This window comes from Chenopodium quinoa, unplaced genomic scaffold (genome assembly GCF_001683475.1).
Source record: "Chenopodium quinoa cultivar QQ74 unplaced genomic scaffold, ASM168347v1, whole genome shotgun sequence".
Lineage (NCBI taxonomy): Eukaryota > Viridiplantae > Streptophyta > Magnoliopsida > Caryophyllales > Amaranthaceae > Chenopodium > Chenopodium quinoa.
In genome coordinates this window covers 5,448,276-5,520,364 of record NW_018743252.1, presented here as the reverse complement: position 1 = coordinate 5,520,364, position 72,089 = coordinate 5,448,276, and the positions used below count along the sequence as shown (strand labels likewise).

The 72,089-nt window shown below is 36.2% G+C and overlaps 3 protein-coding genes across 4 annotated transcripts in view; all 3 read right to left on the bottom strand.

Moving 5' to 3' along the window:
* Positions 1 to 1,373, bottom strand: part of LOC110734897 — a 1,664-nt gene extending 291 nt beyond the window's left edge. Inside the window, exons 1-5 of the mRNA XM_021915026.1 lie at positions 971 to 1,373; positions 730 to 889; positions 489 to 617; positions 265 to 408; positions 1 to 139 (exon numbers count right to left, since the gene is read on the bottom strand). The exon at positions 1 to 139 is cut by the window's left edge and continues 62 nt beyond it. Of these exons, the coding sequence (XP_021770718.1) occupies positions 1 to 139; positions 265 to 408; positions 489 to 617; positions 730 to 889; positions 971 to 1,122 (724 nt within the window). The 5' untranslated portion in view covers positions 1,123 to 1,373. The remainder of the gene's footprint in view (positions 140 to 264; positions 409 to 488; positions 618 to 729; positions 890 to 970) is intronic.
* Positions 1,374 to 2,643: 1,270 nt separating this feature from the next.
* Positions 2,644 to 4,163, bottom strand: LOC110734854. The gene is made up of 2 exons (XM_021914993.1): positions 3,082 to 4,163; positions 2,644 to 2,989 (listed from the first exon to the last, which is right to left on the bottom strand). Exons 1-2 carry the CDS (start codon positions 3,175 to 3,177, stop codon positions 2,717 to 2,719), a joined length of 369 nt encoding a protein of 122 aa, XP_021770685.1. The 5' UTR covers positions 3,178 to 4,163; the 3' UTR covers positions 2,644 to 2,716.
* Positions 4,164 to 39,368: 35,205 nt separating this feature from the next.
* On the bottom strand, positions 39,369 to 64,364 carry LOC110735090 (sister chromatid cohesion protein SCC2-like). Of its 2 annotated transcripts, none has more exons than XM_021915231.1 (28): positions 63,870 to 64,364; positions 63,590 to 63,699; positions 62,057 to 62,187; positions 61,878 to 61,971; positions 61,529 to 61,785; positions 61,275 to 61,379; positions 61,028 to 61,139; positions 60,742 to 60,838; positions 60,336 to 60,522; positions 59,805 to 60,233; positions 59,201 to 59,727; positions 58,685 to 58,895; positions 58,560 to 58,610; positions 58,267 to 58,425; positions 58,017 to 58,184; positions 56,202 to 56,492; positions 55,982 to 56,134; positions 52,014 to 52,183; positions 51,351 to 51,462; positions 44,826 to 44,981; positions 44,637 to 44,741; positions 44,313 to 44,546; positions 41,580 to 41,713; positions 41,219 to 41,506; positions 40,778 to 41,135; positions 40,607 to 40,699; positions 40,377 to 40,502; positions 39,369 to 40,026 (listed from the first exon to the last, which is right to left on the bottom strand). In XM_021915231.1, exons 1-28 carry the CDS (start codon positions 64,100 to 64,102, stop codon positions 39,811 to 39,813), a joined length of 5,307 nt encoding a protein of 1,768 aa, XP_021770923.1. In that variant the 5' UTR covers positions 64,103 to 64,364; the 3' UTR covers positions 39,369 to 39,810. The 2 variants fall into 2 exon arrangements, with proteins under 2 accessions (XP_021770923.1, XP_021770922.1); XM_021915230.1 differs by having other exon boundaries at positions 44,826 to 44,984; positions 63,870 to 64,363.
* Between the last annotated feature and the right edge of the window lie 7,725 nt (positions 64,365 to 72,089).

Genomic DNA, 72,089 nt, shown 5'->3' with positions numbered 1-72,089 from the left:
GTTTCATAATGTAAACTCCACAGTTGGTGTAATCTTCGTTGCTCCTCCACTTCATTTTTTGCAAAACCACCTTATATTTCTCAATAGAATCTGCATCTTCATACCCCAACCCTTTCAAATATTCTGCATATCCTTTTAACTGCAACATATACAGAAAAAAAAATTCAAAGGGATCATATTAATATTGATCATTTTAATTTTCAATATTGATCATCTTGTATAAACAAATTGATCATTTATATATCTATTAAACAATATACTTACCACCAATTGGGGTTGGTTTTCATACTTTGTTGCAATTGTTTGATGTTTTGGCAGTTTCCTGTTGTCAATTATATGCATTGTCTCATTGATATGATCAATGCATAGAAGATAGAAATGTGCATATATGGCCACTGGAAAAAAAATCTGTACATAGTACACAATATTATTATATATACACATTAATGTTAATGAACATATTATAATTCCATATTGTTCATTAATACCTGTTGATATCCAACTGCACTCTTGATTTTGTATAACCTCAATTCATTTGTTATTCTTTCTTTGAAGTATGCAATTCTAAGCTCCATTGATGATCCTTCAGGACACACTGTATTTGCATACATAATTTGCTGCAAATAATGCACAAGGATCATTTTAACATTCATAATGATCATCTAGTATAAGTGAATTGATCATTTTAGTACACCAATGTATACATGTGTAATTTCAATAAAGACTTACATGTGGAAATGTTGAAAAGTATAACTTGTTCTTTGACCTTTTTTGATTCAGAAGTACTGCCCATGAATCGATCACATTGTTAACTACTAATGTATCCCCTTCAAGAGTTTTCATCTCTTCCCTATTGATCGAATTCACTCCATCATAGTATAGTAGCTCACTGCAAAATATCAATTTTTTAAATTTTATGAGTTTACAACAAACATAATGTTAAAGTTTTAATGAAGTAAGTGATGTATACCTTTGATCTTTTCCACTATAAGCATAGTCTGTTACAAGTTTGTTCATTGTGTCTTCATCTTTGAACAAATCCTTGTACTTGACCATGTATGGAGATCGGAAAGCAAGAGGAACATTTGGGATTTCCCTTTGTGGCCTAGTTAATGTGACCATATATTAATACAAATATGAATTTTTTTAATAATGAACAAATAATTTATATAAAGAACAAATAGTAATACCTTATCTCTTTTTCCTTTGCAATCTCAGTTTTTGCCTTCTTAGCTTCTCTTGATTTTTTTCTTTCCAAAGTCTTCTCTCTGTCACTGAATAAATATTGAATTATGAATGATCATTTAGTATATTGATAATGAACATTATAAATCTATACACATGTAAAGACCATTTACCTTTGTCCTGTTGTGTTTTTGGAAATTTGAATCTTCTCTGTATCAATTTCTTTTAAATCCTTTTTTGTCTCACTGAATATAAATATAGTATAAATGATTATTCAGTTTAATGAAAAAGAACATGTATATGTGGAATAATCATTTACCTTTCCTTCACATTTGAAGCATATATCTGTTTCTTCTTGTCTTCTCTGAAATATTAATCATGGTTAGTAATGAAGAGTAATTAATATAAAAAAAACATTATTCTCCTTTTTTGAACAATAAACACTTAAAATATTACTAAGACATTTAAATTAAAATACATAATTTACATATCTTAAATTGTGCATTCCTACCCTAAAGCAAAATATTCCCTTCTGATTTTATAATACATATCCATTACTAACTTCATAAACAAAAACTGTCCAAAATAATTACACTTTATAACCAAATTTATTCTACATGTCCATTCAAAATTATATATTTTCTAACAAGATAGGTCTTCCATGTTTACCCCATGCTTCCTCCTTTCTTGTTTGATTTATCAAGGATATCTTCCATACTTGAACATGCTGGAGATTTCAAGATTGTAGAAATATCTCCAGCAGCTTCCCTATTTTCAGTTGGTGTCTTGGGATCACCAACTTTTGAATCAGATGCTGCAAACAAAATACATGAAAAAAATTTAATATAACTAGAAATGAACATTATACTTAATAATTTGATCATTTATTTGTAATATGTGAACATTGTACCACTCTTTGAATTTCCTTCAACATTTTCTTCTAATGCTTCAGATTTTGAACCTTCACCTTTGTTTAATGCTTTTTGTATTAATTTGCATTCACACATATATAGACTTAGTATCATTAAAGAAGAATATCTTACAATCACAAATGTTCATTTAATACTATATAAGTGAACTTTTTACCTTTTTTTGAATTTCCTCCATCTTGTGGTTCTTCAGAATTTGAACCTCCAACTCTTTCTGTTGATTTAAAATATATGAAATTGTTAATGTAAATGAACATTTGTTATTCTGAATATATACTTTTTTGAATATTTAGACTAAACAAACTTATTATTTTATAAATGAACATTATACTTTTCATAATTGTACATAGATATTAAAACTTTACCCTCTTCTGGCTTAGAAGAAACATTTGCATCAGTTGTTGTTGAAGTTGTGGCTGCAATATTAATCTGTGCTTCTGTGTTCAAATAAAATAAATTTTAATTCTTTAATTATATTATACTCTTTAAGTAAGGATATTCAAATTAATGACATTTTTAATTAAGCATATTTACCAGTTGTTGGAGTTGGGGGAGTTAAGTTGCAACCCAAACTGAATGCCTTCCTTATATCATATTCCTTCTCATTTCCTATTTTCTTTTTTTTCTGCTTCACTTGCCTCCATCAGATCCTTCTCAATTTGAGCTATGGCATTCAAAAAATCCTCTGATCCAAATATTTCTTCATCTCTGCTGAGAATTGATGGTTCTATTGCCATCTTTCCCAACACTTCATCTACCTTCTTGACCAACTGATTCCCAGGGAAGAGCTCTTTTGCCTTAACCAATTTGGTAGAAAGTCTTGCCAAAGATGCACCAACTTCTTGTACCATTGATGCAAATTCATTCATAAAGACCTGTCATTTATAGAACATATAAGAAAAATCATATAAGACATTATGTGTTTTGATATTGAACATTTCATAATTTATAAATGATCATTTTGTACCTTAGGATTGTCTTCAGGCTTTTCTTCTATTCTTGGAAGGACTTTTCCATATCCATAGTTCAAATCATTTTCTGTTTTTATCCTTTCAAGTGACATATCCCTTTTCCAACAAGAAATTATTGGAATTGTTCTTGGTTGTTTTTTGTTCAATCTTTGAACTCTGTCAAAGTAGAACAGCTGCACCAAAACCCATTACTATAAATGAACATATAATATAATACAAATGAACAATTAATATAAAAGATTAAAATTTTAGACGAAATCGATATTTAACATTTTGTTAATGAACATTCATTGTTACTAAAATGAACATTTTATAATTTACTATTGTGTGTTGTAAACTTACCATCAGAAATTGCAGTGGTCCATTGTAGAATCCTTTTCCTCCACTCTTTCTCCATGTCACATGGCAACTGATGAGAGAGTCAAACACGTACTGACACCAATTCAAGTTTTTTATTTTTTCTTTGTCCATCATAGAAAACAGAAACTTGAAATGGCATTGGTTGTTTGAAATACACTTCATCAAACAATTCACAGCAACTACCAAAAAGTTGGTGAGAAAATCTTCTTCTGCTGGCCTTTGGTTTTTGAATTTATCACTTGTATATTGAGCAATAATTTGGTTTATAGATGGTGTTTTGCCTTGCCATTTTGACCTCCAATTTTTTTATAAATACACCAAAATCTTCACTTGCTCTGTCTGATTTGGCTTCAACAATGGGAATGTCTCCCATTGGCAAACCATATACAATTCTCACATCCTCCACCTCAATTTCAATTTTCTCACCTTTAGGCAGCTCAAAACTACAACTACTGACTTCAAAGCTATCTAAAACCCAATGGCTGAATTGTTTGTCAAGCTGAGGAAGTTCTATATCCAACAACGGCCCCAGTCCTATTTCATGCACTAATTTCTTCTGTGTATCACTCATTTTCCAGCAGTATCATTAGTTGTAGCAGGGGCCTTTTTAGCAGCAATGACCTTGCTAACAGGAGCAGTTTTCCAGTTTTTTGTCAGTTTTTTTAGTATTCCTTGAGTTGACACTTTTAATTTTTTCCTGGCAACAGATAATTTATGATCAATAATATTTTAAATGTGGAATAGAAACATTTAATAAGTTATATATGTTCATACTTTTGCATTATGTATGAATGTGTTTCTTCAACTGCTGTTGGAGGCTCATCCTCTTTTGGAGGCTCTTCCTCTGCTGGAGGCTCATCCTCTGCTATAGCCTTCACTTGTTGTGTAGGCTGATCCTTTGCTGTAGCCTCTTTTGGAGGCTCATCTTCAGTTGATTGATTTCTGAAAATTAAAAATTGAAAATGATTAAAAATGCTTATCAACTAATATGAAAATGAACATTAGTTGATTTCTGAAAATACCCTGCTGCATCCTTTTTTGGTTGTAGTTGTTCAACCTCTCTTGTGTCTTTCTTAGGTGATTGATTTCTGAAAATCAATTAATTTCAAATAATTAAAAATGTTTATTAAGTAATATGAAAATGAACATTATGGGAATCAAATACCCTGTATTCACTAATTCTGATCCAGCCTTTTCTTGTTGTAGGTGATCAGTTTTTGCTTCCTCTTCAATTGTTTTTTTTATGAGAATGCAAATCATTAGATTATGTATGACAACTAAGAAATAAATGAACATTAAACACATTGAGGTAGAATATACCCTTGATTTGTTGATGCATCATCTATTTTTGAAGTTTCCTTCTCTTGTTCACTGAAATTTTTCGAATGTTAATACATAAAAGTATGATTATGTAACTGTATAAAAATTAATTATTGAATTTTTATTAAGTATTTATACCTTATTGATTGATTTTTCTCTGGCCTTGATCTTGACATTATAAATTTCACTTTCAACTTTTTTGGTTCACTAAAATTTTACAAATTATTTCAATTATGAGATTAAGTATTGAAGTAAATGATTGTACATTAAATATTACATATATGAATATTTGTAAGTATATCAACTTACTTGGGATGTAGGTTGTCTCCTAATAAATAGGGTTCCCACTTTTTTATAACTTCATTTCTATCCAATTTGTTGTCTATTTCATAACATTCTTTTCTCTCATGAATTATAGGATAAGGATTGAACATTCCATTGTCAAATTGCATCAAGTGTATCACTTTAAATGGTACATCACTACAATGTAAATTAATATTGTAAATCATAAAAATTGACATGATGTTTCTATGTTAGACAAATGTACAGAATAGTTCATATAAATGATCAATATAGTTGTAGCAATGAACATTTGTATACACATATATGGATATATATAACATAATATGAATTTTGACAATATAGTTTTTGTAAATGTTCATTTTACTACACAGATGAATAAAGTATATGTTTTCTATTTGTACAAAATGGAATTTAGAAATGAACAATTAATATGTCAGTAAATGTATACACATAAATTTAGAAATGAACAATTTAGAAACAAACATAAATTGCATGCTGTACACATAATATACAAATTTGAACATATGTATACATATATATGCACACATATATGCACACAATCCAATTTGAACATATACTGTTTTGTATTTGTTCATTATATTTCACAATACTATACTTTATATTTTTTTTGGTTGATCATTGAATCAAAATTATGCATACATTCCAATATTAACAGTAACTTTTTTAAATTTTTATTATCGTCTCAGAAATAGAGGAAAGTTAAGTTTATTTTGAAATTAAATAGTAACTTGTTTAAATATGAGCAAATTTAAATAAATTTATGCTTATAATTCCAAAAAAATAGTAATACTTACTTTGATTGTTCTGGAACTCCAGTATTTTCAATTTTTTTCCTGAAGCATCATCAAAAAGAAAAAAATACCAAAAAATTAGGGTTTTGTTTCGCAATTTTCAATTAATTTTACACTAAACATGTAAAACATACTTACTCATTAGATTTTTGGTTTGTTGTTGTTGAAATTTGTCGAGATTGTGCAATTTCATCTCTTATGTCGGACATTTAGACAATTTTACTTGCTAATTGCATGTACGAAAATGGAGTAGAGAGAGAAAATGGAGGTTGAGTGAGAAATTGGAGAAAAAGGATGAGAAAGAAAAATGTAATTATTTGAAAAGTTTTTTTTTTTTTTAATTATATATATATATATATGGGTGGGGTAGTGGGAAGTTACTGGCAGTTTTAGAGGGAAGTTACTGGAAGTTAGTGGTACGACGTCGTTTAGGGGGGGTGTAGGGATAAATGGCTAAACTAGAGTCTAGCCATAAATAGGCTTTTAAAACTTGGATATTTTTACCAATTGGGCCCTTAATCACCGAACTAAATTTAATTAGCTCGGTCTTGGGCTTCAAACATACGGTCATAAAATATAATCCAACTCTAATATTTTCGTAGTGGCTCAATAATCTCGAGAGTTGTCATAATTTTACAAATTCCTACAAAACAATACCAACTCTACAAAAACAATAGAAAATGTATATTAGTAATAAAAATAGCTCCGTAGAGCTCAAATAAGCACAAATATGACCGTGGGATGGGGAATAAAATATATATAAATTAGACTCATCAAACTCCCCCAAGCTAAACCTTTGCTTGTCCCTAAGCAAAACAATGAATAAATAAATCAATACTTAACCCCAAATACAATTTAAATCAATAAATATAATTCAAGGTACGTAATTTCGACAAATAAGTATCAAATTAAGTCAATTAATCAAATCCATCCAACTACCAATCTTCCTTAACAATTGACAAATAGATCAAACCATAAGAGCATATAGAATTCAATACTAGTGCTCACACACTCAACTCTCATTTATGTGGTGAGTAAAAGATGTACTCGATTGTTCTCCAACCAAACCTCTTTATATGTGAACAATGCCCTCCTAACTCACGCACTCGTGTGTTTATAAAGACACACACTCAACCTAATTGTCGACTCAAAATATGTCAAATCATTCTTCGCATTGATAAACAACTAATTTCACATCCATACAACTCTATGCACAAAGGTCGAAAGGTCTTCAAAGCTTTTAATGTAAGGCTTAGGTAAAGGGTAGGAAATATTTGGGAAAATGTGAGAGTAAAGCCATGCTTAAGGGAGCCAAATCCTAATAAAACCAAGGTAAAAAATAAATAATGACGATTAATCTCCAACTCAACTCAACTCTACAAAAATTCACCAAACAACTAAACCAACTTCTTCACAAATTTTCAACACTTACAACTTCACTCATACAAATACGGCATTATAAAACTTAAGTGAACATACAAACTTTGAACTTTTTTTTTTCTTTCTTTCTATTTGATATTTATTTTTTTGAATTTTTTTTCCTTTGAGCAACCTTCAATTAGAACACTTGAACATTGAAACAATTTTTTTTTTCTTTTTCATTCAACATGGAAATTTCAACTTTGAACAACAATTTTTCTATTTTTTTCTAATCAACATATAAGAACAAATAACTCCTCATATTCACCCACATTGTGCAAATTATGTGCACACCACAACTCGCTCACCTCACTCACTATTAGCTCCCCCAAGCCAAGCTTGGGACTTGTAACCAATGGGGCTTAAATTAGTTAAATAGGACTACAACTCGCTCACCTCACTCACTATTAGCTCTCCCAAGCCAAGCTTGGGACTAGTAACCAATGGGGCTTAAATTGGCTTGTAATGTGGCTAAATAAACAATAAAAAGGGCACAGGCAACAACATGGATAACAAGAAGGGAACAAATGAATCTAAAATCGTCTGAAGGCCACATAGAAGAACAAATGCCATCATCCTCCTCAATGTGTATAATAAAGAGTCATAGAAATATTACTCAAAGTTAAAACCAATACTCAACTTCATTGACATACCAGGAACTAACACATATTCCTCACCAAATCAACTAGTCAAGCACTATATTCATAAGTAGTTGGGAAAAATTGACGCATGTTAAGATTTCAAGGCAATCAAACATCAAATGATGATCAACTAATCCACAATATTTATCATCAAAAACCAAGAAACAAAATAATTTTGAAAAAATTTCATCAAAGGGCACTGGGAACTATGATTTATAATTCATTGGAACGAATTTTTGGATATTTTTTTTATTTTAACAGAAATAAAAACTACCTAAGAAAGTAATAAACTAAACTAAGCACACCCAAGAAAATAAAAACAAAAGGGAAAGAAAGAGTACCAATATATACAATAAATCCCCTCCAAGCTAAATTAGACAATGTCCTCATTGGCTTAAAGGGAAGCTAGTAATCCAAGCGACTACATCTCAACATCACCACCATCCCAAGTATCACAATGCATCAATTTGGTACAATTTTGAGCAAAATAGAAACAAAGTGTTAATAGGAAAAGAGGCAAAAACGAGTCAGGTTCACTATTTCGATCATAACTTTTTTTTTATATAAATGATAATGTAGTGATTCTAATTGCATTGGAAATAAGACTTGAAGAGCTTTCTAACGATAGGTCACACGCAAAATTTCGTTAAGAAACGCAAAAGTTATGGCATTTTGAAGTTGGCTAGTTTTGCTGACGCGCTCTCGCGCCCGATTGGGCCCGCCTTCAAGGTCCGAACTGGCGGTTCTTCGCTGCTGCTTGCACGAGACTCCTTTTTGGACTTAATTTGCTTCGATTTTTCGCTTGATTGAGCAAATGTCACTCGATCAAGTGGGACTTTCATTACGGGCTCGATTCTCGCAACTTGCTCATTTTTCTCCACTTGTTCATCTTCAAACCCAAGCCCTACACAATTTAGAGCTCTTTCTATAGCTTCCACTTCATCTCTAGCTCCATGTATTAGTTTTTCCCGTGGAAGATGCAACACGAAATACCGGTTCCAAGGGATCTCTAACGAGAGCTTGGGCTTTATTAGAAAAATTATTTACATTAACCACACCAATACAAAAGCACTTTTCCTCTAACATGAGACTTTTAAAGACATTATTCAGATTAAAAGTAACATTATCATCCCCTACCGATAGTGTAAGTTTACCACTGTTCATATCTATTATTGCCCCCGCAGTATGAAGGAATGGTCTACCCAAAATAATCAGAATTTGCAAATCTTCCTCCATATCAAGAACAACAAAATCAACAGGTATATAAAATTTACCTACTCTAACAAGAACATCCTCTAAAACACCTAAAGGGTACTTAACAGAACGATCGATCGGTCATTTGCATAGTATTATTGATAGCTTTTAATTTACCCATATTTAATTTAGAGCTCACAGATAATGGCATAACACTTACACTAGCACTTAAATCACATAAAGATTTTTCAATTATCAGATTACTAATATGACAAGGAATAGAAAAACTACTCGGATATTTTAGTTTAGGTTGAGATTTATTCTGTAATATAGCACTACATTCTGCAGTAAAAGCAACCGTCTCTACCTCACTAATAAATCTTTTTCTAGTCAAAATTTCTTTCATAAATTTAGAATATGCAGGAACTTGAGTAATTAATTCTGTGAAAGGAATTGTTACCTACAATTTTTTGATAACCTCCAGAAACTTACCAAACTGCTTATCTAACTTACTCTTAAGATGTCTATTTGGGAATGGAAGTTTGATAGCAGGACTCTGCACATCTTCAATCTTATCTTGAGTTGTGGCATGCAATTTATCAATAGAAGAGTTAGTTTACCTTGAGGCCTACAAGGCTAGTAACAACATTATTTGGTATGACAAAATTTGGATTGGCAATTTTTGTAATGATAGGTTCATCATCTTTAGGCATCTGTAGGTTGTACTGGTTGCGATGGTAGGGCTCCCTACTGGCGAGTTTGTAGAGTAGAGGAAAGTTGTGGAATTTGAATATCTATGATTTTATTATGTGTTAGGATCGAATCAATTTGCGTATCCTTACTCTGCATCTGCTTTTGCATATTGGCTAACATACTTTCTGATAGGCCATAATCAAAAGGAGGAATAATAACCTGTTGTGATCTCCGATGTGGAGGTTGGTAGTACCTCTGCTGTGGTTGTTGTACCTGTGGGGGGGGGGGGGGGGGGGTTAAGCACATTCATACTATTGTACGACATATTTTGGTTATTTTTCAACCCTGCATTGTAGGTGTTAGAGTATGGACTAATTTGCTTATAGGTCTGAAAAGCATTAATCTTCTCAAGTGAACTCCTACATTCGTGCGCCCAATGACCTACAAGACCACAATTTTCACAAAATATTGTAGAGTTAGTACCAACAGCAGAAACATTAGCTACGAAAGATGGAATAGCAGTACTAATACTATCTAATTTCTGGCAAATAAAGGTTAATTGAGCTTGCACAAAGGATACGGAATCGACATTATGTTTCCCTTTGTTTGTAAAACCTCTAGGATTCCCACATTGGGAATTATGAATTGTCATCTCTTCAATAATTGTGCCTGCTACATCCTCTTGAAGATTCATAAATCTTTCATTAGCTGCTGAGTCTAGGATTGATCTGGATGAATTTCCAAGCTTGTTGTAGAAGGCTTGGATTACCTGCCACTGTGTTATCCCATGATGGGGACATTCTCTCTGCAAATCCTTAAATCTTTTCCAAGCTTCATATAAAGTTTCATCCACTTCTTGGGAAAAATTTAGGATCAAACTCCTCAACAAAGTTGTCCTCTCTACAAGGTAATATTTATTATAGAAATTCATAGCAAGAGAATTCTATTCAGTTATACCAAAGAGCAATCCTATTTAATCCATTATACCACAGTTTAGCTTTACCACGGGAAAAAGAATCTCCCTGATTTGGTCCAGCGTGATCCCAACTTGTCTAATGGAGTTGCAATATTAGCAAAAATCCAAAATACGAAGATTTGGATCTTCATTCTTAGCTCCGCTAAATTGCTTCCTTTCGATCATAGTAATAAACTGGGGTTTAATCTCGAATTGTACTCCCTCAAGATTTGGGGGAGGAGCAAGGTTGGGAAAATCTGTTAGGGATGGCTGCGAATAATCGCTGAGCTTGCGAGGTGGATGAGCAGTCATCTCTAATTCTTGATCTCTACTAAACAAACAAATATGAGAAACTGTCTCAAAGAACTTGTGTTCTCTCTCTGAGACGAAAGAAAAAATCTAGACTAATCAGAAATAAAAATAAAACCATTTTCCTGGCAACGACGCCTGGTTTTGGCAGGATCTAATCGTATCACCTAATCAAAAGTAATTCCTAAAACCACTAACTAATAAAGATAAGGAAGTACGTAGGGTCGAATCCACAGGGAAACAATGTTATTTTATTCCTAATAAATTATTATAATCTAAAGGATATTTTGGATTTTAACACCACACAAAAGGCGAAAATGTTTTTTAACACCCCCAAAAAACACTTTTATTTTAACACCACATAAAAATTTAGAAATTGGAAGTTAACACCAGTTAACGTTATCTATGACGGAAAACTGACGTGGGTACCACAATTTGGTTTTAACTCCAATTTTCACACGACACTCTCTCTGAATTTTTTCTCTCTCCTCTCTTTCTCCTTCATTCTCTCTGATCTCTTTCTCTCTACTCTCTTTCTCCTTCATTCTTTCTGATCCCTTTCTCCTTCATTTTCTCTGATCTCTTTCTCCTTCATTCTCTTTTTCCAACAATGCCAGACGAATTAAACAGCGAAAAACTAGCAATTTGAAGGCCTGGAACTAACAATTCAAAGGCCAAGAAACACGCAATTCGAGGGTAAAGATCCGGCTATGTTTGCAGATGAAGATTCGGCAATTTTAGGCTGGAATTTGACTAGTTTTGTTGCTCAAAGTCCGTCGAATTTGCACCCAGATCCCGGTGACTTTGCAGGCAAAAAACCGGCCAAGTTTCGGCAGTAAATCTGGAGATTTAGGCAGAAATCCAGGAGTCAGAGTTAGTGTCATTGAACGCCAGTGATTTGGGCAGAAATCCGGTGAAATTTGGGCAAATCCGTGATTTCGATGTTCTGTTTTTTTTTTTCTTTTTCCTTTCTTTTTTGAATTTTTTTAATCTTTGCTATTGCTGCCTTCGCCGAAAAGTGTCTGGTGGTGGTGGTGGTCCTAATGACTATGAGTACTGGGTATGATTTCCGGGTATGGGTATGATTTCTCTCTTTTTCGCACTCTAATTATTTTATTTTATTCAACTTTCGGGGCATCAATTTGTTGATTGGTGGTGGTCCTAAAATTGTGTAATAATTGAGAATTGAATAAAGGAGGAAGAATTGTGTAATATTAAAGAATTGAATGAAGGAGGAAGAAATCGTGGAATGCAAAGGTGAAAATTGGAGTTAAAACCAAATTATAGGACCCTCGTCAGTTTTCAGCCACAGATAACGTTAACTGGTGGTAACTTCCAATTTTTAAATTTTTATGTGGTGTTAAAATAAAAGTTTTTTTTAGGGGTGTTAGAAAACATTTTCAGCCTTTTGTATGGTGTTAAAAACCAAAATATCCTAATCTAAATTATCAAGAAACAAGTAAGAATTGTTAGAATTATACTACGACAATAATTAAACTAAGGGAATAATCAATAATAAAAAGCCTAGGGTCATAGGTTCACCAATAATTAATACTTCGAGATTAAACATAACAATCAATTATCAACGCATAAATTAACCATATTATAATTAAAGGGCTTTCGCTACGTATTATAATCACAGAATTAATCTATCGGTATTAAATCGCATCTCTCGAATCTTGACTTACCATTTATAAATTAGCTTGCCTATTGAAACTAAGCCTAAACATCAATTCTCATCTATCAAATGTCGAATCAATATTGCGTAACTCATACAATTAAACCAGCGGTAATCTAATTGCATAGTATTAAATCAATCAATAGGAAATTAATCTAAAACATTAACAATCAACAATAATAAGTCGTCCCCTCATATTATTTACGGATCTCCAAGACCCTAGAAATAAACTACTCACACATAATTAAAACTAAATTTACCAAAACAATTAAATTAAACATAATAAAAACGATGATGATAAAAACTGATATTAAAGAAAAATACCAAAGTGAAGTCAACGATAATAATCAAACAAAAGTAAAACAATAGTAATCTTGCGTAAACCAAAAAGTAATAAAACTAATTAAAAGCTGCTAATGAAGAGAACTAAGCTAATGAAAACGTAAGAAAAGAAAAACAACCAAACTAATACTCTTGCATGAAAACGAAATTGACGTAAAAGCGAATAAAAGATATGGAGTAATAATCCTTATAATCCTAGTAAGGAATCTAATAAACTGCCTAAAAACCAAACTAACTAATAATCAAAAGCTACAAAATTAATCTAATAAAACTTAAAGAAAGTTCCGTAAAAACTAATAGCTAGTCTACATGAAAATAAAGCTGCCCCCTCATACTTCCATAATTAGGTATTTATAATATACGAAAACCGACAATGCAGTATTGCGGTAGCAATAGGTGAGCGCGCCCGGTCGGGCCACGATTAGCTCGATCGGGCCTGGTGTTTTAACTAGCCCAACAACATCCTCTTGGGAATGGGCTTCTTATTTGAGCCCAAATCTTTAACTTTCTGATCCGTGATACTCGCTTCTAAAACTTGGATATTTTCACCAATTGGATCCTTAATCACCGAACTAAATTTAATTAGCTCGGTCTTGAGCTTCAAATATACGGTCATAAAATACGATCCAACTCTAATATTTTCGTAGTGGCTCAATAAGCTCGGGAATTGTCATAATTCTGCAAATTCTTACAAAACAATACCAACTCTACAAAAACACTAGAAAATGTATATTAGTAATAAAAATAGCTCCGTAGAGCTCAAATAAGCAACAAATATGACCGTGGGATGGGGAATAGAATATATATATATATATATATATATATATATATATATATATATATATATATATATATATATATATATATATATATATAAACTCATCAGAGGAGGAGGGTAAATACATTAGAGAATTGGTTCAATATCTCCCCTACCCCATGGTAAACTAACCAAGTTGACCAAGCTGTACCCTATGTTCCTGAGTACCAAGTTCCACCTGAAGTTATTACCCGAGACTCACAACCATAACCATCAACCCAGTCATTGATACCACCCTTGAAAAACATTGGTGAGTTTGGTACTGGAGTGTAAGGAAAAATGAGTCTTCTAAATCTTCTAGAGTTTCAACATTTTTCCAAAGAAGTTTGCCTAGGACCACTACTAGAAGGAAAGGCATTGTGATTAGCACTAGTACTAGTGGAGGTAAGAGTGATCTTAACAATGTGGGTGCTGGTGGGGATAACAGTACAAGAGAAATGTCCATTAGTTTAGGAGAGGACATTGAGAATTCTAGTATGGTTCCATTTGATGCTGACGATGATCAGGCTGATGAGGCAGATGATGCATAGAATCCAAGGATGGAATTTGATGAAGATATGGGAGAGGATACGGATGATGAAAGTTTGGAAGAAGAAGAGATATCTACCGATGACTATGTGCCTATGATTGAGGATTGTTATGATCCATTTGAGGACCAAAGTTTGAGTGCGAGAATGAACAAGATAATTACCTCACAAAGTTATATAACAATGGTGAAGTATACAAGGATGAAGGGTTTGGTAAGATTGTGCTGAAGGAGTGGCAATTGTTCACTAACAAGCAACATCTTAGAGATTTCGTAAGAGATTATTGCATCCAATGTGGCATTGTTGTTGTTGTGGACTATGCTATTAACTTAAGGTATGGTGCTAGATGCTCAGATGTTCATTGTGGCTGGAGGTTGTATACATTTGTTCTTCCAAATGGTAAAACATGGGCCATTAAAAACATTCATAACTCAGAACATACATGCCAAGGCCTTGACTCGAGGAATAACATGGTGAATGTTAAATGGGCTAAGAGAGTCTTAATAGATGATATCAGGGCTAATAATGATATCCCTGCCAAGTCTCTGAATGATCTTTTATGGCAAAGATATGGAGTTCATATGGCTCAAAGCACCTTGTAGTATTTATAGAAACTTACTAGTAAGCAAACTTCAACCCATTACCTTTACCGAAACTGCACTTCAAAAATTCAATTCATCATGGCCTCATATGAGGAGTCTTTGGACCTAACCAATGAAACCAGAGATTGTATTGTAACTCAAGGTAACTCGTTATCTACAAGGTGTAGATGAGTAACGAAGAGGGGCGACATCGACGAAATCGGTCATGAAATCGAAAGTCAACTGAGTGTTGACAACTCTTTTCAAAAGGTGTTTAGGGAGTGGTCAATTCAAGAGGATGGGTGTTCGTCCGAAAGACATTAAAAATTTCATCCACGGGAAATTGTTAACCCTCGACAACACACCGCATGAAAAGGGTATTTGGAACGATGATATCATGCTAGTGTACGATAAGGTAAAATACTTGTGAGCTCATAACAACATTATATTTATTTATTTACATTATCGCAATTTTAATGAAGCTAATTTTTGTTTTGTAGAATAGGAAGCTATTGGTAGTAAGCCTTATAGGAGAAACAAGGAGCAATTACAAGGATATCACTATTGCAAACCTAATACTACGTAGAGACAGCCTCGGATATCGAGATATGAATGAATCAAAGGTAATTGAGATTTACAAGTTATGTGCATCTGTAATGAAGGTTGACGAGAAAAGAGTTCGTCTATGCATGGCTAGACGGTGAGGACTTTAATCATAAAAAGATTTTGGTTGAAGAAAAAATATTTGATGGTGCTCTCGCATTAAAATTAGTCACATTAACATTACAAGCCCACATAAGATTAAGATTAAGCCCATAATATTAGCAATCTTATCCAAATACAAATTTCAAGGCCATAAGATTAATATTATAATTCACATTCAACTTACAAAGCCACCCTTAACATTGCAAGCCCACATAACATAAACCAGGCCCACAAAACATAATAAAATAAGTAATTGTTGAGCCCTACACCCTAATGTAGGATATTCTACCTACACCCCCATGCAAAACACTACCGTTTAGCCTCCCAGTTACTCCTCACTTCTCATATACCTATTTACTATAGTAACAATCCATACCCCACATACTACATTAAAAAAAATAAAATAAAAAAATTGAACCACCATTCAAATTCTCTCTCTTCATCTTTCTAATTTTATTTCCCCATATTCTTTCTCATCAAAATCTTCAATATTTGCACAGAAATTCCATTAAAAAGTTAAAGTTCTCTACAATAATAAAGCTTTATGTCTACTATATGAAAAGAATTCTCGAAATTGTAAATGTTTTTGTTGATTTTTAAAATGAAAAATAAGTATAATCCTAGTTTTTTACTTGATTTTCTAGCAATTGTGTTTTCATGAAGAAAAAAAAATATCAAGCTTGGAAAATGTATCAACGTAAGTATGCTAATATAATTTTACTAATTTTTGTTAAAAAAAAAAACAAGTAAATGTGTGGGGTGTTATTAGCTTATAAAATTGTTGGACACAAAAAATTAAAAACAGAGGTTTAATTGTCGTAATTTTTTGGATAATTTAATCTATTTCGTATGAATATAGATTTGTAAATTTAGTTCGTAGTGGAAAATTCTATTTTATGAATGTTCATTTCAATTTGGTAAATGTTCATTTATATATTAGTACAATGCTATTCACATGTTAATAGATTATTAATAAATATATTCATTTATATATTAGTACTATGGGTGAGAAAAGACCCAGGGTACCCGGTACCGGACCCGAAACCGGTTGGGACCTGCCGAGTCCGGACCCGGAACTGGTCTTACCGTTCCGGGACCGGGTCCAAACCCGGTTGTAACCGGTTCTGGTTCCAAATCCTAAAATTTTGGACCCGGTACCCACTGGGTACCCGATTAGATATGATATATAGTATGTGGATTGTTTGTATTTTTAAGAAACTAAAGTGTTATCTACAGCCCATTTTATTCCTAAGCCTAATCACCATATAAAACTAACCCACTATCAAACAAAACCCTAAAACTTCTAGATTTTTCTCTCTGCTCTACTATACCCAATTAGGGCAGTTACCCACCTTAAAGCAATTACTCTCATCAATTATCATGCCTTATACCAGGCCATAATCACATTTACCTCCTCTCATTCTTTTTTCTCTCTCCTCTAAATTCCCTTCCGGCCTCCCATACTTTTCCTTTTAGATCTATAATTTTTCATAGATTAAAACAAAAAATGGTGCACCAAACCTCTTTCGGCGCCGTCCCTCTGTAAATTAAGCCAACAATTGCGTGCTAATGATGTTTAATTCTTAGAGATATTAAATGGAAAATAGAGTGTGGTAACGAGAAACAACAAAGGTGATGGCGAAGGTGGAGATCGATGGTGTCTGCATATGGAGTTGAAGACGATAGTTTTAGGGGGGTTTTATGTTTTTTTTATACTCTGTATATTTGGGGATTTATATTTTTTATTTCATTGTAAAATTATAATCGTTTACTGAATTTATTTTTTATTGATAGTGTTCACTGAATTTTGACAAATCAATATATTGAGGTTTTCAGAAATTAATTTTGTAGTTAAAGTTGTATTGCAATATAGTTTTAACTTTGGGAAATAATTGAAATAAGAAATGGGAACCCGGTCTTGGAACCAGTTCCCACCAGTTTCCGGGACCAGTTTCGCCACTACGGGACCCGGTTACAACCAGTTCCAGTTCTGGTTCCAAAATCTCGGATCCGGTTATAACCGAGTCCGGTTCCGGGTCCATAAAAACTAACCCTGTACCTGGTTTTGCTCACCCTAACTAGTACATGATCATTTACATATTCATGTTTGTTCTTTTTTATATTTTGAAGTTGAAAATACTTTTGATAAATGATCAATTTAATATTGGTAGATGTTCAATCACATAATAGTATATGGTCATATACATATTACGATACAATTATGAATTTCAATAATATATGATATCTTGTAGTTGTCATGGAAGTGATGATTACAATTGCAATTGAGTTATATGAATTTATGGTAGGCTCTTATATTATTAAAATGTTCTAGATTTTGAAATGTAAATGATAGATTATTATGGGGTCGTTTGGTTGGGGGTATTCAACAAAGGGAATGAGAATCGACGGGAATCATTCCCTTTGTTGTTGTTTGTTAGGCCACTTTCCCAATCCCCTTTACCCTCTCCATTCCCCCAAATCCCTCCAAGTTGATTCCCCACCCCCTAGGTATTTCCATTCCCATTCCTGAGCCACCACCTCACCACCATAGAACCTCCCTCTTACCTATCCTCACCACTGAAAAATCAGCCACCGCACCACCACCGCTCCTCCCCTGACCATTCGCCGCACCTCCCTCGCCCCTCACCGCCCTTCCCCTCGCCCTGCAAATATGTCCCCTCCCCCGTAAAACTTCCTCCAGCCCTCGCAAAACCCTTAAATCTCTTCTCCCTCCCCGTAAAACCGTTAGCCGCCTCTCCCACCACCCTCGGAACCCTAGCGCCTGGGGTTTCAAGGGTGGTGGGAGAGGCGGCTGACGGTTTTAGGGGGAGAGAAAGGAGTTTTTAAGGTTTACGGGGCTTGGGAAGTTTTACGGGGGTGGGGAGGGTAGCGAAGGTCAAGGGTGGTGTTGCGAACGGCGGCGAGTGGTGGGGGAGGTGCGACGAGGGTGGTTCTGCGAACGGCGGCTGGGTGGTGGCTGAAAAAGGTGGGTTTTGAAAGAAATGGGTGGTTGTGTGGTGGTGACGTGGTGGTGGGGCTGGTGGTTTTATTTCTCATTGTTTTTCAAAACAAACAACATACCAAATTTAAGGGTTTTTCATTCCATTCTCTTTCTTTCCCTTTGTTCTTTCCATTCCGATTACCCCGTGCAAACCAAACGGTCCCTAATAGATTTTCATTCCCATTTAGAAAAATGTTCATTTTAATATTAATATATGATCTTGTTGTTCATCCGAAGTACATTCTCATTTAGTTAGATGATCATTACAATATTAATATATATTCATTCACATATTAATAAATGATTATTCAAATTTTAATATATGTTCATTCAGATTTTAAATAATATTCATTCACATATTGTATTACACTTATTGGATTTTTCACTTTCACATTTTAAAAAAATATATATTAATTCAGTTTTGAGTTTTAATATTTGTCTTTTCTCATATGAATACATGATCAATCACATACATATTGATGGCTTAAAAAATTTAGGGAAAATTGTGTAGAACTACCCAGAAGATAGGCTATTTTGTGAAGAACTACCCATTTTTTTTTATTTGTTTACAACTACCCGCAAGTTTGAAAACGTTTGGGTAGCACTACTCATTAACGTTTTCTATCCAAAAAACCGTTAGTGGGCCCCACATTGTACACGTGTCATTTTTTTATTGGATAAAAAAATTAAAAAGAAAAAAGAAAAAAAAAACCCAGCCACCCCAACCACCGTGAAACCCTAGCCCCTACCCCCAGCCACCACCAAAATCCGGCCGGCCGCCCTCCTTAACCTCCGAAAACGGTCGCCACCATTCCCAGCCCACACCACCATCTCTAATTGGAGCTTTTCACTTTTACGCTGCAACTTCTCTCTCTTTCTCTCTCCTCCATTGAAGCATACTCTTAAATTCTCCATTGAAGCGCACTTCCAAGATTTCTCTCTCCTCCATTGAAGCCACCTTCTAAGGTAATAATACACCTTTTATTTTTCTCATCTTAATTTCAATAATCGAATATTAATTTCACAATCTAGGGTTTAATTTTCACACTATCGTTAAGTTAATTGTTAGTTTTAGGGTAAGGTGGATTATTGAACTATTTGGTTGTGATTATTCAAGTTATGATTGCTTATTATGAGTGATTTTGTTGCTGCAATTTTGCTATCTGCAATGATGTGATTATTTGAGTTGGTTTTGCGGTGGTTTAGGCTGAGTGGAGGTGGTTTCGGTTTGGTTTTGCGGTGGTTCAGGGTGAGTGGAGTTGGTTGTGTGGGCTAGGAATGGTGGCCGGCCGTTTTCGGAGGTTTAGGGTGGCGGCCGGGCGGATTTTGGCGATGGCTGGGGGTAGGGGCTAGGGTTTCACGGTGGTTGGGGTGGCTGGGTTTTGTTATTTGTTTTTTTTTTTAATTTTTTTATCCAATAAAAAAATGACACGTGTACAATGTGGGGCCCACTAACGGTTTTTTGGATGGAAAACGTTAATGGGTAGTGCTACCCAAACATTTTCAAACTTGCAGGTAGCTGTAAACAAATAAAAAAAAAGGGTAGTTCTTCACAAAACAGCCTATCTTCCGGGTAGTTTTACACAATTTTCTCAAAAATTTATTCACGTATATATTTCATGTTCGTCGATTAATATCTTGCATGGTCATTTGCAATATAATATATGTTCATTTATATATTAATACATGATCATTTTTATATTGAATTACTTTAATCATTATGTCGATTGTCATACTCATCCGTGTTTATTTTAGATATGAAAATTGGTTTATTTCAACACTAATTCTTGTTTAAATCCCCAATAGCTTATAAATTCTATAATTAGGTAAGAAATAAATCATGGATATAATGAACTAAACCACACAATAGAAAGAAAAAACTGAATACGACAAAAAGAGGGAATGGAGTCGCAAACAACTTGAACCGATAACATGCATAAGCTTGAATTTTTCGAATTTGGATCAACTGAGAAGCTTATCGTGTTTGATATTATATGTGGAGTTATATTGTATATTTTGATATTCAATATATCAATTTTTAATGATATACAAATTCGCTTTGATTTTATTAAGAATGAAACGATCATTTTTCTTTTTCCTAGAGCACTACATACTATAATCAAATCCTCAAAAATAAATATCTAGTGATCTAGCTAGCGCCTATTATATATACAATGGTCATACTATAAAAGTAATTAGTTTATTAACAAAAAACTAAATTTTTGTGATAGAGCATTGCCATTTTAAAACAATTGTCAATTTTAAATCTTCAGCTGTCTGGAAAAGAAATCGCAATTAAGCTCTTGTCATCCTTAAATAATTTTTACATGTGACATTATGCTCATTAATAAAAAGAAATTTGTTCATTTTATTTTGATACATGTTCATTTTTCATATAGATAAATGTTTATTCATAAATAGTAACACATATGTCCAAGGACTAATGATTCTTAAAAAAAAAAAAAAATTGTTCAAGCATTATAATGAACCATCTTTATAACCCTCATTAGAACAAACAAATCTTTTCATTTGTATTGAATAATCTATTTGCCTCTTACTCTTCCCAACTCTAATTCCAAATCCTTTTCTAAATACATATTAATTATACATTTCATAAGCTTTTGCTTCAAATTTAAACTATTTTCCCACTAACTCAGACTGAATTTTTCTTCAAAAACAATATGATCCTTTTTCTCCACTACATAAAATACAAATGAACAATGTTATATATGAACAAAAATAGTAACAAAAATGTTCAATTACAAAAATACATTTGATCAACAAAAATATATTAAAAACACAACTATATATAAATGATTATTTATCATTATATAAGTGAACATAATTCTAACACAACAAAAATGACAAATAATAAAATATGTTCACTAACAAAAACGTATATGCATGACTGCAAAACAATGTTACTCATTAAAATGCAAATGTACAACGTATATATTCAAATACAACAAAAATAAACATATAATGTACCTCAGAACACACATACAAACGATAAATGGTCATTTACTATTACAAAATTGAGATAATAATGAAAATCGTAAACAATCAATAATAAAAACTATAATTGTTCATATATGACACAGATAACTGAATCTAAAAAATCAATCGAATAGTAAAATTGAAATTAAATACGAACAATAATTGGAAAAAACAATCGAATTCCAAACAACAAACAAATCTTGTAAAAAAAAAATGATTAATCTCTTTGCTTCTTACTCTTCCCGATTTGAATTCCAAAACCTTTCCTAAAAGCATATTCGTTATACATTTCATTAGCTTCTGCTTGAGATTTAAATTCTTTTCTAATCACTCAAAAACCCACATTTTCTTAGATATTTTTGATTGATTAAAAGTTGTACAAAGAATAGTTTACACGAAGTACGTACATGTCTATTTCGTTGTAAGTAGTATCACATTTAGGTACCAAAAGGAAAGGAGATTATTTTCATGTTTCGAGAGGATTCTTGGATGGAGATTGTTTGGCTATACATTTAATTAATGCATGTGCTTATGTTTATTAGACATGTTGGTGAATTAACTATGTTTGTATGGAATTATTGATGCAAGCATGTTAAATTAGATAAATTGTTTGTATGAAATGTTGATACAAGCATGTTTTTAATTGGTTTAGTTTGATAACCACATTTGGATTATTGAAGGATTGAAATTGAATATTTTAAGTGGAATGAATTTATTAATTATTACATGAGATTATTATTATTTTATTCTTACTCAAGCATGACTAGTTAGTATGTTGGGTAAAGATGGATTAATCCGAAATGGCTAGGTGGGTTGACTATGTTCAATAATTTTGGATATTTTGGAATTTAAAGGTAATAAAGGTCAATTTGTGATGTGATCATTGTTGTCCTAAATAAGATTAAAAGTAAATTATATGTAAGATTATTATGTATGGTTTGATTGAATGAGTCGGCTATTGATTAAACTTGTAATCACGTAAAGTGAAACATGGATGAGCAATAAAACTCTGGAAAGTGTGCACTTTTAGAGTATTGACAATTATGGGTTGGGGTACACAGTGGTATCCTGTGGCTTTTCGAGGTTTGTTTGATCAACATATCCTCTTTTCTTTTGGAATTTACATTTGTATTTTATAAGGTATGAGTTAGATGAGATTCTAGACTAACTTTGTGAGAATGGAGTCGCGCCCATTCTTGCAGCCGTGCTATTTTTTATTTTAAATGGTCATTTGGGACCAAAATGATTTGGTGAATTGGAAAACCTTGTCTATTACTTACACCAAATTAATAAAATTAAATATAGAGAGTCAAGTGATTGAAATTGATTAGTAAGTATGTTGAGTTGATTGAACTATTTAAGTGAGGAGTCTTGATTAATGAATTCGTGATGTATGTTTATTTACCTTAATTAGTTGAGAGCATATCATGCTAGGTTTGGTGTGTTGTAGCTTGTATGTACTCAACTTTACTGATTGTGTGCTTTTGTGTGTGTTTTCTTTTGGTCATGGCCTTCGCCTTTCAATGACCCGATGATGACCCAATTATTACACTTGTATTATTGGGGAGCAGTATTGCACATGTTAGCTTGATGATGTGAATTCCAAGGATTTAATTTGGTATACACATTGTCAAGGGATTAGTGTGATTGAGAGTTTTTTTTTTTTTTTTTTTTTTTTTGTGTTGAATCTATTCATGTTTTGTTATTCGTTCATGCTTTGGATTTTTAATATTGATTTGGTTTTAAATAAGGGCCTTAGAGGGTTCCAGTTTGTAAGCTTTGACTTATTGGTTTTATTTACTATATTAGTTTAAGACTTAAGTTTGGATTTGCCACTGCAATATTCTGATAAAGTGCTTACCGTTTTAACACGTGGTGATGACATGTCAATAGTTATTCTCTATTTTATTTAAATTAAGTGGTTTGGAAAATGGAGAATTATTGGGGTTACAACATCCTTCATCATCCATGCCAATATCACCACCAACAAACTAGTTTGGTGAGACGTAGCATGGTGGAGGCGTATTTTAAAATAGTATTTGGCAGTGAAATTTGACAAAAACAACACACTAATCTTAGTACACAATTCAAATTTTATTGCAGTAAAATTTGATAAAAACAACAAACTAAAACAATTATTGTAAAGTATGGTTCCTACAAATCCCAACTATTATTTCTAACAATTATTAGATGATAGAAAAGTTATAAACCAATATATGAATAATTAAACACAATAATTAAACAACACTGTTAGTGCTGTAATTGGTGTAAACGCTAGTAGTAACCGAGATTATTTACCATAATATCGTTTCCAACCGTGCCTTCACTAAGCTGCATGGATTTAACAATTTTTTTTTAATTACAATAAGTACTTTAGTGGTTATAATTACAAGATAATAAACAAACAAATACCCGAATGGAGTTCGTAAAGGCATGTGCTGATTCAACACCTTCATCAGTATTTTCTTTCAATTTGTCTTTCTTCTCGCACGGTCATCTCGAGCTTTCTTAGCTGCATATTTTTTCCTACGCTCTTTCTTCTTCCTTGTAACCTCCTTAAATGTCGTCATGAACCGATTGGACCTTACACAATCTGGCCCCTCTTGCTAGCAAGATCTTTGATAGTTACATGATTTGGTTTAATTTTAGGAAAATTCCATTCAAGACTTTCCACTCCAATAGCTCCATAAAAGCAACTAAAGATGGAGTCTGTCTCAATGGACCAATACATATCTTGTTCACACTTAGAGGAGTAGTAGTCTTGTTCCCCGTCTCCCTAATAATACTTTGAGGAAGGGCTTGTGTAATTTTTTCCTTCATCTTTATCTCTAACTCTTTCAACCCCTCGATAACCATCCTCATAGTTTCATCCTTGTCACTAGCAAGACATGACAAAGGCTCAAATGCCACCATCATTTTGTCATATCGATCAACTTCATCAGTTTTTAATGGATCATGAAAGGCAACTTGAATCGTTACGTGCTTCCGGTATATGTCTTTGCGCCATCCATCCAATTTGTACCTACTAAGCACATCAGCCAATTGTTGAGTTTCAAGAACATATAAGAAATGTCTACAAAGAATCTCAAAGAATTCAAACAACTTGCACTCACATTATACCTGCTGATCTTCACTGTAGTATAAGACATGATAATCCGCCACTTGTTAATCGGTTTCTCCTTCTTCTCAAAGTCATTCCAAACATATACTCTATCAACTATTAGATGTTCAAAATAGCCTATAGATATTTGTTGCATGCTACTATCAGTGCAGTTAATTAGCCTCTTGCACACCCTTTGCACCTCCATAAACTTTGCATCAGTATATACTTTCTAGAAAGTTTCCTCAAAAATTGAAATTAATCACTAGACCATGTAGGTACACAACAGAATTACCATCTGCCAACATCTCTGATTGCATGCATTAGTTGTTCAATAGCAATCACATACTTCTCGGCAAATTCACAAAGTCTGGTATTTTTGTCAAAAAACTCACCAAAAAAATTATGAATGTTTTCTGATCTTTGTGTAGTCTTTATTCCAGCCAGAACAGATACTTCATGGCAGCTGGAATCCAAATTTTCCTCTTCGCATACAAACAAGCAAGCTACATGTTGCTAATCAAGCCACGCTTATGAATAAATTCCTTTCACCTCAGTTCAAACTCCTCCATAGATAAGCTATCATAAATTATATTTTTCAATTCATCCACAAAATCAAGGTAGCCCTTACACTTTCCTAACTAATTAACGCCAAGTTTTTCTGTGATGTGCCATAAACACCATCTATGTCTGGTTTATTTGTGGCATGACTGGTTTCAACGCTTTGCACATTGCTGGATCTTGGTCAGTCAATATAGCCATAGGACAACAACATCAAGCCATGCATGTCGAAAACACCTACTTGTATAAATAAAGATCACATCATCATCACTATATAATGTTGTATTAACTACAATATACAAGAAAAAAAGAAAGTAAACAACATTGAACGCATATAAAGGTTCCAATGTCCTCATGGGAGATTAAGGCACACCCAAACAATATGGTTTTGCCTGTGATGGTTAACACCATCAATATTTGCAAAGAGTAGGTCATTCTTATTCATTATGAAAGTGGTGTCAAAACAAACGACATCACCAAAATCCTCATACACAACACTATTACGAGCATCAACCCACAACACATCTTAAACCCCATTACCATCCAACGGATGCACATGGTAAAAGTTTTTATTGTTCTTCTGCGTTTTTAGGGTAAAAATTACCCTAGATGCATGGCCCAATAGGCCCCTGACACATGTCATCCCCTCAGTGGTCAACAAAGGCCCCAATCCCTTTGCGACACGTGTCCTTTGAAACCTAATTGGGGAATTGCACTTCCCCACTATAAATAGTAGGGCAAACCTCATTTATGGGGTATACACAAATCGAAACACAAACCCCGAGCAATAATTAATTGCAGAATTCTCCCAATCAGCGAGACGTATTTACTGTTCCGTACATTTACCTTAGACGTATTCTAACTTGATCGTTAGAGGCGGAACTCCACCCCCCAGCCGGAGTCTCTGTGATTTTGCAGGTACAGACGTCGGACTGTGCATACTAGGAATTGTAACTCTCCCGCAAGACACATAAAAAAACCCCGAAACATTTGGCGCCGTCTGTGGGGAGAGTACTTCCTAGATGACTTCTGAGCCTGTACTGCCTGGTGGGAGTAAGCAGCCTCCTGGCAAACCTAAGGTCCATTCGAGCCAAGACACAAGTGACAATTATGAGATTCAAACTTATACTGCCCCAGACCGGTCTTTTAGAACAAAGCGCACCCGTTCGAAAGAAAGGAAGGAACGAGGTGAGACTGAGGCTGCTCCTAGCAGCCCGACGGGAAGGCCGCCTGGGTTAACCCAGGCGGCGGAAAGAACTGTCCCTATCTCAAAAGACGAACTCCTGAACCTCATGACGAGTTTCAAAGGGGAGATCAAAAGCCTCCTTAACAAGTCAACCAATCCTCGTAAGGGTCAGGCGAAGGAAAAACTTTGTCCTGGAAAGAAAACGCCCAAGTCGTTGAAAGATCGTGTGCCTAAGCCTCACCCAAAAAAAGGCGGCGGATAGGCTCATCGATATTTTGAAACTTTGTTTTCCTGCTTAGGGAATAAAGAAGCCCATCCGGCATATACAGCCGGATGGATAAAAAAGGCTTACTCTGATGCTCAAACTCTAATCCAAGAAAAGAGAAGTCACCACATGTCCGCGTCGGCCTCAACGTCGACCTACCCGGACAGTTTTCAGAATGCATCTATGAAGCATTCTGAGACAAACAAAGAAAGTCAGTCTGGCCCTAATATTATCCGGTCGACACCATATGGGTCACCATACATGCCGTATGGATCTCCATACATGCAGCCGACCCTCTTTGGGGGTCAGTCGCCACACGTCCAACTTATGGATTGGAAGCTCCGTCTGCTAAACCTTAGGGAACAACCTACGATGTTCTCAAGGGATATAACTTAGGCGGCACATCCGGCCAAAATCAAAAACGTATTGGTTGGTGCCTATGACGATACCACCAATCCGGAAGATCACCTCATGGCTTACACCAACCTGATGTATTTGCAGGGTTTGGAGGACGCCTCCTGGTGCAGATGCTTCCCAGCTACATTGAAGGGCATTGCCCAACGGTGGTTTGGCAATTTGCCAGCCGGATGTATCAACAATTTCAGAACGTTGGCTTACTGGTTTACTTCAAACTTTTCAATGAACATTCCTGCTAAAAAGACGAGTCTTGATTTAGGGGAAATACAACAAAGAGAGAAGGAAGGACTAAGGTCCTACGTCAGGCGGTTCAATTTGATGAGAATTTAGATTCAAGGGTTGTCTGATGATGTTGCCTACACAGATTCTGCAAGGGCCTGAAAGACAGGTCTACTTTTAAGTTTGATTTGGTCAGGAAGAGGGTTTCCACCCTCCATGAAGCCTTAATGGAAGCTGAGGCCTATATATAGGCGATGGAACTTTGTGCTGTAAAGATTCTATCAGAATACAAGAAAGCCGATAAGAGAGAGAGTCGGCCTATACAGCCGGCAAAGAAGGAAGAAAGGAAAAGGAAAGAAGTATGGGCGAATTCACATCCATACGTTCCAAAGTACGAATTCACAAAAGACTGTACCTCCATTCTAAAGGAGGTAAGACCGGTTAAAACTTAAGAAGCCGACAACAATGAAAAGCCCTGTCAACAGCCGGGACAAAAGCAAATATTGCCACTTCCATGAGGATATTGGTCACGATACTGAAGGTTGTTTCAGCCTCAGGCGGCTGTTTAATCGGTTGGCTGATGAGGGGGCACTGAAATCTTACATGTCCAAATCTAAGGATACTCCCAGGAAGATTAAGGGACAGCCGCCCAAAACATCGGCTGGTCATTCTGACACAGATAAGGAAACCATCTTCACCATAGCAGGCAGTTTCGCTGGTGGGGGTCCTACCATCCGGGGAACCAAGGACAACATTAGGAGGCTAGTTAACTCAGTTGATGAGGGCTAGTCGTCTAAAAACACTTTCCCGGAGGTTCTTATCTCTGAAAAGGATCGGGGCCAGGTTAGGCGACCTCCTGATGACCCCATAGTCATCGAATGTAAGGTAGCTAATCAGCGACTAGGCCGGATCCTCATAGATACCGGGAGCTCGTCTGATCTCAAAAGCTATCAGTGCTTGGCAAAGCTCAAGTACAAACCTAGCAGCATGCATCAAGCTCCTCACCCTTTAGTTGGTTTTGGGGGAGGAGTACTGCATCCGATGGGGAGGATTGACCTACCCATCCGGCTGGGTGAAAAGGGGAACGGGCGGCACATGGTCATCAAATTCCTTGTTGTTGAGAAACTGACGGCCTAAAATCTGATCTTGGGACGTCCAACCCTTAATGTTTCCAAAGCAGTCATCATCCCGTCTCTCATGTTGATAAAATTTGAGAGGGATGATGGCACAGCCGGTTCCTTGACTATGGACCAAAAGACGGCGAGAGAGTGTTACCTCTCAGACGTCAAACCAACAATGGTCGTAGACGGTCAAGGCAAGGATGTTGTAGGACTTAACGATTGTGATCAAGCAGCACCGGCTCCGAGGGAAGCCGATAAAAAGAGAAAGGCAGACTAAATGGCACCCGTCAGAAAAGAAAAGCTATAGCAATCACTGTCCGGGGAGAGGTCTGATGATCTCCGACCCCAGCCGGCTGGCAAGAGTATAGATATCATCTTAGATGAAAGCCGGCCACATAGAACTGTCAAAGTGGGGACGGTTGCTTTTGAAAGGTTGGGAGCAGACTTGCTCCAACTGATAAAAGAATTCAAGGACCTTTTTGCATTTGAAGTGGAAGAGATGCCAAGCGTCAGTCCAGATCTAGTTGTCCACAAACTTGTCGTGGATCCTAAAAAGAAGTCGGTTAGGCAAAAGAAGAGGAACCACAGTGACGAAAGATCTCAGGCGGCAGCCGCCGAGATCAAGAAACTCCTAGATGCAGGGTTCATTCGGCAATTTTACTACCCGGATTGGGTAGCAAATGTTGTCCTTGTGAAAAAGTCGAATGGTACCGGGCGGATGTGTGTAGATTACACAGATCTGAACAGAGCATGTCCAAAGGACAGTTACCCGCTTCCAAAGATCGACAATTTGGTCAATTCTACATCCGGTCATCTCTGATGAGCTTCATGGATGCCTACTCAGGTTTCCATCAGATTCCCCTCGGGAAGAAGGATTAGGAAAAGACGACATTCATCACTGATCAGGGGTTATACTATTACACGGTGATGCCGTAAGGGTTGAAAAATGCACTTGCTACCTTCCAACGAATGATAAACACGGTCTTTTTTAATCAGATTGGGAGGAATGTAGAGGCGTATATTGATGACATGATAGTCAAATTCAAATTACAGGCGGATCATCTAGTTGACCTCCGAGAAACCTTCACCACCCTCAGGGGGCATAAGGTCATGCTTAACCTCAAGAAGTGTGTCTTCGGTGTTGAGTCTGGGAAGTTTCACTTATTTCTGATTGATCAAAGGGGCATAGAAGCCAATCCCGATATAGTACAGGCGGTGATTGACATGCAGTTGCCCCGTACCGTCAGAGAGGCCCAAAAGCTTACCGGTTGTCTGCCGGGGTTGGGAAGACTTCTCAGTCGGTTAGGTGACAAGTGTCTATACTTCTTCCAAGCAATTAGAAAGAGGTCTAGATTTAAATGGGGAGAAGAAGCTGAGGTGGCATTTCAGAAACTAAAACAACACTTGCATTCTTTACCAATATTAGTGAGTCCTTTGCCACAGAAGGCTCTCTATATGTACTTAGCCGTCTCAGATCATTCTCTAAGTGTTGTTCTCCTTACCGAGAGAGACGGCAAGCAGCTCCCGGTATATTTCATCAGTCATGTGCTTAGAAATGCTGAGCTCTGGTACCCCATGATTGAAAATTTTGGCTTGGCTTTGTATAAAGCGGTCAAGCGGTTGAAGCCCTATTTCTTGGCTCATCCGGTTACCGTCTATACTGATCAGCCACTTAAGCGGCCAGTGATCACTATGGAGTCATCCGACAGAATGATAAAATGGGCCGTTGAAATTCAAAGTCTGGAAATAACTTTTGAACCAAGGCGGGCAGTGAAAGGTCAGGCGTTTGCCGACTTCATTGTCGAAATGACTAGGCCGGTACAGTCGGAAAATACTAATTAAATCTGGAAGTTGTTTGTAGACGGGAGCTCTACTATTAACGGCTGTGGTGCAGGCGTAATTTTCCATTCTCCTTAAGGGGATAAATATGAATATGCACTACGGTTCAAATTTCAGGCTTCAAACAATGAAGCTGAGTATGAGGCCCTGCTAGCCGGTATCCGCATGTGTAAGGTGGCAGGGGCAAGGAAAGTTGACGCCTGTTCTGATTCTCAACTAATTGTCAGCCAATACCATGGTGACTATGAAGTCACCCATCCGGCAATGATTAAATACCTCCAGGCTTTCAGAAATGAACCCGAGACACTTGACGAATTCAATCTAAGTCAGGTGTCACGGTTAGAAAATAACCTGGCAGATGCACTTTCAAAATTGGCATCATCCGCCACTTGTGATGCGCCTAGGTCAGTCTTCTGGGAAGTTATGGAAAAAATAAGTATTGAACATGATCCCACTGCAGTTCTTGACCAGAGTTCTACTTAGATGGACCCCATCCGGTCTTATCTTGTAAATGGCACCTTGCCGGATGTCTCTTCAGAAGCGGCTGCTCTTAATAAAAGGGAATTAAGCTTCGTCATGCATAAAGGGGAACTCTTTCGTAAGGGTTACCTACAGCCGCTACTGAAGTGTGTTACCCTGGAAAGGGGAAAAGAAGTGTTAGAAGATTTCCATGCGGGCTACTGTGCATCACACATAGGCGGTAGAACTCTGGCAAAGAGAACCAGGCGACATGGTTATTTTTGGCCCACTCTTGAGGCGGATGCCTTACACCTGGTGAGGAAGTGTGACAGGTGCCAGAAGTTTGGCCGGCTTATACACCAGCCGGCGACTAACCTAACGGCTATCTACAGCCCAGTTCCATTTGCCAAATGGGGCATGGATATTTTGGGACTATATACGCCTGCCACAGGCAGTCGTAGATACATCCTGGTTGCTGTGGATTACTTCACCAAGTGGGTTGAGGCAGAGGCGGTTAAGGGCATAAAAACGAAGGATGTCATCTCCTTTATTTGGAGGAACATCATCCCAGTTCGGGGTACCCATGTCAATGGTCTTTGACAATGGCCCTCAATTCGAAACGCCTATACTCAAGAGTTGGTTGGGAGATCAAGGAATCTAACATTATTTTGCATCCGTAGGCCGTCCTCAGGCAAACGGTCAAGTTGAGGCTTTTAACAAGCTCATCTCAGACGGTATTAAGAAAAAAGTTGAGAGAGCTGGCGGTCTTTGGGCAGAAGAGTTGCCTCATGCTCTATAGGCAACCGGCGAGACCCCATTCATCATGGAATACGGCACAGAAGCTGTCCTTCCTATTGAGCTATATGAACCAACACTTCGAATCATGCTCTATGATGAAGAAGCAAATTGGGAAGCCATGCGCCTAGCATTGGACACCCTCCCGAAAAGAAGGGTCAATGCCGCCTTACGTCATGAGATTTACCGTCTGAGAATGACGAGAGCCTACAACAAGAGAGTACACAAATGGCCCCTCAAAGTTGGGGACTTTGTGTTACGAAAACTCGAGGCAACCGGTAGGGCTAATGAACAAGGGAAATTAACTCCCAATTGGGAAGGCCCCTACCGGATTTTTGAAGAAGTTAGAAATGGTACCTACCGTCTGGAAACCCCAGACGGCAGGAAACTACCTCAAACTTGGAATGTAGACAACTTGAAAAAGTAATACTTCTGAGAAATATTGTATTTTTGTATTTTTGTAAATTTATATATTGAATGAGAAATACATCATTTCTTTTTGCATTTGTATCCGTCTGGTGCAACAAACACCGGAAGATCAATATTATTAATTAAAACCGTCTGCTCCAAAAAGAGCAGATATCCGGCGACACCTACTTGGGTGAAATCGTCGAAAAGAACAGCTCCCTTCCGGGTGGTAAATTGTTCTAGCGATCATAACTCAAACGACATTAACCGGCTGAGGTTATAGAAAATAAATGGTCGTTCGAATGATCCATTGCACCCAAGATACAGCCGGTATTTACTCCTAAGTAGTACTGACGACATGTTTAAAATCTTGACGATACTGGTTAACAAAAACCATTTGCATATAAAGATAAAGTCATGAGCAAAAACACAGGCGGAAAATGCCAAAACATGGCAAATTGCCAAACTAAAATTGAACCGTCTATTCTTAACCGAATAGACATCCGGCGACACCTACTTGGGTGAAATTGCCAAAGAGAACAACTCCCATCCGGGTGAAGGTCTAGTAATCATAAATATGAACGGCATTAACCGGTTAAGGTTATATAAAAAGTTGTTCTAATGATTCATTATATCCAAGATGCACTTGAGCTTTACTACAAAGCAGCTCAGACGGCATATTAAAATCTTGGTCAGAGTAACCGGCATTACTCAAACACATAGCATACGGGCCTGTACTATACGGTCTACGCTGCTTGAACAGCACAGACGGTCTTTTTTGCAACCTTGTACAAACAGTATTTGCAAAATGTTCGAATGACATACAAAATACAAACCGGTCTAATCAAGGCACACCTACATCCAGGCAAATGGATAGCTCCAAAGGTAGACCCTCAACCGGATGGTATTATGAATAACTAAAGGTTTAAAGTTTGTCAAAAACCAACAACCGTTCAGGGGCATATACAATTGCTACATCCGGAAAAATTGAGAATTGCATTTATAGTACTTGTAAAAATTGCAAGAAAATTTCTAAATAAAATTAAAGCGAACCGACTGTGTCGATAAATATATATATAAACAAAGAAATGTCAGTCGGACCCTTGTCCGGGGAAAATACATTGACACACACGGCTCACAGGCCAGTAAAAGAAAATAAAGAAAATAGTCTATGGCTGCTCCTGCTGATGCTGCTCCTGCCCCTGAGTCGGCTCACCTTTGATGACAGCCGCCTGCTCTTGAGTTTCCGCGTGCTGCTCACCCTCTTGCTGGTCATTTTCCTCCGCCAGTCCGGTCCACTCTTCGAAAGGAGCAGGCGGGTCCAGGCCAAGCACCTTGGCATCATATACCTCTGAGGCATACTTATACCTAAGGTCGAAGAATTCATAGTCATAGTCCGAGTGTATGAGCCCCCAGGCAAGCTTCATGCACTCCTCGCAGTCGGTTACATTCTCAGCAATTAGGCGGCGTTGTTCTTTTTCTACCTCATCTTTGTGAGCCACCTGACTGGAAGCAAGTTCATTTTTGAGCCGGTTGATTTCCAAGCGAAGGTCGGTGTTTTCCTTGTCAGCTCCCTCCAATGCCTTGAGATCGGCTTGAAGGTTTTTCACTTGTTGCTCTAAGTCATCCGCCTTCAATTTTTCCGCCTCAGCAGCGTAATAGTTTCCTTTAGAAGCTCCTCCTGTTTCAACTCCCTCCATTTAGTTTCCATTTCATATCTAATGGCATTGAATTGGGAAACATCAATGAGCTCAGATGCCCGTCTCTAGGCATCCTTTACCTCCTCTTGCTTCTTGCACAAGGGAACTTGGATCCCATCAACCCTTAGCATCACCTGAGATATCAGCCGGTGATGAAATGTTAGAATTATTCAAATAATCCAAACGGCAAACAATGAAATTACAAAAGATGGTGCAACTGGTCAATTACCTCAGCTAGAAGAGAAGTGATGCGGTCGATGTTCACTTGATGCACAGCCGGCACCGCCTCCTTCTCGGACCGGGTGAGGGTCTAGATCATCCTTTTGGCATATTTTTGGTAGTTAGGTCGGCTGGAGGAAGCATCTACAATTAGAGATTGATCTGTCACGTGTTGGGCATATGCTGCGCCAATATTCTGACGGCTTCCAAAAGAATCCCCGGATCGGCAAGCTTGGGTCTTTACTCGCATAGGCCCAAGGGGTTAGGGGGGATCAAAGGAAAAAGTCGTACCTTTATCGGACTATGGGGTAAGATCACCCCCAGCCGCATTGGAGCCAGTGCCCGTTTAGGTTTGGCCAGCCGGAGTCTCTGGCTCCTTTATTTCCTCGACCACCATTTCAGAGGTCGGAACAATGCCTCGCAGGCTCTTGCCTGCAGAGGTAGGCCTGTCTCCCGCAGGCGGTTTAACAGCAGCAGCACCTACAGTCGGGGCAAGAGCCGGCATCTTTGGCACCTTTGTTGCTTGCTAAGGGAGCTCCCCAGCCGTTCTTTTTACCATTTTGGATAGGGAGCGTGGAACAATCTTGTTCCCGGACTGAAAATGTGCAAAAAAACAACCGGTTAGAGGAAAATTTACATACAAATGCTACAGCCGGCAAAAAAGATGAAAGAAAAAGAAATGAAAGCGTTACCCCGCCGTCTTTAGTCGCCAGCTGCGACTTCTTCTTTTCTATTTGCTCCTTCCGGAGCTGAGCGGCTGATGTAGCCGGTGTCTTTTCTTTTGGTAGCATGTCCATAGCTACTTCTGCAAAAATAAAAGAAGCAGTTAAAATGCAAGTTTGCCATCACAGGCGGTAGATGCTGGTTGATTCAAATAACATACTCTTTTTGAACATGGTGCTAAGGTGACAGGCGGAAAGAAACGCCTCGTCCTTGAACCAGTTTGGGTGGGGCACCCAGAATTGGGGAACTATTATTTCACTCCCAGCATCCAGGCGGAGGGTCGTCTTTTTAAAGAGACCCCTCTCCATGATCTGATCCATGCCTCACTCGGCACTCTTGGGAGAGCACACTTCTTCCCAAGCAAAGCCGGGTTCTTATTATATCTACGCAGCCGATGGTTTAGTTGGGGAGTTGATGAAGAAACGGCGTAAAATATGCTCTTCCAACTGCTCCATTTGGACGGCTTGTCCAAAGTCATCATGTATTCCGGGTGCGTGGTCAGAATATACCACGCATTCCATCCACCCGGCGCCCGACTGAGATAGTGCATATGTGCAAAAGCTTCCCAGCTGGGCTTAACCTTCTGCATCTCGCAAGCGGCAATATATCCAAGAATGTTGACCCATGAGTTGGGGGTCAACTGCCAAACACCCAGATCATACCCCCGTAAAATAGCTTTTATGCAATGGTGGAGGGGGAATCGGAGACCGGCTTTGAATGCCGCCTCATAGCAGCCGAAATAGTCGTCGGCATGCTCAATGTCGTCTTCCCAGACAACAGTTGCCTCTACAGGCAGTACTACTATTTTCCATCCTGCCCCAACCGGCTTCTTCTCCAAAAAAGCAGGGAATGTGGCATTTAAAGTGACCACATCCCTGGCAGTCATACTAGCCTCAGTTAGGTTGCCTGCAGGCGGCCACTTATAGGTCTCCTCATCAATGGGAGCGGCTGCCTCTGAAGACTCTTCAGAGCTTGACTCTTCGCCGGATTCTTCATCAGTTGAGTTAGATTCATCAAGGATGCTGTCATCCAGGGTATTAGGGGCACCCGGCACATCATAAGGTGCCCTATCATACGGCTCTTCGGCTAGGTCTTCATTTATGGGTACAGCCGGGTCGACGGCTGCGTCATCAGACTTATAGTCGGGATCTGTTGTCGTCCATCTGGTCCGATCCATTCTGTCCTGCACATGAACAGAGACGGTCGGATTCGAGGTAGATGAAGGGTGGTCCAAACACCCCCAGACGGCATCCCTAGTCCTAGACTCAGCCGTCTCAGGTGACCGGCTGACCACTGTCGTAGGCTGTGCCGTGTGTGTTTTGAAAGACCCCATTTACTCTATACAAACTGCACAACCGGGAATTGGGAAGCTTAAAGAAGAACCGTAATTTGGAAGAGTGGCTTGAAGATGCCTCAAGTGGTAGAATCCGGATGTGTTAAAAGCTAAGAAAACAAGATAAATAATCACCCGTCTTTCTAAAAAAATCACTCAAAAATACCACAGACAGAAGTATCCGCCTGTGGTTGTTTAGAAAGTTACAAGGTAATTTGTGAAAGCTACTCAAAGATACCCAAGACGGTATCCATGGGATGGGTTCAGAAGTACCCAGGCGGTATAAAACCGGATGAAGGTCTCATGAAAGCAACATAATGTTTAAAAGATGCCTAAGCGGTATACAACCGGCTGTGGGTCTATGAAAAGAAAGTTACAAATTGCCCTCAAATACCCCAGGCGGCGCATCGTCGGCTGAGGGTATGTTGAAAATAGTTGAAAAATTGTGAAGATCCCACAGGCGGTATACAACCGGTTGTGGGTCTATGAAAAAGAAGTTCTAAATTGTTCAGTAATACCCAAGGCGGTGCATAACGGGCTGAGGGTATAGTAAAAAGAGTCAAGTGAAAGGTCCCTTAGGCGGAATTTCTCCGGCTGAGGGTATAATGTGTCACTTTGAAGACAATTTGAATAGAACCCAGCCGGTACATTGCCAGTTGGGTTTATATTTGAAAAAGCATTGCTTAAAGGAGCCCCAAGCGGTGTTTTACCGGTTGTGGTTTACAAAACATAAAAAGAGAAAGAGAGGTCAGCCGATACCTTGGTAAGATGATCAAGGAGATGCTCAACCGGTAACCGGATGCGTTTGATTTTCAGTAGCCGGATGCAGAGGATTTTTTTTGGGAAATAAGAGTCAGCCGGTGTCAGAGCTCTCAAGGAAATTTTTTGAAAATTATGTAAAGTGTTGAAAAGAGAGGGATCATTCCCTATTTATAGGAAAATAGCAGAAGGTGAATAGACACCTTCTGCCCTAGAATTCAAAATTTAAAAAAAGAAAAAAAAAAGGCGGGAAAGTAGACCAACCGTCACTTACCCAAGCGTCTGACGCCTGTCACAGGTGACACGTGGCCAAGCCACGTCACACCTGTGAGGGGCAAATGTTTAGGGAAAAATTTACCCTAGACGTGTGGCCCAATAAGCCCCTGACACGTGTCATCCCCTCAGTGGTCAGCAAAGGCCCCAATCCCTTTGCGACACGTGTCCTTTGAACCCTAGTTGGGGAATTGAACTTCCTCATTATAAATAGTGGGGCATACCTCATTTATGGGGGATACACAAATCGAAACACAAACCCTGAGCAACAATTAATTGCAGAATTCTCCCAATCGGCGAGAAGTATTTACTGTTCCGTACATTTACCTTAGACACATTCTAACTTGATCGTCGGAGGCGAAACTCCACCCCCCATCCGAAGTCTATGTGATTTTGCAGGTACAGACGTCGGACTGCGCATACTAGGAATTGTAACTCTCCCGCAGGACATATCAAAAAACCCCGAAACATGCGTCATTTTAAAATAATGGGAAATTCTCTTTGGTAACACTCAATTTTTAACTTTTCTCTTTGGTAAAATGCAAAAAACTTATTATCATTGGTAATCATGAACATTTTATTCCATATATAATAACTATCTTAATTAAAATATTTAACTATGGTTAGTTTATCTATTTTTTTTAATTATTATAAACATAAAAAAATAAAAAAACCAACCCACCACCCTTCCCCAACTGGTCCACTTGCAACCCCAACCCCTTCCCTTCCCACCGGCGCCACCCCTTCCCCGAAAGCCGGCGCCCAACGACGACCCAGCTATCCACTCCTTCTACACCCCAACTCCTACCTCCATTCTTCACGCTCGGCTTCTTCACCCTACCACAACCGTTGCTGCAGCAAGCACCCAAAGCCTCCCTTCTCTAAAAGAAGCCATTACTGTGAAACTCAAGAAGAAGATGCCACTTTTTGAGTTTGCTTCTTACGGGTCAAAATCCGGACCCGTTTCATCCAGATCCACCCGTTTAACCCATGAAAAAATGCTTCAGTTACCCACTGCTTCCAAACCTCGATGCCTCCTTTTTTTTTTTAGGGCTGATGTGGTTGTCAGGTTAATAATTGGGCTTCTATGTAAAAAGCCATTTCAATGGTGGATAGTAGGAGAGGTGCTATGAGTAGTGGTGGTTCGAGGTATGGAGCTTTGGGGGTTTTGAGGGCAAGGGGATTGATGACTGATGGGTTTGAGGGTGGGGAGAGGGTTTAGGGGGGGAGGTGGATTTCTGGGAAGGGGGAAGTAGCGGTGCGCCAACGAGGGAGGGGGCCAAGGTTGCCGACGGGGTGAGGAGAGGGAAGGGTGGTTGGCTAGTGGGGGGGAAGGAGGTTGTTTTATTTTTTTAACATAAAATTATTCCTAAAAAAAATAAATAAATAAATATAACTATAGTTAAATATTTAGTTAAAATTTATCATTTAATATTATATTTAACTTAATAGAAAAAGATCATAATTATCAATGATAATAAGTTTTTTTTTATTTTTTTGCTATTTTTAAAGAGAAAATTCGGAGGAATGGAAGGGTAGGGAGAAGGTAGGGTTGAGTGCAACTAGGCGCATAGCTGCTATTTGTTTATGATGCATACCAGAGGGCTAATTCGTAAATTCACTTAATTTTTGTGATATTTTACTGCTACAGTGGTATTTTATTGTACTATTATACTCGTATTTTATACTACTAGAGTATAAGTTATTTTAGTAGTACTATTTATAGCCATTATAGTCATAGTGGTACAATCTTTGTACCACTAAGAAAAAAATAAATAAATAAAATCACCACTCTTTTGTCATATATATAGCTACTATTTACTTGCCAGGTAAATAGCAGCTATGCGCCAATACTTAACCGATAAGGCTTACAATTTCCCTACAAATCTTTCCAACATTAGAAAGATTTAAAATGTGAGGGAAAAGTAATCCCTTCCCTTCCTTCCTATCAAAAGATATCCACAGAAGTCGGGAGGATGAATCCCTTCTTTTTTCTTCTCTTCCTTTCCCTCCAATTCTCCCAATCCAAAAAATAGTGATTTTTGTCATTAGTACAGATTTTGATTCTCCACTAAAAAATCAGATCTGTAAACTTGATGAATTTAGTCAGCATTACCTATAAAAAGAAATTTTGTATACGAAAACAAGAAACTAAAACTATTAGAGGCAACTTAAATTGCATGGGGAGCACCCCAACCGAAAGTCAATAGCACCTGATCCGGGGGAAACCTTTAGACACCACAGAGCTGCGATAAATAGGAAAAACTACACCTACACCAAAGATAGGCAGAGCAATTGATTGCTTGAAAACGAACGGAAGCTAGTATTTACATTCCATTAAATGAAGTTTCATATTCTTTACAATTACCGCCCAACATAAATAGGAAAGCAAACCCCAAGGTACAAAAAAATAGGGGAAAGCCTGGCCTATCCACATCAAATAGCAACAAACAAAGCCTGGGGCCAATGTGAGGCGAATTCCTACCAAGCACTATACCCAGGTATAATTGATAACCAAGTTACAAGACTGGAGCAGCAGCTGAAAGCCAAAGTCTTTTCAGAGCCAATATGATTTATGGTCTTTGAGTCTGGACCTCTGTTTCTGCAAATCTAACTCTCATTCGTTCTTGTGTATGTTTTCTTTGCATCTGTGCTACAAAACTGTACAAGTTAGCCTAACCTGCTATGTACAAACTACAACCGCCTGCTTGCTCTTACACCATTGCTTTGTCGGCCACTTTGATTCCTCCGCCCTCCAGTCCAATCTTCATTATCATCTTCATCTTCATCCTCCCTACTTATCATTCGGCTTGCTTTACCTCCTCTTTTGGAGGTTGGGCGTTTCCTTTTAATGTTTGCTGTGTAGGCTGAGTAGTCAACAGTATCTTCCCTCAGTGCATTCTTGAATTCCTATTAGTAACGAAAGCAGGGAACAAACAAATAGAATCAAGGGATCAGTGAATCCACATACAACCCTGCGCCTAACATGTGGAAATGTTTATGCATACCCTTTGAAGTGAAAGGGTACTGAAAAATACGTAGAGTATTTTTCCATACTCACTACTAATCTTTGTACAATATCTTTTCCCATTAGAATTTTCTGGTTCTCATTATCTTTTCCTATCTATATCGATTTACTGTTGGAAAAGGAAATTAGGAAAGGCAAATAAGCAATTACAAGTTACAGCTAACAACTCAAGTCTTTAACCATGGATCGAGGGGAGAGGGGGAGGGGGCGTTTGCTGTACATGTAATAGTACCTGATATCTCTGGGTCAACTCTTCAGACGTCGAAGGCATATCAACGTTTATGACACCAATGCTAAAAGGAATATTCTGTCTGGAAAGGACCTCTCCAGATTTGGGAGGATCGGCAGGTGAAAATGCCTATTAAAAAGAATTGCATTCTCTGGTTAAACAAGGTTATTTGAATGACAACTAATAATAAGTTTAAGCAAAGCACAAAATAATTTAGACTATAGTAGTCTTACTTGGCATCGAACATCATCCAAATTGTACATAATCTTCAAGTGCCTCTTCAACTTTAAGAGAAGCTGAAGTGCCGTAGCTGCAAGACAGACAGCCTGCCAAACACCAATTATTAGATGTAAGACTACTTTGATCTACTACAGAAATACTGTAAATTGCTTCTAAAATCCTACCTGTATTCTCTGCTGATCATCTTCTGCAAGGACACAAGGTCCAGCAGGTCTTGTGTGCACAGTTTCTTCATTCACCGTAGAATGAAAATGCCCATCTTCAGGAACCTCAACTTGTCCATTTAACTCAAAAGATACAGAAGATGCCAAGAGAGACCCAAAAGGTAACTCTTGCAAAACACTCCCATTTTCTGTCAGGACCTTTTGCGAACTTCGCTGGGAGAAATGGGAACTGAAAGCTTTTAGACCTGCTTCCAGTGTCCCAGATCTAACTTGAATCACTCTGTTTATGGTGTAAATCAAGTAAAGGGGCTCATCAGGGGTTGTGAAAGGGAGCAAAGCAAGGATTTCCGTACAGTACCTAGACAATATTGATGCAATATGAGTTAACAAACCATAGTGTAAAATTAAAGCTCACAAAGTAGCAGAGGGAGGATAACCTACATCAAGAAAGAGACAACTGTTTCACTCCAGCTTGGATTATCAAACTTGCGAATAACTGAAGACATGAACTTATTTCTAGAAACACGGTTTCCCCGTATAAGCTTGTATATACGAGAAACTCCTATTCTCGCATTTGCAAACGATGCATCCTCATGTTTTCCCTTGTTTTCAGCAACATTGAAGTGGATTTTAGAACTTGGATTTACAGAATTCTCATTCATTGATCGTATAAAATTAAATGACAACTGCAGTCCATCACCAAGGCGGCTCTCAAAGAAAGCTGGATACCTGAAATGATTCATCAGATAGTGAGCAGGAGCAAAGAATAATAAATGTTAAATACAAAGTTTCAGAATAGTACTTCTCATTCATATTCATTAGCAGATGGTGTGCCAACTTTGAGTTCACCTCCAAAGGATCTGTTTCCAGAGCAATGAGGTACGGAACACAAGTAATTGGGTGTACAAGACCTTGGCGCAGAGCAACTTCCACGATCTGCACAGAGCAAAATACAAAATCAAGCAATAAATCATGTACTGCAGGCACATAAAAATAGCAGACTTGCAGTCAGTATTGCCTTTTAACAGTAGGCACAAGGTAAGCTTTTGACAAGGAAAAGAACATATAAAATGTGATTGCGAATCTCAGAACCAGAACAAAAACTTAAGCGGCAAATAAACACATTGATGTTTAAATCTAACATCGACCACAAATTGCTTGAAACAAATGGCAGTATAATTTGTTATGTTCAAACCTATCACTATCATTATAATATTTGCTGCAGAAATATCATGTAAAAATAGAATAACAACAACAACAACAAAATCTTAATCAAAAAATGATTTGGGGTCGGCTAAATATGGATTGTCATAAGGAACCATCCAAAAATACAATGCCAAAAAACAGAAAAACACATTTATCTAAAGCAGAAAACACTACAACGTTATTTGGTGGAGTCCAATTAATCATCAGATTAAAATCCGACAACTGAATAATGAGGGAGTAAAATATACTTAGCCAACAAAGCCCCATTGAATGACCAGTTTAACCCATAATAACAAAAAAAAAAAAAAAAAAAAAAAAAAAAAAAAAAAAAAGTTTAGTAAAAGAAGAGCGATAATATATCAGTCTATCACAAACTATTTATTTAAAAATACCAAACATATCTACTCACACACGCTTGATTGCTCGAATGAAGGATAACTTTGCTACAGCTACAGCAATACCTTCTTTAAAGTTAAACTACCCCTAGTCCAAGGTAAAGTGAATTCTCTGCTCAGAAGCCATCCGTGAAGAACTAGTGAAGATAAACTTTTACATATACCAGTTCCACATGTCTAAAAAACAATCCCTCCAGTGCATGAGTTGAATTTGTTAAGAAAATATGTAAGAAGGGTTTGTTGGGGAATTGAAAATTATAGAAAAGAGAAAGTGGGTGAACTGTTTATTTAAAAGTAAGTGATGTGAGAGGAAGAAAATAAAATAAAAAAAATAAAATAAAAATAAAAAAGTGTGGAGGGTGGAGATATACACAATAAAAAAATAATAATAAAGTGTAGAAGATTTCCAAATTTGGAATTGAAAAAACAGCCGATTAAGTTAAGTGTTGCTCTTTAAAAAAAAAAAAGTATTTCCATTAAGCATTAACATCCTGTTACTGCATTCTACAATCTACAGCACATGAGATACTAAGAGCTAAACTTTGGAATGTTATAATTATATAATTCCATACTCTGCATTACCAAGCAAAGGTGGTAAATGCCAATATTCTAGATATTATGATAGAATACTTTAGCAGGCAATTTAAAAAGGAAATAAAACAGCGATACCATATATATACACACGCACACAGTAGCAGTGGTGGATCCAGAATTTTTGAGCCGGTGAGTCACCATCAATTATTGATAACCCTGTCCTACCTACACCACCACCCGCACCGCCACCACCACCCACAAAAAAATACAAAAAAAAAGAAAACCACAACCCCAAACCCGTTGCACCCACCCTCAACCCACCATTAACATATCGCAGCATAGAAACAACAAAAAAAAAATCCAAAATAAGACAGAAAATTTGAAATACACACATAAAACTTAAGGCATACCTCACAAAATTATATCAATTATGGGTTTTTAGGGTCATATTGGGGGAGGAACAAAAGATGATTTTTGTGATTTTGACACATGTTCTTTCCTAAAATACTCTAAGCTGTTCATTTCCAATTCTCCAAAGTCCAAACGGTAATGTCAAAATATGGCGTTTTATACTTTGACTTCAATTTTACAACAATTGAACAAAACAACTTCAACCATTCAACAATTCAACCAACAATTTCAAAACAATTTATTTACCAAAATAAGAAAAATAAAAGGTAAAACAAATGAAAAGAAAAAATAATTTTTTTTACAAACACGGAATGAATAAAAAAAAGAAAAAAGGAACACAAAACAAAATTATTAAAAAAAAGGAAACCCATCAGACCCACCCCCACTCCCACCCGGCCCCCACCCCAATTTCCTTCTTCCTATTCGTATGTAGCTGCTCTGTTTGGCTCTCTTCCTCTACAATCACCATCATCGCCATCACCATCAATCAACAAATCAAGACCATTCTTCATGGTTAATTCAATCACAATTCACAAAACCACAAAACTTTGAGGAGAAATAAATTAATCTAACTCATTCAATCACAAACCCCAAATCATGGTGGTTTTTTTAAAAAAAAATTAAACTTCATTTTTTTTTACTGCTGAGTCACGTGCACCACTGTGCACATGAATACATCTGCCAGTGCACAGTAGTATTCACACTGTCACAGTTCTTTCTTTTTTCTCACTTTTTGGTTTGCAATTTAGAAGTTTATCAATGTGAAATTGTGATTTCTATGTCATATTACTGGAGTAAACCATTGCAATATTAATATATTTCCTTCTGTTACCTCTTTCAATAGAGTTAATTAGGAAACAATTAAAAATCTTGACAGGAATAGTTACCTTCAGGCCGGATTGGAATTCAAATTCAAAGCATGGAATAGAGTTGGCACATGTAAAGTTGAAATTAACCCATGATTGTGAAAACTTGACAGGAATAGTTACCTTCAGGCCAGATTGGCGAATTTGGTCATTTGTGTCCAAGCATCTTTCCAAGATATGGTTCCAATAAAGTTGCACTATTCCACCACAAATGTTTGTATCACCAGCACCTGCAGCAACAGGCACCACAGAACCACCATCGTGGGAGCAGTCAACCACATTATCTTCAACTGTATCTGAGCCCAACTGACTTTCAGCATCAAGGAGATAATCATACATATTCTGCAGAGCTTGCAGCTGGCGATCATATCATATTAGAAAGGGCCAAAGCATAACCTTTACTAAAGAGAGTAGGAGGAACAGGTAGGCTAGGAAACAAGCCCTTACCTTCAGACGAGCATCACAGCTGGAAGACAGCGTTGCAGATAAAATTTTTCCAGTATCCTTCTCCAACATGCATTCAGGTCTAGCAATCAAAATAAATCCCAGTGCCTGGAAAGTGCACCTTCTCTATGAGCCAATGAACATATTTATTAAAAAATCTCCTACAGTCGGTATGAGAAGAAAGACGCTTACCTGCAGAGCTCTGACCTTTATACCAAAATCATCAGCTAGAAGATACTTCTTAAATAAACTGATACTGCTACCAACATCGACACCTTCAGTAGATTCCCTTAACAGGGTGCTACCATAGCGAATCAGAAGCCCAAGACAAAACAGTGACCTGCCAACCTGCTACATAATTTGAAAAGGTAAATTTGATTCAGAAGCAGTAAGGTTATAAATTCTATCCTACCAACTAAGGAAAACAAGCAAAAGAAAAGAACATGAAAAACTGAAAATAGACAGTGCATGCATTGTAGGAAAAGGTAGAAACTACAAATACGTAGCATAACCAAAGCTGCATAATACATAATATCTATATATTCCAAGTCAATACAATACATTTAAAACAGTGGATCCAATTATAGTATAACAATCATTATTTTGTATATGCTAAATTTAGGACCAGGACTCCTTCATCCAATAAAATTCAAGAGCACATTAATGATGATGTACATCAAACAATATTTCTATGAATTGGCTCAGATTAGTGACCAAAGCGAAGAGATTAAGGACTGAAACAAGAGATGAAGAAGAAAGAAAGAGTAAAAAAGAACAAATATGAGTGAATTAATGCTAACCAAGGTTCTAATCACCAAATGCAGCCTCGCTAATCTTTTGAGAGGAATACTACTCTCCTAATACTACAACTGATCACTTATCACAATGTTCTACACAATGATTTTAGCCTAACATTGCTCCGTATGTTCTGTTGGATAATATTCCTTCAATATAAAGCTAGCTTGCTTTTCTTCATAAGACAATTCTTTCACTTGGCTTTTAAGCTTCCTTATTTTGACCTTTCAAAGTACGCAAATTTTGCAGTATAATACATTACTACCTAATTCCCTTTGGTTCACAATAAATTGCGACGGGAGAATAAAAAGTGAGTAAATGGTGAGAGACCACAAATAACTATGTAATCAACTTAGAAAAACCTTGTAAATTACCCACAATCATGGTTTGAAATGCCGCTACAGTCACGAATGCGATAACGATTGTGGTATTGGAGATGATGCATGAACTGGATCGCGCTTATGTGACATGAAAGTGGTTTAAAATTCTTTTTTTGAAATTATAGTAACAAAAATCTAGTATAATATTGAATATATTAGAGTTTTTAAGGCCATTATTAGAGTAATGACTAATGAGTTGAGAAAAGTTGCATAATTGTCTAAATAGCTAGGCATCACATGTAATTGGGCCAAATATCAGCCACGAACCCACGATTGGTTTTAAAGACCAATACAACGCGAAATAAATCCGTGCGGTAGATTTGAAAACTGATACAACTCAGCAAATAATACATTGGGGCCGATTTTTTAGTTTTTACACCATGCCCACAATATCATGTGAGTAAGGAGCATAGAAACGTATCCTATGTTTGGATCAAAGGAAATAGAGGGAAAGGAAGGGAAGGGAAATAGAGGAATGGAGTATCTTTCATTTCGATAACAAATGAGGAAGGAAGGGAATAGGATAGGTAATAGATGGAGGGTTTAAATTATAAGAAATTGATCTCTTCAACAATTGAGAGATTAAGAGGGAAAACTCATCATTATTATAAGATAGTGGAAAAAAGGTGAAAGCGATCACAAACAATGTGAATAAAAAATTTGTGATAAGGGTATCTTAGGAATTAGCCGTGTGAAAGGGATGTTGAATTTCCTTAAGAGAAAAGATCGCAACGGTACGACATTGGTGAAACTTCCTTAAAAAATAGTTGTTGAATATTTAAATAATAAAGGAAAATATGGAAATTTGATATGAATACAAAAGAAACACATTGGTATTATATATGATAACCATAATAGCTAAAATACCTTAAAATGAATACATAATAAGGGTATTCAAAACACCACAAATGGACTCGTATGTGAGTACAAATGTGTGGTACAATATGATGAATTTTGGATAGTGAAATTATCTAAAAAAACAAAAAGATTTTATTCATTAGCTTGAATAATTGTGGATCAAATAACAATGCGAATAACTCCCTTCGTCCTATTTAGTTGACCGGGTTTGACTGTCACAAAGTTCTAGGCATATTATTTGACTTAGGGTTTTTGGGGGGGGGGTGAATTGATTTTGGTATTTTTACGTGAAAATTACTTTATTATGTGAAAGTAGTGGAGTAACTTTTTAGTGTAGTTAGTTTGTTGTGGGGCCATAAGTTTTGTTGGTGGAAGTGAGAGATCATTTTTTAATTATTTTCATAGAAGTTGGGAAAAAAGCGGGACTCATATCAAGTGAAAGAAACAATGTAAAATTAATGGGACCATTCCTTTTCAGGAATAGGCACTTTTTTGTGTAAGACGAGAATTATGACATGTAAATTTCATAAAATGCTTCCTATTTTCAGTTGAATCACAAAATGATGGGGGTAATTACTTAAGCACCCCGTTCTCCGGAAGCCAACCAGCTAGAGTGATACTCCGATGCCCTGGAACGGGCGACACAACCAAGCTTGTTATTTTGCCTGAGACCATCCAAGAACTTCTTGATTTCAGCATCAAAAAATTTGGACGCCATTGTACTAAAGTAACGACTTTGGACGGAGCTGAAGTCGATGAGATTGAGCTAATTAGAGATGGTGATCAACTTTGTCTCATATGTGAAGAAATCAATATGCCTGAAGTGTGTCAACAATAGGGCAACCCTATAAAGAAAGTGTTTCAAATGAACAGAGGCGGAAGGAGTATGTGATATGAATATCTTTTTTTCCAAAACAAAATGAAAATTGGGTATCAAATACTTCAAAGATGTTTGCCAAGATTCAATAATTATGCATTTAAACAAATTTAACACTCAAAAAGATGTTATAGCAAGTTCAAAAATTGGACACCAATTCCTTAAGAGTTAGTTGATTCAATAGAGATATTCAAACATTGTAATTGGAAAACAAAAATACTAACCCTTTTTTTAGATTGAAGGAAACGGAGAGAATGATGAAATATATTTCATTTGGATAACAAAAGAGGAAGGAAAGGAATTGGAAGGAAAAAAAATAAAGGGATTAAATTGTAAGAATTGATCTCTCCAACAATAAAGAGATTTGGAAGGAAAACTCATCATTCTTCCCTCCCTCCCTTTCCATTCCCTCCTCTTCTTTTCATTTTCAGTTCTTTATCCAAACACACTGTAAGTAATCCTTCTACAATATGCAAGCTGATATTGTGCTGAGAATCTAGATGATCCTTACCTATTCCCTCACTAGAAAGGAATATTATAGTTAATTAAAAAGAATATGAAGGAATAAGAAGGAACCAAATCTAAGGGGAGAAAATTAGATATGCCGGAATTTATAACTATCAAGGTGAGAATCGCCAATTACAAGCTTGCCAACATTCAAGAGGTTGGTGTTCTCCCAATCAATAATTCTACTTCAGCTTTTCTCACTAACCCTCAATATGCTACCCACCCACTTTTCTTCCCTCACAAATACCTGACTTGCTCTTTACTCCAACGCTCTAACTAGAATAACTAGATTATTCCTCTTGTTACTAATCTGAAGAATATTTCCTTTATTGTCATTTACCTTTCTTCTAGTAAGGTTGATTCTATATACATTGTCGTCTTAATGGTTGTTGCAAAGACTCACCCTAAATCTCCTGTGCTCGTCACATACAGCAGAAAATCACCCAAGAAAAATGCAAAGAACAAGTGACAATGAAATGAAGTCAACAGATGATAGAGTTTATAAGAGGGTAAAGGGGTCTCTTAGCTAAGAGTTTGTCAGAAAGAAAATTTGTTACGAAAATCATTAGTTATATATAAATAAGGGAAAGCTGAAAGCGAGGCGTGCTGAATGTAGAAAGAAAAAGTAATGGGAGGATTTATCAGCCTTCAAACAGTGATAATTTGTAATAGTTGGTTACACTGATCATCAATACAAGTGGTTAATCCTTCCCTAGGTTAATCGTATTCGCTGAATTTCTTAAAACTAGTTTATTACCCATTCAACACATGGATGCTACTAGCTAAATAGAAGCTTGCAAAAAAAAAAATGTTTAAGGAAATGAAATAAACTTGAATTTTGAGAAGTGAAAAACATAATATTAATGACATGTAGTAGCATAAAATCCAAACTAGTGTAAAAATAAAATCATTTAAAATGACTAAAATTACATATAGAATATATTTATTAATTTATTTTTTGACATTACAAACATGAAATTATATTAACAATACCTTTTTAAAACCCCGTGAAAAATAATCCTTTTTTAGAAACTTATAATTATGAAACTAAAGAACAATAAGAGAGTTATCATTAAACGGTAACTTTTATTATTTGCTTTTTGTAAAAGACTTGATTCCTTTTCTTTTTTAGGGGGTAAATATTACATAATTACAAACCTTGCCATTTCAAAGTAAAATAAGCACATAATTATAAGGGTAACTACATTAGATAGAATCAATTAATAATCATTCAAGGATTTATGATATTAAATCTCAATAAGAGAATCATCATTAAACTATAACATGTGTTACTATGCTTTTTTTTATAAGACTTAATTCCGTTTTTTTGGTAGATATTACTATAAATTCTAGTTTACGACTTTACAATCCCTGTCATTTCAAAGTAAAATAATCACATAATTATAAAGGTGAACCACACAATAGACAAGAATCAATTAATAATCAATCATGGATTTATATTCTATGGTATGTCAAAATACTTCAATTTATGGCCAAATAAATTCAATATCTAATACAGTGGTCTGACATTTAAAAGTATGATAATCAAGCATTTATTTAATTTTATGAACATTTCTTTTTTTTTTTTTTTTGAGTAAAAGTCCATCCAATGTTCAACTGTCATAAATTTAATTTTAAACACATTGACCTATTTTAAAGGAATAACATAATAATTATAGTAGCAGCCATAAGAATTATCTTTAGGAAAAGTATAATTTGAAAGATTTTTTAAGGAGAATAAATTGTGGATATAGTTTAAAACATATGATGATAAAAGGTATGATTTTTTGGGTACTTTTATATTATTTAATATAAACGATATTGTTGAAAAAAAAAAATTCGAAAGAATTTGTATTATGGTCAGGTGGTTCAAAATCTTCTAATTAAGCAAGTGTAACAGAAAGATTTTGGCACGTTTAGAAAAGAATAATACAGTAGAATAAAATTTAAGATTTCTACACAATTTAAATTTTAAAAAACTCTTATAGTTAAAAATATCAAGGAGTATAATAGATGATCAATTCTGCCGGGAAGAATAAGATTCTAGTCAAATGAACAGAAAACTTTTCCAAAAAGTAAAAGTTGAAATAAAAAAAATAAGCAACAGAGAGAGAGAAGTTGGCTCTCTGTTAGTATAGAGTTATAGATTGCTAAAAAAAATACCTAATTCTTAGTAATTGTTTCTTCAATTGTGGTAACAAAGTAGGTAACATCACGTATGTGTAGCAGAAATAATGAAAGAATAAGAGATGAGAACTACACTAAAGTAGCTGGAGGGATATAAAATTGATTTATGTTAAGATAATCAATGATCACAAATACATAATAATGATTACACGATGCATGCTCATTCACTTAACAAATGTAGGCTTAGGGCCAAAGGTTTTTTTTTTTATTAAAGAAGAATTTCTAAGCAATATAGGACTCAAGTTTACCAAAATAAGTATGAACAAATCAGCTGACCCAACCCAAATCCCGGGCAGTTAAAAAATGAGGTTAAATCAACTGAAGTGAAAAATACATAATAGTAATAGCAATAAATATGACTAAGTCAACTGCATTAGATTGAAAAAGAGGAGCTGACAATTAAGTAATAGGAACTAGTTCAATTAACAACAACAATAACAATAGTAATAAGAATTATGAAGCTGAAAAATAATGAATTGAACGAAAAACTACAAAATAAGTCCAAATGAACAGGGTCAAAGTCCATTCCAGCCCATCCAATTTACACCCTTAAAAACAGCAAGCAATTGTCATCATTTAGACAAAGATAACATGTATGAGAAACTTTGACATATACTTCCTCCATTTCTATTTAGTTGACACGTTCAATTTAGGCACACATATTAAGGAGAGAATGATAAAGCAAGTGGGGTACACTGAAAAAAGCAAGGTATAAAACTTACACAAAAAGGAAACGTGTCAAAAAAGATAAACTTCCTAAAAAGGAATACGTGTCAACTAAAAAAAACGGAGGTAAGTATGATACAAACATTCCCAGTAATCCAATAGCAATTATAATAAATGCATCTTTTGTTCAGATTTCTAATACTCAAAGCTTGTAATCTTGTTAATACTCAGTTAGCTATAACATACATCAATTGAAAACAAATTAACAACAAAATTTTGATATTTTACTACTCATTGTGCACACACATAAATTCCAAATCAGAGAAACTTTAGACAGGCGTTTTAAGGAAATTAGTTAACTTCTGCACAATTAAAGTAACATCAAGGATATTGGATAGTAGCATTAGAGATGGTGAGACAACCCTAACAAAATTGGCAGGAGCAAACCTGTTTGTTATCAACACCAAGAGCATCCAAACGCTTTTCGAACACCTGAATCAGAAACTGAATTAACCTAGCTCCCTTTCCACCAGCAATTTTATTCAAAGAGCAAAGACACCTACAGCAGATGGGGATGTAATTTCATCAGATGGGGTTGTGCAAAAAATAAATGCACAAGAAAATTTAAATGAGCATAGGGATTATTTTATAGCCCATTCTCTGAAGACCCAAAACCAGGTATTAGAGAAAGCAAAGTATTTTTTAACATAACTCCTTTTAATGGGTAATGATGTACCTTAAACTGCCTCATGTATCTCGGACATTTTGCTATTAATTATTTTGAAACACAGAAGCCTGATTATTTATTTATTGTCAGAGATCACCAAAACCTACTTCATACTCCCTTGATTCTATATTTTTCTAACCACTTAACCAATTTATTCTATTTCATAAAACCTGCCATTTGGAATACAGAATGTGCTATTACTTGTATGTATAAGATATCAATGCAACAGTATCAGTTTTGAAAGCAACTCCTTAATATATGTGCATATCATTGCTTATTTTTTCACAATCATCAACTACAAAGACCCAGCAATTACAGTTACTATGGCAAAAAGGATACTAGACTGAAAAGCTGATTAATAAACAAGCAGTAAGTATGTTTACTTGATGCAAGCATGTACAACAGTCAAAAAGGAATGACGAACAATCATCTGCTTCAGATCCTGCTCGAGTTCTTCAACAACACTTTGAGGCAACTTACGCAGTAAAGGAAGAACAGCATCAATTATAAATATAACACTTTCCAAAAGCTGGGCCATAACTCGATTATCAACCTTATACAAGAACAAAAAAAATCATCAAACAAGGAATAATGTAACTTCAGCATCACCTCCCCCCCACCCTCTCTCTCCTCCTCCAAAGGAAAGAGGCTGTGAAACAGCACAAAAAAAAAATTTATTAAGCTGAATTAACTCTACAATTTCTATATATTATTTTACTTCCTAACAACACTATGCAATAGAGGACGTTGAAACAAAATACGAAGGTGAGAACTTGAAAGTATGACATGCAGAAGTTTGCAAGAGGATACAATAATATGAACTTTAAGTGAAAATTACATGGATACCAGTATAGTTATATATCACTAAGAAAATGCAGGGGCAAAAAAAAAAAAAAAAAAAAAAAAAATCAATACTCATTACATCGCTCTTTACTTCTAATTTTTGACGGAGTAGTAGATAAGTTCATAACCTTTTATACAAGGGCATAGCAAAAACAGCACCTTTCAGTAACACCTAACCTGCCTTTTTAGAGCATTAAGGGAGCAATTGGTTCAAGAAAGGGAAAGATATTTAACAAAGAAAAAACTGGGGAAGGAAAGGTTAGATGTCAAGTTTATCTTGTTGTTTGTTTTAGATCTAAGGAAGGGAATCACTCAATATTCCACCATCCCATCCCTCAACTCTTCCACCACTCTTGCCCTTTGACTTTCCCAAAACAACCACCATTTTCCCAGTACTCCTCCGCTCCTCCCTCTGATTAAAGCCGTCGCTGCTGCCTTCTACTTCGTCCACCACTCAATCCCTACAATCAGAGTAGGATTTCTTTCATGATCTAGTGGTTGGGGTTGTTATATGATGGATGGAGATGAGTTCTTCTGGGTAAGTGAAGGCTTTTTTTAAGGCTATAGAGGTGTTTCCAGATGGGCCGTGCATGGGTTTTCAATTGGATGTGGATATTTACTGGTGGACTGTGGTGGTTTTTGGGGTGGTTGGTGGTGGTGGCGTGGATTTCTGAAGGTTGGGTAAGTGGTGATGTATAAGGGTGGTGGTGGTCGAAGTAGTGGTCTATGATGGTCAAGGTGGCTATGTAGTAGAGGGAAGAGGTATATGGGGAATAAGAGTAGAGAACTTGGGGTGATAGAGTGGGGGAAAGAGAATAATTTAATTGGCATAACAAACAATTAAGGTAATCATCATTATTGATTCCCAAACCAAACGCCCCCTAAGAGTAGTAGATTAATGGCATTGCATTGTATTGTATGGTGACTGTTTTGTTGATGTTTCAACTCTCTCCCCTCAGACTTAGTTTTTACAAGCGCGCCTAGGCGCACTTGAGGCGCGAGGTGCGAGAGAAAATGCCTCTTAGTAGTAAAGCGTAGCTCATTCCAGGAAGCACGCACTTCAACGCCTTTTCTGCGCTTTTCCACTTTTTTGTCATAGGACAGGACACGTGATTTTTTTAAGAAAATTTCAAAAAAATCAGCTTTGAGTAAAAGAAGAAAGAGCATGTTGTTGAAGGGGTTAAAAAGGCTGTCCTGTACAAAACCACAGCCACCAGTGAACCACTTGGTTCTCGCTAGAAACTAGTCGATCCTTGGTGGAAATCGCTGGCTTACAACTTTACCATTTATTTGCTTTTTTTCTTCTAATTCTTCCTTCTCCATTTCATTTATTTTTCTTGGTTTTTTTTTCCTTTTTTCCTCTTCATTCTCTCTTTCTTGTTGTCAGCACTCCCTTCATTCTCCTCTGTTTTTTTTTTTTTTTATTTTTACAAATGTCTGCTCTTGTTAATCTGTTTCTGATTTTTTTTTTTTTTTTGAAGAATGTTTCTGATTTTTTAAATGAATCTGTTTATATTTTATCATTTTTTTTTTCGATTTTTTTTTTCTTTTGGTTTTCCAGTTTGTATCTTTTAATTTTGATTTTTGGCTTTTCTTTATTCTTCTTTTTTTTTTTCTTTTCAGTTTTCCAGTTTCTCTTATTCAGCTTTAATTGTACTCCAACTTTGTTATTTCAGCTAAGAACATGAATGTTATTTCAGCTAAGAACATGAATGAATATTCAACCCTTCCTTCCACGGGATCATCCATTCTATCTCTTTGTTATGCTCTTTTTTTTTCTTCTTCCATTCTATCTCTTCGCTCTCTACTTTTCTCCATTCTTTCTCAATCTTCTTATTTTTTTCTTTTGCTGACGGAACTTCTTCTTCTCCTTAATATTCTCTCTTTCCTCTGCGATCTCTACCCAGCTAGTTAGCTATGATAACACAAACTTTTCCTTATTATCTTTAATTGATAAAGTAACAAAAGCCTGTTGCCTCCTTTTGACTTTGTTAATCACGTGACCCTCTTTATATATATATAATTATTTTACAATAAAGTTTTAATTATTTATTATGCTTAAATTTGAATTTTTTTTTCGGAATTTTTTTTAGGAAACCTATATTTGATTCAATTTTATGTATTTGTTGATTTAGATTTCATTTGTAGATGTCATATGGCTTATTAATAATAAATTGATATGTTTAAAAAAATGAGTTTTTTAAATATAAATTATTAACAATAACAAAAAAACCTGCAACATTTCTTCAAGATCAAGCACTAAAATCAAATAAAATAATTATCACTTTAATTTGGTTTTTTTAATAATTTTTAATGCCAAAAAAGAAGTAAAATATAATATATTAAAATTAAAAGATTTGCGTTTTGTATCCAAAAGGCGTGCACTTTTGCTTTGCACCTCGCGCTTTTTAAACAAAGTATAAAAGTGATTTTTAAGGTTTTTGGCACTTAAGGTTTCCAGGAGGAGCGCGCCTCCGCCTTGCGCCTAGGTTTCCAGGACCCTTTGCGCCTCGGTGCGCCTCATGCTTTTTAAAACTAAGCTCTCAGATGTACCAACATTTGATCAAAGCATAGTTAGGATGACAAGATACTGTTCTTTAATCTCCATTGCAACTGGGGTCATAGAGCTGATTTGGTCAAAATAAACAAAAAAAAAAATCTTTCATTTCATAAAACTGACTTCCTTGGTCATGTCATTGATAATACAATCGCGGTAAGTAATTGTAGCCTCTCTGGAGACCCAAACTGGTTTGAAGCAAGGAGAAAGAATGAACCAAGCCCTTACTTACCTATCTATCTCAGAGCATCAATGCAATTAATTACCCCAACCTCTACCCCAATATAACAATCCCCTAAAAACCGAGGCATCCTGTATTGTTATATAGCCCAAAACTAAAGGAAATCTGTTCTCTGATCTCTGAAACTCAGGCAACTTCAGCACTAGTTCAGTGAGCTAACCTCAAAAACTGGTATTAAGTTTGATAGCAAGTAGACAGTGATTATGCTAATTTGACTTGAAGACATGCAAAAACAGAATCGAGAAGAGTCTCTTAAGAGAGCATAGATATTATGATGAGATGAGCAAATGAGCTCAAACTCTTCACAACCACTTCTAACATCATGTAGTTTATACCTCAACTGGTTTTCCAAAACAGATCATAATGACTCCCACACCGAGTATGGATCTAAGCGACAGGTTAGAGTCCGTCCTACTAGAATATTTTTAAATACCATTTAAAGGAAAAAGCCCATTATACCTAGCTCAGCAATTATTTTAAAGCTTAATCATCTGAAATTAGAACCATATCATCCAACAAAAAAAGTTAGGTTCAACACATTCATCTCTACTATCTAAATCATAAATACAAGATATAAAATGAAACAGGCCTTCTTAGAATTCTCATCACAAAAGCGATCTAAAAGAAAAAACACCAAATGAAAGTAAAATATACACAACAAACACTCAGCGAAATAGAATAGTGATTAGTGAATAGCATATACAAATTACCTGATTCTTAAGATATGGCTGCAGTGTGACAACAAACTGGGAAGGATTGGAGGCAGGTGCACAGAGTGACGGATCCACGACACAAAAGGCATGCAAAACCGTCACATAAGGAAGTATCCGCAACTCCCCTTCTTCAGAGTTCATTTCCTCTACCTGTTAAAAAATGTTCATATCACACAAATGATACCAAGTTTACTCACAAAATATGCAGCAAGAATACCTGTAAAATTCTTTCAAGTGAAAATTTGCACATCATTTCACAACGCTTGTGCACTGTCGCCAGTAATACAGGATTAGCCCCGGTTCCCTTCGACTGAGGCAAAAAATCAAGAGCCAAATTGCGTTTGATAATAGTGACAAGGGGTTGATGATTAGGCATCTTCCTTAACATGTCAACTATCTGTTCAGTCTTTCTAGCCACCTCTAACGGCACAGAACTATCATCTCCAAAGTACTGTCTCCCAGCAGGTTCTTCAAACCAGAATTCATAAAATGTTTTGCACACAAGATCCTGTTATCAAGATAAAAGTGTTGCATATTATATACAGCCTAGAAAACAAGATCAGCACAGCAACAAGTAGAATTTTTCAAAGAACAAAGAACGATATTTATGCAAAGTTCTCAAGTCCAAATGCACCGGCATTATAACAACCTTTCTGATATACGAGTCTAGATAAATACAAATCCACAGAGACCTATCAAAGTTTTGGCAAATGCCTAAGTACAAGGTGCAACATAGAGCAGGCTTAGTGGCTCAAACAACATATAACATCCTATGAAGCTCCGACATAAGCTGAAGTAAGCTACATGCCTAATTTAATGGAATGCAAGACAAGCTCTTTAGAATCAACCCTTTTGCTTTGCTCAAAGATGACTAGATCCAGCCTGCTTACCTGTACGGTGGTGATTATTCAGTCAAACACCACTCAACTTGGAAAAAATTCAGCCTTCCATTTTCTTTTCCATTCATTTGTGGTATCCATGTCAAAGACTTGACATTTCTTAATGGCCTATGGGCCAACACAAGCAAAATTGGCATAAAGCAGCCAGGGTTTTCCACTTGGATAGAACCCTGTTTCAGCAGTTATAAACAAGTTTGACTAACGTATTTTTCTTTCCCACCAAAAATATTCTCTCCTATGCCTCCTTCCAAGTTTTATTTATTGTCTCCTTCTGCCACAATGTCCCACTTGTACGGCTCATTGGATGCTCATCCTATTAAAAACAACCCCCCCCCCCCCTCTAAAAATTAAATTGTTAACACTATGGGGAAAAAGAACCAAAGAAAAAGCACAGGAGATGCAGCTGTTGCATGCAAGCTTCATCCAACTACTGACAGACAAGCACCACCCCACCCCCCCCCCCAGCTCCCTGCATCCATCCACGATTATTACAGATTTTCTTTCTACCACTATCTTCATGTACCAAATCCCCAAATTCAGTTGTTTCAGCCAATTTCAGCCAAGAAATCTCATTTCCTTCTTAATCTCCTTTTTTTCTTTTTCATTTATAAGGTCTACTGTGCAACACATTATTGCCAAGTAATGCAAACTGTACCATTCTGTTTATATCCCCTTGTAGTTGTGTACACCCATAAAACAGGGTTAGTCACAGCAAAGGTTAAAATAGGAACATGCAGTGTGAAGTTTTTTACAAGAGAAAGGTATGGTGTTTGAATATTAGGCATATGAACGGATTGAACATTACCTAATCATACAAGCCTGTTTTCTTTTATTTTCTTGGGGAGAGGGGGGGGTGGAGAAAGACAAGCCTGTTTTCTTTTATTTTGGCATAGTTCCTATCTGCTTTAATTACTTCTAGATATGTACTCACATCCACTGTAATTGTTCCATTGAACCTCCATTTGATACATTTCACTGAGGGGTCATCCTAAATCTTGGCAGTTTATCCAGATTCCAGATTATGCCTAGCCAGTTCAATTACCACAATAATATTTTAAAAAGAAAAATGAAGATTTACATTTAACACGTTTGGATAATGGATAAAAGCTTAAAAATCATAGTATAGCCTATACCTGAATACTTGATTCTTCATCACTTATACGGGAAATGATCTCAATGCAAGCAGGTGCAGATTCCACAAACTCAACATTTGATGTACACATATCTCGGATTATTTTGATCGCCCGTTTCCGAACACTTACCCCAGTATCCTTAATTCTCTCCGCAACCTTTTCAAAATACTATGATACATAACACACAATAAGAAACTGCACCAATAAAATCACACAAACATACAAAAAATGTAGGAGAACTCATACATACTTGCAACCCAACATCTGGATGAGATGCGATATGCCTTCCAACAAGTTCCAAAGCAGCCTCTCTAACAGATATTGCAGAATCACAGAACCTTCCTTCAACGGCAAGTTGAACACGCTTATCACGCAAGACATCAGGATCGGCCTCTACAATTATACTAACCTGTTTAATTGGCAGCAAAAAAGAGTGGTCAGCAACTCAGTAGATGTCCAAAATCCACCTAAGTAAGAAATCATGACAAAAATCAATTTTAAAGGAGACAGATACAAAATAAGATGGATATCAAATTCACTTACAGCACGCAATGCCTTAGCCCTAATTACAGGTGAATTGTCTCGTAGACTAACCTGAAATGAGTTTCTAAGTTAAAAAGGAATGATTCATTCAACGCAAGATAACTGGAAAATATGTTAACACTAACCAAAAGCATGCCAAGAATAGTATCAAATCCTCTGGAAAATGAATTATTCTGTCCAAGACACAAAGTTATCTTTTTAATGGAATCTCTGGTTAACGTCGATGACAAGGCCCCTGAATCACGAATAACTGCTTTGGATTTCAATCTGGCAAGGCGATAGCTGAACTGCTGCTGATTTTTTGGATCATCTTTGTACCAGAGGCAGAGATACAACCTGCAAATATAAAGTAGCTATAAGGCACAACAAATTTTGCACCACATTATCAAAATATCATTACGTTAATTTTTTATAACAAAGACTTATGCACTTATCTACAATTAACGAACAGTGAAAATTAAAGCTGTGGTAGGCAGTTACAAAAATAGGGGAAAATCACATTTTAACTAGAAGAAGAAAATCAGCTTGGTTCTTCTGATGATCCTTTCCAAGATACTTGGAGTTGAGTACAGAACCTAAGTACTAAAATGAAAAAAGACTAAATGACAAGTATCATAGGATCAGATTAAGCAGACACATACCAACGAGCAAAAAGATGAAGATCATCAGATGAGCCCATTTCTTCAAGGTAATTAAGAAGCATCTGTTGAACAATCTCCATCTTTGAAGCAGACTCATCAGGCAAATTTTCTGATCTATTATGATTGTTTTTGCTATCATCCTTGATCTGAGATTTGCAGTATGATTGTAACACTATAAGTTGCTTTTTACAGAGACAGCAAGGGCACTGCCAACCACGCGTAGAGATGTCATGTTCTCTGACCCCCACACAATCAGGATGAAATGGTCTCTGACAGCCTTGACATATCACTAGAGCTTTTTCGACTACTCCATCTAAGCAAACAGAGCAAGTACCTGTCTGTTCATTCTCATTTATACTTTCCCTACCTAACAGCTCCTGAACTATCCAATTGTTATCACTATGGCAAAGAACAGACTCATGCTTTAACCGTGCAGCAATTGTACCAAGAATATCAATCGCCAATGAGCGTATAGAAATATCTTTTGATTTTGGACCAGCATTCTGAAGCAACAAGACACAGAGAACCTGCAAGCAACCATCTTTAGATGTGGAAAATTTAGAAGCAAACATTAAGCAATAAGCACCAATAGTGGAATTCTTACTTCTAAAATGAGGGAAGCAGCAGGGTACTCTGGCAGATTCAATGTAGTTAGCAGATCAACCACAATATTCTCCATTATCACCTTCACTTCGGATGCCTCTTGACTTTTACTTGTAAGTCGCTCAAGTACATGAGTCCAAAATGAAACGCATGCCTCTGTGGCTGCCTCATTGCATTGAACCAGGTAGTTTGTTTCAATAGTAGTTTCAAAGATGGCACTGATACTTGATGTTTGCCTCAAGGCTTCAGGAAGATTAGCACTATGGAGAACTAACTGAAGCAGTAAAGCAGTAATCATTTGAATCTGCTTCTGCTCTTCATCAGGTAAATGATATGCTCTGGCAGCTCTTTTTGAGAATGGAAGCTTCCATAGAAGTTGAATAACTTCATCAACAACATAGCTCCTATGCTGAGTGTATGAATAGAATACCTGCAATCTCAATGACAGAAAAAGTTAGATGTGTGGACAGAAGCATTGCAAAATTAAGGAAACTCCAGGTAAATGGAAAGTCAAAATGTATTGTTTTAATACCCCACTGATCAGGCTCATAGCCTTCATTTGCAAGAGTTGAATATTGTCAACCAAAAATGTTGACAAACACGTTTTCACAAGCTGCAAGATACAGCTGTCTGAGAGGCGTTCAACTAGCAAGAGGTCCTTTAGAAGACCAAGGATAGTACAAAGCTTTTGAAACACAGTGTTCACAGCAGCTGGAATCCTAGGAGTCAACAACCACATACAGCATGTCATTGTTTCTTGGAGACAAAGAAGAATATCTAAAGATCAGTACAAAGTTTAAAGCAGAGTGAACAATAACAATAATAACAGAATAATGAAAATAAAGTATAAATTAACACTTTACAGCTGCATTGAAATGGGTGTAATCACTTAGAAGAAATCAATGACCATAAAAAGCATATTGCAGAACCAAACTCACCTGTTAGCCACAGTTCTTTTTACTTTTATACTCTTAGTTATACGCCGTTTTTTGCTTGCAGAACCAAACTCAGCCTCGATATCTGGATCATCTTCCCCTGGAAAGCTAGTTTCTTAGTATGATTATCTAAAAGCACGTGCCTAAATTTGAGATGTAAAAGTAAGGCAAATAAATGTGGCTCCATAACAGTGGGTTGTAATTGCCATAATTTTACAAAACAGATGTTGACACAAATAAAAAAATTAAAAAAAAATGGTCCAGCACTCATCTTTCCTAAGCCACCTACCTTCAGCAACTCTGTTATCACCAGGTCTATGCAAAGCGCGATATGATGGATCATAAGCTGATATCACGTCCATGACCTGACGTCTGGTGAACTCAAGAATTCTCTCAATAATCTAATAGTAAGAAGATCACCACTTAAATCTGGTATAAACAGCTATTCTCACAGTACTTGACAAATAACATACCAGGGTAAAAATGAAAGCAAGCAATGTACTACACTTATGAAGTAAAATTGGAAGAAAACATACCTCTTCCTTATATAGTTGCTTTGGCATGTCATTAAAAGCCATTACAGCCAGAGCAGCATGAATAGACTCCAAAGCACAGAGAATCGATGAAACATCAGAATCTGACTGAAAAAATTTTCACAGAAGTAATAGGACGTCAGAAAACACAGAACATAACTCACCAAAAATTCTTATAGCGCAAGAGAATATACCCTCTCCACCCCCTTCCCCCTCACATCCAGTGGATGAGAGAAAAGCATTAAATATTAACTTACATTTTGACATTCATCAATTGATAGGCCTTCAGCGCGATGAATCTGATGGTCTAAAACCGTTAATAGTCTCACAAGAAAATCAACAGGAACTCGATGTACCAATTTTTCTTCTCTGATAGACAATATCTCCTTCACTACCATACGAATGTCAGAGGTGGGTAACATTAACCACTCCGATTCATCTCGCTCTTCACCAGGAATCTCAGCCCTACTACAAAAGTCCTCCAAAAAATCACAGAATCGCCCGATCATAGCATCTGACAAGTTTGATCAACATTAGTCTTAATGTAAAAATTTATAGAATGGAACACCAAGATGCCACTTCCAGTTATTGGTTAACTATACTAACCTCTTTGTTCACTGAAATCTGGCAAAGCAGATGATGACACTCCCTGGGTTCCTTTCTTCTTAGCTCTTGTTTTTTTAGATGATGAAGGTGTATCCTAAAATTCAGTTTGCAATTAAGAAATAAAAGGGTCTGAGCATAATGTTTAAAAATTTAAAGACAAAAATGAAAGGATAACATACATCAACAACATGAGCATGACGGTCCATGTGTCTTTCTTCATGGACTCCATCAACTTGACAGGATACATGCTCATTCTTCTCATGAATGTTGCGATCAGACTCCACATTAGAGATTCGCTCTTCAAGAGGACCTGAGAAACTTGAACGAGACGATAAACAATAAGGGACATTCACCACTTTCATCCAAGATGAACAGGAGACTAGTCATGGGAGTAAAAGGTGAAGATCTATCCAACTGCCTAATCCCTAGGAAGACAACATAGATTTGATTATAAAAACTTCAACAAACGACGTCTCTCGGTGAGATATAAGGCAATTCAGCTTTTATGATTTTATGAACAATATCACTGCAGTGTGATGATTGAAGAAATTTTACTTAGTCTTGGTATCATGAAGAGTTGATCACAAGATGTTACCCAAAAAAATCAAAAATAAAGGAGAAAAAATATAGACTAAAAAGTAAAAAGTCACTTAAAAAGCTTTAGAGGGAACATATTTGGACTCCCCTTATCAATTACCAAAGAACCCCTCTGATTTTTCTAAAACCATATTACACTTCACACTAACAGATCAACTATAATCCCTTTTTCATCCTCTTCAAGTTTTTAAAAACATCTAAGTCCATAGTTATATTTTGATGAAGATATTGGTCATCCTTATACTAATTCCCAACTCACTAAAGTCTAATATGCGATTTCCTTTGCCCATTGGCTTAGAAGGCCAGCAATTCCATGCAATGTCCCTTTATGAGCTAAAAAACCCTCCTTACATGATGCGATCATGGAGACAGCCCCGAAACAACATTATCACTAGGAATGCCTCACACAAAATCCACAACAGCACACATTGATTTTAACAAATTGTTCCAGTTTAAAGGTGTGATGTTCCTCACAAAAATCCTCCTCCAATCACTCAAAATTGGTTTCACCGCCTTATTTGACTCTTTTCATAGTTTTCGTTTGAGTCATGTTATCATATATCATAAACACTTCATTTCCCCTTCAGCTAAGGCTATATGAGGAGCAGTGTCCGTAATTCCTCATCATCCAAATTTGTTGGGCACTCCATTCTATCCCACCCTTGAGTATAGCTATCAAGCTAATATAATTCACATTCCACAAGTTCAAATGGCTGCATAGATTGTAAACTCGATTCCTCATTTGATATTTTAAACCAAAAGACGAAACATCTAATAAGCCACCAACTCATATGAATTCTCAAGCCCGTTGATAGAAAAGATCACGAAAGTAAACTAGAAGTGAGATACATCAGCACCAGTTCTACAATGCCTAGAATTAATCTTATCAGTTTTCAATCAAAAAAATAAAATAGATAAATAACGGCAGCCAAGAATTTTGAAAATTGTTGATTCATAATCAGCATTTGTCTCTCATTGGATTTTATCACAGCCAAACATCAACGAGTAGAATTTTAAAATTGTTGATGTAAAATCGGCATTTGTCTCTCGTTCGGATTTAATCATTCATATAGCTGGAACGACTCCATTGAATTGCCATATGAAACTACGCTTACCTGGAAGTGTACACTCGAAGGCGTCACGATTGCATCGTAAAACCTCCTCGCAAAGATCCATAGGCGCCATTGTAGAACCAGAACCTGAACTCGCATCATTTTTAAGATTCCTGACGAATTAAACACACTGTAAGACTACCAGCAGCAGCAAATAAATTCAAAAATTCAAACCAAAATTCCAATCACTCGCACAAAAATCACCTCAATTCAAATTCAAATTCAAAGCCAAACTCAAATTAAACCACAAAAAAAGATATAGAGAGAGAAATTAAGCACATACAAGTAAGAGACGTCAGTATGAAGCAAGAGATCGGCGATTTTCGGAGCTTGAGCAAGGATATCACGGCGGTTTAGCGGGCGAGAGAGGTGATCATCGAATAGCCGAAGCTGCTCGTCGGAAGCACCGCAAAACGGCGGAAGAGACGGCAGAGGTAAGCAAGGCGCAACCTCGGAGTGTAGAGTGTTGGAGAGAGTGACGCCTCTTTGAGTCCAATCGCTGAAATTGGTGCTCATTTTTCAATGAATTATAGCAATTGAAGTGAAATTTGGTTGGAATTTGATCATCAATTGATGAAATTCAGTGAAATTGGAATTTCAATTTCTGGAAAATTAGGGCTTGAGAGGAGAGAGAAAGAGAGAGAGGTTGAAGAAATTGGGAAATTTTGAAAGAATAAGCCCTAGAGAGAGAAAGTGAGAGGTAGAGAGAGAAAATAATGGAGATTACACAAATTACAAATGGCGGGGAAAATGTAAAAAATAAAATTAAGTGGGTTAATTTTTGAGGGTTTACAGTAAAATTGAGTCCACTAAATCACTAATCACTAATTAGTAAATTAACCGTAGTTTGAATGTTTGATTTGAAGAAGAGGTCAGCTAGTTTAAGAAAAAGGTCTGACTTAACTTGCCTTGTTGCCCATGCGAACCTTGTATGGTACGATTGGAGATGTGACTTTATTTGGGAAGTTATATCTCTACGTATAAAGGATAGTTTAAGTGGTTAGAGCTTTGTTTTCAATTTTACAAGATCTTCATATAGGGGTGTTTGGCAGTTGGTTGTTTGCCTATCTTTTGGCTTTTGGCTTTTAAATTTGGTCAAATAGTCAAAAAAATATGTTTGGTAGTTAGCTTTTTTGTTTGCTTTTAAGCTGGCTTCTCTGCCAAAAGCTAATAGAAGTAGCTTTTTCTATTGACTTTTGGCTTGTTGGCCCATTTTATCACTAATAAACAGCTCACAACCATTAATAATTTTACCAATTACTTTTGTAAACAACCGGCTTAAACAACAAACTGAAAAAGTCAATCCATACAGTTAATACTTTTAGCTAGTCAAACAAGCCAAGCAAACAAGCCAACAGCCGCCAACCGTCAATTGTCAAACAACCCCAGAATTAGAGGTACTCCTTATTGGGTATTCCCCTCCCGTGTTACCCCGTCCATGTCGAATGAACCTTGTCAAGGCTTTTTTTTTTAACCGGTACTTTCTCTATTGAAATTGTAATTTGGCTAGTGTTTGAAATTAGGTCTTAAGGCTAACAAAAGTTTATTAGATAGAAATAATAAATGAGAATTTGTTTGGTTGGAAAATTTAGTTGATCATTAAAACCCAAAAAAATGGCAACTATTACATAGTAGTAAGGCCCTGTTCTTTTGAGCTTCTAAACACAGCAGAGTAGAGGTCAGCAGAGCAGAGCAGATTTCAGCATTATTATTATTATTATCATTATTATTATTATTATTATTATTATTATTATTATTATTAACAAGTGCATACCATTGTTTCAGGTGAATGAAAACATAAATAGATGTGTACCATCTTTAACATATGTTAATACTAGAAAGATAAAAGACAATAATTTAACATCTTCAAATTATTACAACCACATATCAAAATAGGAACATAATTAGATAAGAGTTTAACATTATGGTGAATTAACCATCTACTTCCATATGAACTACATTGTCATCATCTTTAGATATTAGAAATTGTTATTATTTGTTAGAAATTATTATTTATTAGAGCTACATTGTGGTGAATTAATAAAAAAAAATTATGATCGTTCGTTAGATATTAGAAATTGTTATTATTTATTATTAATTAATATTATTATTAAATATTAATAATTTTTATTGTGAATTATTAATTATTATTATTATTATGATTATTAAATATTATTATTATTATTAATTATTAATTATTATTATTAAATATTAATTATTATTATTATTAAATATTAATTATTAATTATTATTATTGTTATTATTAATTATTATTTTACTGATATTATTAATTATTATTTTTAATTTAGAGCAGAGCAAAGCAGAGCAGAGCAGATTTCAGCAGACTAGGGCTCAGCAGAGCAGAGCAGCTCTAATGAACAGGGCCTTACTTTGGTTTAATGATGGACTAAAATCTCCCCTAATTATTCTTTATTCTCCTAGTTCATCATATATGTTAAAACTCAAGACTACTTATGTGTCACGTAATCTTGTCTCTCCGAAAATATCCGACGATAGTATTCAAACAATTTCCTCGAATTGGATCAAAATTAAAAAAAAAAAAAAAAAAAGGACCAAAGAAATGTCACCAAACCTCTATGGGGGCATTTGGCTCATAAAGTGGTATGGATTTAGAATCAAGATTGGAATTAGGGTGGTATGGGGTTGGAACTTGATTCTTAATATCTTGTATTTGGTTGTTGACCTACCTTCAAAGTTCAAACCCAGTCCAATGGCCAAATTCTTGTGCAAACCTTTCACACAAAGCTCAAAGCTACCCATGGCGAACTAAATCGACTCAAAACCCTATGCACCATGCTTGTATTCATGATGGTACACGTGAAACATCAACATGCAATTAAATCAACATGTCAACAAGAAAACATGTATCGTTGGGAAACTAGCTTACCACATTGGTGCCAACAATGGTTTCTTGCAGCCCATTGTTTCCCTAGGTTTGCATCTTTTCGCTTGTGTATATGACCCTTCTTTTACCAGAGTTCAACACCAAAATTACGATTTATGACTGTTAAACAGTAAAACTGCGGCATTATTAGCATAAAACCTCCTCAAAACTCCCTATCGAGTATCCGAGGCGATTAACATGTTATACATCAATCCCTAAATGTTCAAGGTCAATTTGAGATTTAAACCTATATACATATATGACAATAAAGGATAAATTATGTGGGCACTTTTATTTAAATAATTTTGTTTAGGGTAAAAAATACCCCAAAACGTGGTCCAATCCCAGAGTGACACGTGGTCCAATTAACGGACGACACATGTTCCTATAGGAAGATGACACATGTCAAACATAAAGAGCACCTGAAGTGAGAGAAAAGGGTCTCCTTACATCAGGAGGCCCAAATCCCGAGTAAAGCCGCAAAACGGTGCCCCCTATCTTTTGGACACGTGTCTTCCCTGATTGCGCTGCCAATCAGAGCAACTATTCTAGGTCATTAAATCTAGAGGGGCACACTTTCCCACCCCTATAAATACCCCAATCATTTATGATGGGAGGGAGGGATTAAGACATATCATCTAAGAGCACTAAAAGCTCCAACTTCTCTCTACTTTCTCTCTCTACATTTATTCCGTTCGGTTACTAACTTGATCGTTGGAGGCGAATATTCCGTCAAGCGGAATATTCGTTATTTTGCAGGTGTCCGCGTCCATCCGGCCGAGTTCAAGGCCAGTATCCCCAGGGATTCCAAAAAGCCCTGAAACAAATTCTATTTTAAAAACAAAATATTCTTCCTTTTTAATTCTATTCAACTATTATTTCTATCGATTATACTATTGATGATTCTCAATGTACAGATTCAATTTAATTATGTTTTTATGTATAGTATAATTGTACAAAATATATAATTAATGTGTATGAATGTATTATGTTTATGTGAATATTGCTTTGTCCCCATGTATTATGATGTTAATTAAGATCGAAAAATAAAGCAATTTTTTTAAAATGAGATAATTACGGACCACGAGTTTAGGTATTCTTTTTTTAATCAACTAGCTTTTGGGCCTGTTCTACGCACAGTTGGGCTGTGTATAAGTTATTATTTATTGTACAAAAATCTTTTACGAAAGTAACTTTTACAATCTTGTAACATGAGTGGGAGGAGATGGTCGAAAATGGGAGGTAAAGGGGGAGGGGGAGTGGTGGCTGGAAAGGGAGAAGAGATGGAGAGGGGGTGGTTGGCAGTGGGGTGAGGGGAAAATGTTTTTTTTTTTTAAAAAAAAAAAATTGTATTTTTTTAATTTGAAAAATAATTAAAGGTTTTTAATTAAAAAAAGAATAATTCAAAGAAAATTAAAAAAAATGACCAGTTGTATAGGTCACTGGTCATTTGGGTTTATTTTGGGAGAAAAATGTTAAACTTGTGTTTAATATGGGCAGATTTAAAAGTTAGTCCTGTTAGGATTTCAGTGAATTCAATAAAGAAAATCACTTAAAACAATGTGTGGGAACAAATCCTAATATATATGATTACAATATAATTGTAAATATCAAATACAAAACAATGTATTAAAATCAAGTATTAGAATTGTCAATGAAATTACTGAAAATTTACAAAGACTACACTAGTGTGAAGAATCAAACTTGCCTTTCCTCCAAGCCGACAACACCAAGCATGTACATGAGAATATCGATGACCACGTAAGTCTCAAACCTTGATACACTGTCAAAGGCGTGTATACACTTTCCTAAAGAGGTTTATTTCCTCCACACGGCGCTTGGGTTAAACCGGAAATCCTCTTTGAGATACAATTGACAGCCAATTTCGTTCTTAGCACTAGAAAATGAAATACAATGAACAATTCACAAAGATGGCTAAGTTTCAAGAATTTTTCTCACAAAAGTTTGTAAGAAATTTGAGAGAAAATGTGGAGAAAAGTTGGGAAGAAATCTGTAATATGAAAAACTCTATATCCTTTCGTTAAAACGAAAGATATTAAAAGCCGAGAAAATAATCGCAAAAACCGCAGACAAAGGAAGCAACGCGGGCGCGACTCAAAGAGGCGCGGCGCGCCACAAGGCTATGCGGGCGCGCCTACCCAATTATGCCTGAATTTTGCAACTTTCCAGAGAGTTGGCGCGATTTTGACGCGGTTTTGTCGCGGGCCGCGCCAACCTTGTGCGAGCGCTCCACTCTGACTCTCTAAATCATCCGAAATAATCAAATGATCACAATTATCTCATACACTCTAAATCATCTAACAATCCTCCCCCATTTAGAGTGTATACCTTTTAAAACATTCTCCACTTCTATTCACTTAGCCACATCTCATGCATCAATGTTAATATTCCTTCGGATTGAATTAACACCTAGTACAACACACTTAACGATGATCAATCCTATGATTTTCATATGGATTGAATCACACGGATATATCCAACCATTCGAAGGTGAAGTACACATTAAAACAGCCATGTGTCCGTATCTTTCATAAGTTCATCAAAGTCTATATGTCCATCTAGACTTCTTGAAGCGGCTAAACTTCGAACTTATATAGGTAGGTTCTCATATACGTAATAGTGCCCTTGTGATAAGACACCTTCATTTAGAGCTTCTCAACTCTTAATCTTTGAGAACTTTAAATTAACCCTACCTTGCACATCACAAGTACCATAGCAATATGGGTCATCAAACATTGCTAACAAACAACAAACATGCAATTCAACCACATTGAATCTAAGACTTGATGTTTCTTCAAGCGTTAGATTGGGTTTCACAAATTCGTGTTTTTGGACATAAACCCATTCTTTCATAGCAAATATGATGAAATCCCTTGGCATTGCCTTTGTAAAGCAATCTGCCAAATTCAACTTTGTTAGAACATAGTCAAGACTTATGACCCCATCATTGATAAGCTCTTTCACTAGGCTATGCCTTAATGAAATATGCGAGACTTACCATTGTACACTTGACTATAAGCCTTTATCAACGCCGAATTCGAATCACAATGGATTGCCACCAGTGACATTGGCTTTGGTAATAAAGGCAATTCTATCATGAGATTCCTCAACCACTCAGCTTCCTTACTAGCTAAAGCAAGAGCTATAAACTCCGCTGCCACAGTGGAATCCGCAATGCAAGTTTGTTTCTTGGAAGACCATGAAATGGCACCTCCTCCAAACATAAACACCCAACCACTTACAGAAGAGTCATCCTCTTTGTAAGTGATCTAACTTGCATCAGAATATCCTTCTAAAACCGAAGGAAATCCACTATAAGATAAACCATAATCCAATGTACCCTTAAGGTACCTCAAGACCCTCCAAACTGCAAACCAATGCTGTACACCCCCTAGTAAATCTACTAAGTTTCCCCACAGCTAATGTAATATCTGGTCTTGTACTAGTCATGGCATACATCAAGGATCCAATTATCCTTGAATATTCCAATTGGGAAACTGTTTTCCCCGAATTCTTAACCAATTTAACATTAGGTTCCATGGGGGTGTTCACAGGACACTTATCAAACATATTAAACCGTTTGATCATCTTCTCAATGTAATGAGATTGACTTAGAATAAGTCTTCCATTGTCCCTAATGATCTTGATGCCCAAAAGGACATCCGCCTCCCCCAAATCCTTCATCTGAAAAGATGAGGATAAGAATTCCTTGGTCAATTCTACTTGTTGTAGACTTGTACCAAAGATAAGTATATCATCAACATATAGACAAATGATGACATCATGACCTTTATCATCAAATTTGCTATATATACACTTATCTGCTTGATTCACTTTGAATCTAAGGACAAAATCATGTCATCAAATTTCCGATGCCATTGTTTTGGTTCTTGTTTTAGTCCATAGAATGACTTACCAATTTACACACCTTATCTTCCTGTCCTTCCAAAACAAACCCTTCGGGTTGGTTCATATACACTTCTTCCTCTAGATCTCCATAGTAAAATTTTCAATAATTTCATTGACAATTCTAACACTTGATTGTAATACATTGTTTTGTATTTGATATTTACAATTATATTCTAATCATATATATTAGGATTTGTTCTCACACACTGTTTTAAGTGATTTTCTTGATTGAAATCGCTGTAAATCCTAACAATCTAAAGAGGTTTATTCTTAGAATTTATCAAGTATGTCTAGTGTGAAGGAATTAACAACAAACTTTGTCAAACTCAAGAAGTTTGATGGTGTTGAATTTAGAAGGTGGAAGAAGAAAATGTACATCTCTAATGTTGCCTATGTGATAAGTACTCCAAGGCCGGGTGAACATGAGAATGAAACCTTGGAGAACGCTCGGGAAAGATCAAAGTGGGACAACGACGATTTCATATGTCGTGGTCACATTTTGAATGGGATAGAGGATGATCTTTTTGATGTCTACCAAAATGTAGAATCGGCTAAGGAGCTTTGGGAGTCCTTGGAGAGCAAGCTCATGGCAGAAGACGCTTCAAGTAAGAAATTTTTAGCTAGCAATTTCAATAACTTTAAATTTGTTGATGGTCGGTCCATAATGGACCAATTTCATGAATTGCAACGTATCTATGGTAGCTTGAAACAACGTATGAATGAATTGTTTGTTGTTTCTAGCATTTTATTATGGACAGTAGGGGTGATATCGTCTTTTTCAGTGGGAACGAATTATCCGTCAAGTAACATTTGACCGTCTGTAAAAGTTAGTTGCCTTAGAGTAAAGGTGATAAACGATGGCCCAACCTGGTAGCCAAATTGGTTGGCCTCAGAAAAGTGACAGGTAGGGCACTCTTCAAATGTTTTTAGTTCAAAATTCAAGCTCAGCCCGAAAAAGCCCGACAATATTTTGTGGGTTTGGGCACAAGATTTTGTACTAAGTCCAGTGCAAAGGTGTTCCCCCTAGTCGGAAAGTCTAAAACTCAGGTGGGCAATAGTATTTTATCTACACTATTATAAGGATCAAAATTATCTGGTTTCCTTTATCAAAACTACGTTCATTAAATAGATCATTAAATATCCAACGTTTTTAGAGAGACGGTCTCACAATTTGTTGTAGATGTAACCTGTGACAATGATTTTCATTTGAACGTATTTGAAAATTTGACAACCATTGTGATCCTGCACAAATCTTTACCAACGAATAAGTTATAGGGAAACAAATGATTAATCTTTGATAAGCTCTAGCTAACACGCATATGATTCCTTATGGGGAATGAACAACTAAATCAAGAACTAACGACTCCATCATAGGATACAGGCGAACATCTACACTGCCTGTGTAGATTTATTGAAACTAAAATTGTAAACTTAAAGAAAAACAAAGAAAAGGGTCGAAAATAATCTAGTTACCGAAGAAAATAGACTATTTCTAGACTAAACGACCAAAAGATATTAAAACCCTATAGAGAGGAGAGGGAAGAGACTGAGAGAGAGTAGCTCTACACTTATTTCATTGAGCATATCTGTGGAATTGTAGCTGAAAATGTGCTTTGAAAATCATAAAAGCCAAACTGTAATAAACAAAAAGAAACAGGGGTGTGGAAA

Bases quoted from the DNA above. Each gene is read 5' to 3' on its own strand.
- LOC110735090 (XM_021915230.1), bottom strand. From the start codon at position 64,102: ATGAGCACCAATTTCAGCGATTGGACTCAAAGAGGCGTCACTCTCTCC. The intron at 61,972-62,056 runs GTATGTTATCCT...ACTGAATTTTAG, and splicing joins GTCATGCTCATGTTGTTGAT to GATACACCTTCATCATCTAA. The intron at 58,896-59,200 runs GTATGTGTCTGC...TTATATTTGCAG, and splicing joins CTTCATCTTTTTGCTCGTTG to GTTGTATCTCTGCCTCTGGT.
- LOC110734854 (XM_021914993.1), bottom strand. From the start codon at position 3,177: ATGTCACTTGAAAGGATAAAAACAGAAAATGATTTGAACTATGGATAT. The intron at 2,990-3,081 runs GTACAAAATGAT...TATAAATGACAG, and splicing joins AGCCTGAAGACAATCCTAAG to GTCTTTATGAATGAATTTGC.